At 42.1% G+C, this 72,089-nt stretch overlaps 1 protein-coding gene and 2 pseudogenes across 1 annotated transcript; 2 read left to right on the top strand and 1 right to left on the bottom strand.

Annotated features, from left to right (window-relative positions):
- The first annotated feature begins 27,677 nt into the window (after positions 1 to 27,677).
- On the top strand, positions 27,678 to 28,115 carry LOC147426062 (PHD finger-like domain-containing protein 5A pseudogene; annotated as a pseudogene).
- A 35,257-nt stretch (positions 28,116 to 63,372) lies between these two features.
- On the bottom strand, positions 63,373 to 64,430 carry LOC147426061 (acid phosphatase 1-like; annotated as a pseudogene).
- Positions 64,431 to 64,666: 236 nt separating this feature from the next.
- Positions 64,667 to 69,243, top strand: LOC147426060 (uncharacterized). Its single transcript, XM_086498974.1, has 2 exons — positions 64,667 to 66,871; positions 67,093 to 69,243. The coding sequence occupies exons 1-2, from the start codon at positions 66,549 to 66,551 to the stop codon at positions 67,238 to 67,240; spliced, it is 471 nt and encodes a 156-aa protein (XP_086355100.1). The 5' UTR covers positions 64,667 to 66,548; the 3' UTR covers positions 67,241 to 69,243.
- The last annotated feature ends 2,846 nt before the right edge of the window (positions 69,244 to 72,089 follow it).

Below are 72,089 nucleotides of genomic sequence, written 5' to 3'. Positions count from 1 at the left end.
TATTAACTACAAAACTACTAACACTAACCACTAAGCACTAACATACTAACACAAATAACCATTGACCTAACCATAAAAGACACCTCACCTCAAGCCTACATGTGCATAGTAACTCTCTCTCTCTCTCTCTCTCTCTCTCTCTCTCTCTCTCTCTCTCTCTCTCTCTCTGCCCTTCCTTAAAACTCTACTTTCACCTTATCTACCATCAATAATGATCTCTTTTTAACCCACATCAATGACTCAAGCAGACAAAGAAGGCCTGTAATGTTTTGATATTCAAAAAAAATCATAATCCTGATTTTTTAGCGTATAAATTGGGATTTCTAATAATCTTAATGAGATGCCTCAAACCTATAAATAGACCCCTCTCCTTCTTACAAATGATCCCCAATATCTCACATAGCAGCCCAACACTCTATGCGTGAGGAGAGACTTAGGCGTAGCAATCACTTTGTGAGCTTCACTTTTGGTGTGAGGGAAGCTTTCAAGCTACACATTGCAAGTGAGAGAATGTGAGTTCAAAATCTCAAAACTACTAATTGTATATGTTCCTCCATTATTAATAAATTGAGGTTTGGTACATCAAAGGCGTGATTCAACGTTCAAATCTTCATCCTTCCACTTGTGCAATAGGGTTTGATGAATTCAAGGTGACGTTTATTTTAAGTTTCTATCATTTGATGTTGTTTGAGAAAGTGTTTACGTGTGTTTTCATTGCCAATTTTGTGTCCATTGTAAGAGGGTATTGTGGTGAGAGGTCTCCCACACCTAAGACAGTGTGTGTGTATTGGCAATGTTTAGCATTCACTAAGCATTGAGTTAGATTTGTACAAGCTCTACGGTAGCATCATAACAAACCATCTCCATTATCAAGTCACAAACAAGGTATTACACAAGTTTCATTCCTCTCTTTCTTCCCTTTGGTCTGACTCTCTCATGCGTGATTTGGTGTGTGTCTTTGTGTGAGATTGCTTGTGTGCATTTTGTTGCACCTCCTCTTGGTTATGACAAAAGCTCTCTTGCATCCTTGTTCGCATCCCATAACTAGGTGGTGCCCCTATGTTGTTTGGGTTTGACTGTGGGTTTGTTGTTGTGTTGTGTTTGTGGTTACCCTAGCCCCAATTGAACAGTATGGGAGCCTTAAGGGGTGTTTAAAGGTCACCTCTCTTTTTGCCCACCCCGGACCAATTTTGGTGCCCCCACGGAGGAGGGCTTGTGTATGTTTTTGTGTCGGTTTAACCCTAGAATAGTCAAGTAGTTTCATGAATCAAGAGAGTTTGTATGATCCTTTCATTCCCATTGCAAGGCAAAAGATACACATAATTGTTAGTACTAAGTTGCAATTTGAACGTGTAATTCGTAGGATTTTTAGGTCCTCTTAGGTTAGCCAAGATAAACGCTTCGATAAATCTTCTTTTTTTTGTCTCTCATTAGGTACGATATTAGCTTAGACGTATATATTTTTGTGCTATTTTAAGCATTAGGACATGCATAGGCCATAAAGATTTTTCCTTTCCATTTTACTCCACACATTAGAATAAACGTTGCAATTAGTAGAAAGATCCATTTTTAACAATGTATGGTGTTTATGTTTAGTGCCCAAAGAGTAGGAGAAATTCTTGTGTCACCAAACCCTATCATCCTGTCTCTTGTTGACTATCATAGATCATTTGATGTGCGTATTTTTATTTTGTTGTGGAATAGATTGTAATTTAGAAAACAGTATTGTGTAAATTTTCTAAGAAAGAAAAAAACGTGTTGTCACTTTGAAATCGATTCAATGGAGGCCCAACGCCAAATGTCAGGATATCCTCTCTATTTTGGAGAGCCTGGTGAGGATGCCGAGCTATTTCTAGCAAATTTCAAAATGTCTCGCTGCATAAAAAGAGTGATAGGAGATGAGGAATGCTTAGAAATGTTTGAGTAGTTTTGAGGAAGGATACTAGCACTTGGTTTGACTCTCTATCTCAAGAGGTTAAGGGAAATTATAACGAAGTGGTTGATCATTTCAAGCGATACTATTAACTGAGCCGACATCAGTTAACACGAGCTACTAAAGATCAAAGATTTATGAATGCACATCGAAGATGAATATGAAGAAGCAATGAAGATTGGAGTTACACACTTTTCACATTTTTATGAAAATGGCCATGTATTGTAATTTCCCAAATTATTTAGCCATTGTGATAATTATAACATGTTACGGGCTCAATAAGAGTTCCAAGATGTAGAGCATAGGTCACTTAGTGTACCTGGGTTGCAGATACAATAAGTGTGGAGCCTCAAAGGTCTTGGGCACCGGACATCACATATTTTAGGCCTTGGCTAAAGTATAAAAGCCAACTTTGTAAAGTTTTAATCATGTTTTGGATAATGGAATACACAACGTGAGCTAACAGCGCTCACCTCTCTCCTTCTTGAACTTCCTACTCCCTCCCTGGTTGTCACATTGCAGTCGCGTTTATTGCATTGCAATTGCAGGTAAGAGCTCTACGCATTGACATAAACACATCACGGTATTTTGTAGCTTTTGCCGTCACCGACCCACGGCCTAATTTCATCATAACTAGCAATTTACACTTTCAAATCAAAAACAACATAGGCGGGGTATTGGGGCATCTTTGCTAACCATTTAGATACATTCTGAGTCGAAAATGACTAGGTCAAAAATCCAATGCTGTTAATAATCGCGATTTTGAAACTTGACCTAAAGTAGGGTTTGAGACCATAAGCATGTGTGCTTAGGTCTTATAAACATGTCCTAGAATTTTCGTTATTGGATGTCATTTGATGCTTTAATGGATGTGATTTATTTGTCGATGAGCGATTGGCTTTTGGTGATTTCAGTCACTTGAGTGTAGCTTGAGTTAGATGCGAGCTGTTAGTTGTTTTTCGAGAGATTGACAACCTCTTGTAGCCTCTATGCACTAGTGGAGTCAGCTTCGTTCCATGGAATGACAATTTAATTCTTGTTAAAATTGCAATAAGATAGGAGTAAGGTAAGACACCCGTCCCACATTTGGCACTGCTGCCGGGGATCGAAGAGACCTAAACTAGGGAAAACATGAGCGTCTTGTGTAGTTGTTCATTAACTTCCTCTAGGTTCACCCTAAAGTTAAACTTTCTTTGAGAAACCGCATAGCCTAAGATTGTCGTCTTTTGCTATGTAAAGGTAGCTTGGAAGTAATCGTACTTGCTGAGTGCTTTTAGGATTGTAGATTTAGATTAGGATTTGGAGAATGATTGAAAAAGAGACAAGTCTTAAGATTAAGGCTCTGAAAATCATAAAAAACAAGAAAACGAGTATTTGTGGACACTGTCCACAACCCCCTTGCAGTAGAATCTAGCAGTAGCATAAGTATCATTGTGACTTGTTATTGGAAGTTGCTGAATTTTAGGTCTACGGCTAGAAATAGTACGAAAAGACTCCAAACCACTCAATCCAAGTGGAGAGTAAGCTTTAAGGTTGTATGAACTAGTGGGTAAGCTCAAGGACACTTTGAGGTAAAATTTTCAAGAGCTTGCCAAAACTCAGATTATTTGCTTTTTCTTGACATTTTACGCCAATTTTTACTTGATTCTAGGTTTAAAATAGCTCATGAAAAGATTGTCCAATGAAAAAGTTCAAAAAAGTGTCAGTTTTGGGCTCAGAGGCTCAAAACAGGTCATTAAAAAACTGTCCTAATCGCGATTATTTACTTTTGGCTCAAAACTGATCAAGGTTGATACCAGAGACTCTATGCATAATCGATTACAAACATTTTTTGTGAAGGCTCATAGAGTTTGAATCACAAAATAGGCCAAAAAGTTGACAAAAATTGAAATTTGTACTGATTGTCGAGAAATTGTGTCTAACTTGATGAATCTTGTTCAAATTAAGTTTTAACTTGACTCAAAGGCTCAAAATAGATCATAAAAAGACTATCCATTGAAAAAGTTGAAAAAATTGTCCATTTTAGGTCAAAAGTAAATAATCACGATTATTTACTTTTGGCTCAAAACTGATCAAGGTTGATACGAGAGACTCTATGCATGATTACAAACATCTTTTGTGAAGGCTTGTAGAGTTTGGATCACCAAACAGGCCAAAAACTTGACAAAAACTCAAATCTATACTGATCGTCGAGAAATTGTGTGTGACTTGATGAATCTTGTTCTAATTAACTTTTAACTTGACTCAGAGGCTTAAAATAGATCATAAAAAGACTATCCAATGAAAAAAATGAAAAATTTGTCTATTTAGGTCAAAAGTAAATAATCATGATTATTTACTTTTGGCTCAAAATTGATCAAGTTTGATACCAGAGACTCTATGCATGATTACAAACATCTTTTGTGAAGGCTCATAGAGTTTGGATCACAAAACATGCCAAAAACTTGACAAAAACTGAAATTTGTACTGATTGTCAAGAAATTGCTCGGATAATGAAGAAAAGAGAGCACAAAGGGAGGAAATGAAGAGAAAATCCGTGGCAGTACACCAAGAAGAGCCTATGCAAAAGCAAGCCCGGTTTGAAAGAGAGAAACACGCATACCAATGCAGCCGCAAGCACAAGGAAAGGACCCAGAAAAGTGGGTGCCTAGTGGGCTTAATAGACCAAGAACCAAGCATCACAGTAGGAAGCAGACTGAAGAACCCACTGAAGTATTGGAATGGATGTACCAAGAAGCAGAAGCTTTAAAGCTAAAAGAAGCCGAAGAAGCGGCAAGAAAAGCAAAAGAGGCGGAAGAACAGCAAAAGAGATCAGGGGAAACCGCTGGACAAGGAGAAGTACAACATGCCCAAGGTGATGTGTCTCCCCGAATCTCTTCTCCTGTCTCTGAACATCAAGATCAACCAATGCCGGTCCCACCACCATCACCAGTTAAAGACACAACAAATGAGCCAACGAAAGAAGCACAAGCTGAACAGGAAAAAACAGCTGAAGCTACACAAGAAGCTGAACAGCAAGAAGCAGTGGAAACAGCACAACAAGCAGATGTCTCTACTCAAGAGAAGCAAAGAGAGAAAGAGCAAAGACAAAAAAGGAAGCGAGTCCTACAGCAGAAGAGAACTGCTCAAAAGTTGAGCACACAAGAGAACCAAAGGCCGAGGAAACACCCTCTACCTCAACACAGCAAGATAAGGTTGTTATACAACTCTCTACCTCAAAAGGAAAAGATCAGTTGACACAAGGGCAACAACAGCAACCAGCAGCCATGATGCAGCTAGAGGTAAGAGAATCTGCAAAAACATCAAGGCACTTAACACAAAGCAAAGATTTTCAATTGAATAATGAAGTCATCCTGCAAGTGAACGAATATGCTAAGCAAATGCAAGAGATGACAAAAAGGCTTCCCTCAGCAGCACTTGGCCATAGCACACGAGCCAAAGAGTTAGAGATGTTGATCGACGCACTCCAAGGGGAGTTAAACGACAGACTTAATGTCATCACCAATCTCCAAAGGCAAGTACAGGAGTTAAGAGCGGAAGTTGAACAGCATCAGCTCGCAAGAGACAAGCAACAAAAAGAAATGGAAGAACTGGGTGAGCTACTTACCAAACTGTCAGATGCATGCAAAGCCAAGGATGATCAACTGACGGAAGTTACAAATAAACTTCTAACTACCACTCTATCAGCTCAAAAGATCCACGTATAGTTAGATGTGGCCAATGCTTCTCTATATTACTCAGAATAAAGAATCAATGATCAGGCGATATTCTTGCGAAAAATACGAGAAAATCAGTTGTCACCTCGATCAAGGGAATCTGACTCCATGGGACGAAGCTATCAATCCATGGGACGAAGCTGACTCAACTAGTTCATAGAGGCTACAAGAGGTTGTCAATCTCTCAAAAAACAACTAACAACTCGCATCTAACTCAAGCTACACTCAAGTGACTGAAATCACAAAAAGCCAATCGCTCATCGGCAAACAAATCATATCCGTTATTACAGCATCCAATGACATCCAAACATAATGAAACCTCTAGGACCGCAAAATTAGGCCGCGATTTAGCGACGTCAAAATCTACAAAATACCGTGATGTGTTTACATCAATGCGTAGAGCTCTTACATGCGGTTGCAATGCAATAAACGCGACTGCAATGTGACAAACGGGGAGGGAGTAGGAAGCGCGAGAAGGAGAGAGGTGAGCGCCGTTATCTCACACTATGTATTTCATTATCCAAAACTTAATTAAAACTTTACAAAGTTGGCTTTTATACTTTAGCCAAGGTCTAAAATATGTATTGTCCGGCGCCCAAGACCTTTGAGGCTCCACACTTATTGTATCTGCAATCCAGGTACACTAAGTGACCTATGCTCTACATCTTGGAACTCTTATTGAGCCCATAACATTTTACAATTATCACAATGGCTAAATAATTTGGAAAATTACAATACTTGGCCATTTTTTGAAAAATGTGAAAAGTGTGTAACTCTAATCTTCACCGCTTCTTCATATTCATCTTCGATGTGCATACAACTTTTAAGTTTACTCTCCACTCGGATTGAGTGGTTTGGAGTCTTTTTGTGCTATTTCTAGCCGTAGACCTAAAATTCAGCAACTTCCAATAAAAACTCACAATGATTCTTTCAGAGAGTGCAATGTTATAAAATCCACCTCGGATTCTACTTATGCTACTCCTAGATTCTACTGCAATGGGGTTGTGGAAAGTATCCACAAACACTCATTTTCTTATCTTTTACGATTTTCCAAGCCTTAATGTCTCGCCTTTCAATCATTCTCCAAATCCTAATCTAAATCTACAATCCTATAATGCTAAAGACACTCAGCAAGTACGATTACTTCCAAGCTACCTCTACACAGCAAAAGAGAACAATCTTAAGCTATGCGGTTTCTTTAAAAAAAAGTTGACCTCTAGGGTGAACCTAGAGGAAGTTAATGGACAACTACACAAGACGCTCGTTTTTTCCCTAGTTTAGGTCTCTTCGATCCCAGGTAGTGGTGCCAAATGTGGGACGGGTGTATTACCTCACTCCTATCTTATTTCAGTTTTAGCGAAAAACCACGATTAAATTTTCAATCTATAAAACGAATCTGACTCGATTAGTGCATAGAGCTAGGCTACAAGAGGTTGTCAATCTCTCAAAAAACAACTAACAACTCACATCTAACTCAAGCTACACTCAAGTGACTGAAATCACCAAAATCCAATCGTTCATCGGCAAACAAATCACATCCATTTCAGCATCAAATGACATCCAAACGTAATGAAACTTCTAGGACATGCTTATAAGACCTAAGCACACATGCTTATAGTCTCAAATCCCACTTTAGGTCAAGTTCCAAAATCACAATTATTAACAGTAGTGGTTTTTTAACCTAGTCGTTTTCGACCCAAAATGCATCTAAATGCTTAGGAATGTTGCCCCAATATCCCGCCTATGCTTAGTTTTTTATTTGAAAGTGTAAATTCCTAGTTATGATAAAATTAATCCGCGGATCGGTGACGCCAAAATCTACAAAATACCGTGATGTGTTTATGTCAATGCGTAGAGCTCTTACCTGCGGTTGCAATGCAAAAAACACGACTGCAATGTGACAAACGGGGAGGTTAGGAAGCGCGAGAAGGAGAGAGGTGAGCGCTGTTAGCTCACGCTGTGTATTTCATTATCCAAAACTTGATTAAAACTTCACAAAGTTCGCTTTTATACTTTACCCAAGGTCAATATGTAAATGTAATGTCCGGCGCCCAAGACCTTTGAGGCTCCACACTTATTGTATCTGCAACCCAGATACACTGAGTGACCTATGCTCTACATCTTGGAACTTTTATTGACCCATAACATGCTACAATTATCACAATGGCTATATAATTTGGGAAATTACAATCCATGGCCATTTAAATGTGAAAAGTGTGTAACTTCAATCTTTATTGCTTCTTCACATTCATCTTCGATGTGCATTCATAAGGTTTGGATCTTTAGCAGCTCCTATTAACTGACGTCGACTCAGTTAACAGATACTTCTTTGACCCTTAAAACACTTAAAAGCTACGGCAAGACATCATTTCTCATCAGAAGCAAAAAGACTTAGATGACTGCTACATGTATAAACAAGAGTTTCTACGTCTTTTGGCTATATGGGTGAGAAATGTTGCTAACCCTGTGATGGTGTAGAGTTCCAAAAGAAGGAGAGGTTCATAGTAGCCTCCCACACTCAAGCTAAAATTTGACGCGGGTGCACTTGCTACCTTTGATGCAGTTGAAACTAGGGATGTTGAGAAGTATAGGAGACTCAAGTGTCTAAGAGGAGAGGTTCCAATAGAGGGTCCTAGACCTAAGGGAAAATTGCAAGCATCAACACCTATAGAGATTCTTGAGGTAACAACAGAGGTAATTGAAAAGTTAAATGAATCCTTAAGCTCGGGGGGTTCACCATTCGATACCCCCTAAATAACGTGCGTTTGCCGGGTATTAAAAAATGCCTCTTTTAATATGTCTGAATGAATAAAATGACCCCTTATTTTATGATTTTTTTTCAAAAATGAATCAAAAAACCCCTTATTTTAATGTATCTCTGTTCAATTGCCTAAAATTTTTGCATTGTAAAACCCCTCCTTTCGAACTCATGTTATATATTAACATGATTATTGTGTACCCCCTGAGTCCTTAAGTAACTTATCAATTCACCTTGCACAAGCAGTAGTTCCCAAGGGACAAACAAAAAAAGCCTAAGAGCGAGAGCCACGATCTATGCAACTTCTGCAATGTTGGAATTCTGGAGAGTCTGGACATGGGATGTAAAAATGTCCTTGGCCTCGTGGGGATCCAGGGAGACCTAACTTGAAAAATTACCCAGTGATGAATGTGGGTGAAGGAGCTAGTCAACAACCACGGATTATACAAAGGCCAAATGGAGCAAGACCACCTCCATAAGGAGTGGAAGGAGCTCCACCTTTTCCAGACCCAAATGTGGATGTGATAGAGGTGACAGATTCAAAAGAGGTTGACATGGAAGCAAATGGCATTAAGCATGGCCGAGGAAAAGGTAAGGAGAAAGAAGGATTTAGGTCACAAAGTGACCATGGAGGAGAAAAGAAGGCAAAGGAGACCAAGGAAGCTAAGAGGACTCGGCGTCATATCAACCTCCAAGACTTCCCTCTTGGACATGGTATGGCTCCATACAATTTGTTGGAAGACATGAGAGGTAAGGGTCGGGATATCTCAGGGCCTCAGTTTCTTGCATTATGTCCACAAGTTAGGAGGAATTTAACAAAGGCAATTAGCACTAGGAGAAAGGTAAAAGTGAGTGTGCATGTTGTAAAAATTCAAGAAGCTAAAATGAATGAGGATGTTACACTTGTGTTAGATTGTTACATTAAAGGAAGATTGATTAGGAAAGGTCTAGTGGATGGGGGTGCACAAATTTGCATCATGAAAGAGGGACTCATGCAAAGACTAGGCATGCACATCCATGAGACACCTAAAATCAAAGTCAAGATGGCAAAAAAAGAAAGTCTAGGTGTGTAGGCATTTGTAAAAATGTTTTTAAGGAGGCCTTTGGCATTAAGAAGGCAGTGTATTTTTATGTTATGTAGACCAAGGGAAGCGGCTATCCATTTATCCTAGGAAGACCATGGCTAATAAAAATGCGAGCTTTGTAGGATTGGGAAAGTGGAAAGTTGATCTGCAAGAATGAAAATCTTAAGAAGGTTGTCTTTGACATGAAGTAGAAATGTCAAGAGGATCTCCATGAAGAATCATCGCAAAGTGAGATGGAGGAAGACTGGACTAATAGAAACTCAAAAGAAGAAGGTAGCGGTAGCACTACAGAAGAGGAGTCTTCCATTGAAGTCATGGGGATAAGGTTGAAGCCAAGCAACCAACAAACCTCTTGCCCAGGCTTAGAGGAGGTAGGTCCTCAAGAGAACCAAAATGTGGAAGATGAAGGAATGTCAGAAGGTATGTTGTCTACCACACTTACAAAGGATGAAAGAGAGGAGTTCAAATGTGTGCTAAGAAGGTTTCCTAAGCTCTTTGCTAAAGACTATACTAACGTGCATGGAGTAGATGATGTTCAACACAAGATCAAGCTAAAGCCACAGGCCACACCTAAGGCTCAAAAGCTACGAAGGCTAGGAATCATCAAGGAGCGGTCTTTACTCAAGGAGGTAAGAAAGCTTCTAGCAGCAGGTTTCATTTATCAAGTGGAGAATTCAGAGTGGGTCTCTCCCATTGTTTTCACTTCCAAGAAAAATGGCAAGTGGAGGGTGTGTGTGGATTACCATCCACTGCATGAGGCAACAAAAAGAGATCACTTTCCCCTCCCATCTCAGGATGAGATACTAAATGAGGTAGTTGGTCATGAGAAGTACACTGTGTGTGATGGCTACTCGGGTTACTTTCAAATAGGTATCGCATTGGAGGATCGATTGAAAACAACCTTCATGACTCCTTGGGGTTGTTATTCTTTTAGAGTCATTCCATTTGGCCTGACAAATGCTCCTGCAACTTTCCAGCACTTCAGGAACATGGTGTTTCAGGCATTCTTTGGAAAGTCCATTAGGGTTTTTATTGATGATATTTGCATTTATAGTTCAAAACCATTGCATCTACAAAAGGTAGAAGAGGGTTTGAAAAAAAATCTACGACATGGGAGGTCAACTCAACCTCGACAAGTGCCACATAGGTGAAGATGAAGTGATCTTGCTTGGTCACAAAGTTTCTTACAAAGGCATCGAAGTTGATCCTTCAAAGGCAAAGGCTCTTATTGAGTTATCGTTCCCCAAGAGTCTTAAGGAGGTCATCTCATTCATTCAAAAGGTGAAGTATATTTCCCGCTTCATTCACTTAGCCTCGGAGTTGCTTCACCCCTTGCAAAAATTGACACAACAAGTCGCGTTTGTTTGGTTTGATGAACTAAGAATACATTCTTTGCTAGCTCTACTGTTGGAAAAGAAACAATTGGTGTTGTTTTGCTACAACAAGATCACCACAATACGAGGATGCAACCTATCTACTTTGCTAGTAGGTTCATGAATGCCTTCAAGAGAGTCTACACAGAGGTAGAACTCATGATGCTTTCTCTCATGTTTGCGGTGAGAAAGTTTAGATCCTACTTGCTACCAAAACCTTTTGTAATTCTCACTGTAGAAATTTTGTTCCCTTGGGTGTCATCTCAAGTCAATCTTACTACTAGGATCTCAAAGTGGATTATGGAGTTGCAAGAGTTCCAATACTCTATCAAGGTAGAAGATAGTGTGCGTGCACAATTGGGAGGGATTCTCACTTATAGGGTACATGAGAAGGAGATTAAGGTGCCTGAAGTAAAGACCCTACCATTGCCACCACCAAAAAGTATTCCTAATTCTTTTACCTTGTTCTTTGATGGATCTTTTTGATGAGCCACAGGAAGAGCAGGGGGAGGGCTAGTGTTGCTCAACTCAAGTGGAGAGGTGGTCATGAAAGAGAAGATCAATCTACCAGGTTCAACTAGCAACAATGAAGCAGAATACGACACACTACTTCATGGTTTGAAGATGTGCATTAGTCAAGTATACAACATCTCATGGTAAAGGGGGATGCACTTCTCATTATGAAGCAAATATTAGGCATTTGGGCATGCAAGAATGAAAGCCTAAGGACAAAGGTTCATGTCATCCGTAGGTTGTTTAATCAATTTGAAGAAGTGCAATTGTATCATATTCCTAGGAAACAGAATGAAGATGCCGATTTACTTGCACAACAAGCAGTTACATGTGTTGAGAAAGAAGTGCAGGTGATCATGGTGGTAGCAGCTATCAAGCAACCAAGATACCAAGGATTGGAATCATTGGCTCCCATTATTGGCTACATTTTGGAGGGCGAGTTTCCACAAGACTTCACAAAAGCTCAAAAGAGGAGACTCATGAAGAAGGCAACTTTCTATCCTCTTCCTAGAAGGCTCCCTCTATCAAAGAGGCAAGGATCAAGTGTGCATAATACTACCAACTATCAAGGAAATTCCAGAAATTCTAAAAGGTTTGCATGAAGAAGCATGCGGTGGCTATTTTGCCCAAGAGTTAACTCTGAAGAAGATTTTACTTGCAGGGTATGTTTGGCCAAGTCTGCATGTGGATGTCCAACATTGGTGTAAAAGTTGTCAAAACTATCATGTAAATGGAAATAGAAGTTTGGTACATGGCCCGAGGCAAATAGTGCTTGCAAATGGACCCTTTGGAAAATGGGGCATTGATGTTATGGGTCCTCTTCCTAGAACAAAAAAAGGTAAACTCTACATTCTAGTGGCTGTAGATTACATGACTAGGTGGGTAGAGGCTCAAAGTGTGGCAAGGGTAAATGAGAAAATAGTGAGCAAGTTTGTCTACACTAATATTTATTGTAGATTTGTCACACCTTTGGAGATTGTTTCTGATAATGTCCCAAGGTTCAGGAAGGGTTTACTCACAAAAGTTTGTGAAAAGCTTCACATTCTACATCATCATAGCACACCCTACTACCCACAGCCAAATGGTTTGGTGGAGAAGGCTAATGGTGTCATTGCAAGTATCATTAGAAAGATGGTGCAAAACAAAACAAAGTTATGGGATGACTTCTTGGATGGTGCCTTGTGGGTGTATCGAACCACATATAGGGAGGCCACAAAGTTTACACCATTTCACTTGGTGTGTATGGTCAAGAGGCCTTGCACCCTATTGATTTCAACATTCCAACAACGCAACTTCATAGCAAAGTAGCACAAGATAATCAAGAAGCATGGATGGATCAATTTCTTACCTTAGTAGAACTTGAGTGGATAAGAGAAGCAGCTTGCGAGTGCTACAAGAGGAAATCTATATAAGCAAAAGAAAAGCTCAACAAAAAACTCAAGGACAAAGGCATCCAGGAAGGACATCTTGTGCTAAGGTATGACAATTGACCTAATAATTGTTTTGATGCCAAGTTTGAGACTAGATGGCAAGGACCATATATTGTCAAAAAGACTTTAAATTCAAGCTATTACCAACTCGTGGACTTGATTGGTAAAGAGCACTCTAGGAAGATAAACAGGTATCAGCTAAAGCCTACTTGAGTCGCTTTTTACCAAAGGATCTACCAAAGAATTTTCAAAGATCTACTATCTCCTGTAAGTTTTGTTGTATGAAGCATGAGTGTGACAAGAAGCCACACAATGAAAATCTTATCAAAGCACCAGAGATCATAGAGGACTCAAAACCACTCTACTTGGAAAATATGCCTTTTGATGGTACATGAATGTACCATCATCTTGGGGGAGAGCTAATGATAGCCGTTTTTTGGCTCTCCGTAATTTCCATAGTGAGCTACCTCACCCTATCAAAATCACCTAAACATTCTGGCTCTCCTTACCTTTTCATTGTATATAGGCGTATGTGAGTTAGGGGACTTTCTCCATATCTCCTTAAAAACCCTCACTTAGCTAGTCACCGGGCTAGTTGAGCCAAATAAAATAAAATTCAAAGTATATTATGGCCCTTTTGTGTATAAGTATTTCATTGTATATAGGGCCTAAATATAGGAATCTTTTATTATAATTATTTTGGTATTTAATTAATTATTCTACCTAAATGTACGTGATTTGCCTATGTATGCTATCTACATTGATTCACCATTATCACAATTTTTCTTACCATTTTGCATACTCTTTATTCTATAGAGAAATATTTTCATGCAAGCTTCTCTTATTTTTGGGTGAGAATCCACTCCAAGAAAAAACCTCAAAAATACCTTTCACCATCAGTCATTGCCTTTCACTAAATTTCTATTTCCTAAAGGTATTTTTCCTTATCTCTTGTAAATAAATATACTTCAATAAAAACAAATGGATTCCTTATATTTTCATATATCTCTTTTTTCCATTTTATATTTATATATAGTTGACACTATTCTAAATTCCACGAATTGTTTATATACTGACCTGTTTTTTTAATTATATTCATATATTATATTTATGCATAATCCACAACCATGCATATTTTCAAACCCCTAAGAATCAATTAGGTCATGCTCTCATACAAGGAGGGGCTCACCTTTCGAGCCCTATGCAAATTCAACAAAAGGGGGCCACTGAAGAATTTGAAACAGTGGTCAAAAGAGAGAATGTGGACCAAAATCTTAATAATCACCTCAAAAATTTTGATAATTTTTGGAGCAACCACCAGTGAGATAGAATTTGTTGAGTGGACCCCAGTCTGCCCACTTTTCTCACAAAGTAACCCATAGTCTTCTCTCACCTCCTTTCCTACTTTCATACACACACACACACACACACACACACTCATTCCTCTCCATCCCTCACTCAAACCTGCAACTTTCATGGCTTCTTTCATCTTCTTCACCATTCCCATCTCTCCCTTACTCCATAGCTCAAAATTATCATCTCTACACACATATAGCTCAATTTCTCTCTCTAGAATCAAATTCCTGTTACCATAAGCTCTTCATTCTTTCATAAAAAGAGAAAAAATCAGCAAATAACCAAGCTCAAGATCTACCAAAGGAGGAGTTTGATCATGGAAAATTCAACTTTTCCATGGTCACAAAAACTACACCGATAGAGTTCTACAACCGTTTCATTCACTAGAGGAGATAGGTGAAAAATTCCCTTTCCATCTTGTGGTTTCCATCAAATTGTGTATATTCTCATCCTTCTCTTACTTTTTATCATTATATAAATCATGTGATGCACCTTGAGTGCATATGCCATGTAATTTTCCACATCCTACTAGCTACAAAACTACTAACACTAATCACCAACATACTAACACAAATAGCCATTGACCTAACTATAAAAGACACCTCACCTCAAGCCTACATGTGCATAGTAACTCTCTCTCTCTCTCTCTCTCTCTCTCTCTCTCTCTCTTTCCTCAAAACTCTACTTTCACCTTATCTACCATCAATCATGCTCTCTTTTGAGTACACATCCATGACTCAAGCAGACAAAGAAGGCCCGTAATGTTTTGATATTAAAAAAAAAAATCATAATCCTAATTTGTTAGCGTATAAATTAGGATTTCCAATAATCTCAGTGAGAGGTCTCCAACCTATAAATAGACCCCTCTCCTTCTTGTAAATGATCCCCAATATCTCACATAGCACCCCAACACTCTATGCGTGAGGAGAGACTTAGGTGTAGCAATCACTTTGTGAGCTTCACTTTTGGTGTGAGGGAAGCTTTCAAGCTACACATTGCAAGTGAGAGAGCGTGAGTTCAAAATCTCAAAACTACTAATTGTATATGTTCCTCCATCATTAATAAATTGAGGTTTGGTGCATCAAAGGTGTGATGCGACGTTCAAATCTTCGTCCTTCCACTTGTGCAATACGGTTTGGTGAATTCAAGGGCACTTGTGTATTTTAAGTTTCTATCATTTGATCTTGTTTGAGAAAGTGTTCTAGTGTGTTTTTAATGCCAATTTTGTGTCCATTGTAAGAGGGTATTGTGGTGAGAGGTCTCCCACACCCTACGACAGGGTGTGTGTGTTGGCAATGTTTAGCATTCACTAAGCATTGACTTAGCTTCGTACAAGCTCTATGATAGCATCATAACGAACCATCTCCATTTGCAAGTCACAAACAAGGTATTACACAAGTTTCATTTCTCTCTTTGCTCTGACTCTCTCTTGCGCCATTTGGTGTGGGTCTTTGTATGAGATTGCTTGTGTGCATTTTGTTGCACCTCCTCTTGGTTGTGACGAAATCTCTCTTGCGTCCTAGTTTACATCCCATAGCTAGGTGGTGCCCCTATCTTATTTGGGTTTTGTTGTGGGTTTGTTGTTTTGTTGTGCTTGTGGTTGCCCCAGCCCCAATTGAGTAGCGCGGGAGCCTTGAGGGGTGTTTAGTGTTCACCTCTCTTATTGAAGCCCCAGACTACCTCACTATGAATCTTTGGAAGGGGAGTCGAGGCATTCTTGAGTGGCTGCAATTTTTGCACAATTTTTTCAAGGAGGCGTCCCCAATTGAGATGGTGGATGCAAAGCTTAAAGCTCTCAAGAAAGATGTAAGTGAGGATTTTTTTTAAAAAGATTGTTTGAAGCATGTTGAGTAGAATTAGCAACAGCCATGCAATTGGCTAGTGGTGACAAATTTAAGTTGGATATGTTCATGGTGTGTCTACATCCTAAAGTGAGGGAAAAGGTTGACTTTGAAATTCCAAAGATCTTCAATGGTGCAGTGGTGATTGCACAGGCAAAGAGCACAAATTTTAAAATGAAGATTAAACAAGGCGTGTCCGGTTACAAGGTGGTGGTTTCTACCCAGCTGCAAATCCCTCGTGATGCCTCTAAATAGAAGAATCATGGGAACCAAGGCATAGCAGTCATCCCACAAAACTGGGTGCAAACAATTTAAGATTTGTCTGAGAAGATGCAAGAATTGCACCTAAGCACAATGGATAGAGGTCAACCAAGAGGAGCAAGAGGCAAGGCAAGGTCATTTCTTGGTAGGTGCTACAATTGTGGGGAAGAGGGTCATTTTACGCTAGACTGCCCACATTCGCCTAGAAGAGAAAGGAGGTATGCACCTATTATTTTGTAGAGAAAGAGGTCAAGGACAATTTAGTGGCCAAAGAGAGTAGACAGTTGAAAGTCTAATGCTATCAGCTTGCTAGATGATGGTGAAGTCCCTAGGGTCAACGTCATTGGAGTGGACAAGCAGTATGTGGAGGCTCTAGCTAGCAAAGGTCAAAAGGTGAAAAGTAAATAGAAATTGAGTGGGGGACTACAACTTGCAAGGGAAAGGAGAGAGTGTACAAAGGTAGGGAGCAACCATAGACTAGAAAAATGAGGAGATGCCACAAGATCAAGTAGGCAAACTTTCAGTTGGGATGTGGTCACCTGAGTACAATGTGGTGAGTGATGTACAAAAGCAAGAATCTAATATTACTTTTGGGTAGCTATTGGCTTTGAATCCCAAGCTAAGAAGGTAGTGTTCCATGAGTGTTAGCACAAGGTTGCCAAGATTTAAGGGCAATGTGAATGCAGTGTAGAATATGGCTTTAAGGGTGAGGAGTCCAACCAATGTTCTTCGCCTTGTGGATGTTGTCATTCAGAAGAGTATGCAGATGCATGCTTATATAGATGGTGGAGTGTAGATATGTGTCATGATGGAAGCATCTATGAGAGAGATAAGCAATGGAGCTCGTATGTGTCATAACAAAAGCACCTATGAGAGAAACAAGCATTAAGGAAGTTGCCAAATTGAATGTGCATATGAGGATGGCCAACCATGCTAAAGCTAGATTCTTTGGTTGGCTCTGGACATGAAGATTAAGGTGATGAGCATAAAGTGCCTAGTCGAATATTTTGTAATGAAAGCAAGTGATAATGCTTACCCAATCATATTGGGAGGCCATGGCTTCTAGCAATAGGGGCCAAGCAACATTGGGAGATAGGCTAAGTAGCAACCTTTACCATCAAAGTGGGCTGAAAAGTTCAAGGAAAAACTGCAAAAAACCATATTTTGGTAAGTTAGACCATAACTTTGAAAATTGGAAAATTTGATGTTCAAATATTGAAAGCTAATCAAAACCCAAAAATTTGTGGAGAAGGGGGATTTGATCCCTAGAGAAGCAGTCTGGAAGGTTTCATTTAGTTTGCTGGAGAAAAATGGATCATGACCCATGTACCTCTATTATTGATTGAACAAAAACTAATACCATAGAAATTAGGAAAAAAAACGCAAAAGCTTAGAACTTTGACCAAGAGTTGAATTTTTCAAGTTTTGGAGGTTCAAATTCAGAAAGGGGTGAGAATTGGCTTCTACAGGTCATAAGAATTTTGCTCGCCAGGTTTCATGCCAAAAGGATGTCAAACATGGATCACAATCCATGTACCTTTTGACCATCTGCTGAGACTGAGATTTGAGCAGTAGCTGACAACATTTAAAACAACTTTTACAAAGGGCACCATAGTCAAAATTATTAAAAAAGAGTTGATCAAAGCATTAAAAAACTAGTAGCTAGTCAAAAATCGGAGGGCAAACATAATTTTTTCTTTTCATTGACAAAAAGCTTTTCAAAAACAAAAATTAAGTGGTGGAGTAGACTATTGAAATCACAAGTAATCATCAAGCCAAATTTGGTATCCAAACTTCACGGAACATGGATTGCGATCCATGCATCTTTTTTTATTTTTTGGACAAAGACCATATAGACTTGTAGCAAAGACCATTGGAAACAAAATTTCCAAAGCAAGGTGGCCAAAAAAGGTCAAAAAGTGGGTCAAAAGAAAGAAAAAGTACTTCAATTTCAAGAACCATCAAGCAGACCTAAGGCTTGACTTATGGGTGACCTAAATTGATCTTAATCACATAAAAGCCATATAGTTGGGATCAGTAGACCAAGCAAAAATTTTGGACCAAGTTCCAACAAAATCTGACACAAAGGTACATGGATCGTGATCCATGTTCCTTTGTCATCACAGGTTGAGCCCAGACTCATTCCATAGCTAGCACTAGTCCCTAGGAGCATAGTGGTCTTTTCAAATTTGGTTTCGAAGTTGATTTGTGGGTTTTACAAGCAAAACATGAATTTTTGTCAAAAGTGCTTTTGTAAAAAATTGGTCTTAAATTTTGACTAACAAAACGGTTGTAAACTCATAGCTACCAAGTATTTTTTTTACAGATTGCAAAAGCTAGAGTATATAGCTCAAAATGCTATCAATTAGAGGATTTGGATGCATCATAAAAGGGATTAGGTCAAGGTTTTGCAAGAGTGATTTCTCGATGTTGGTACAACCAAACTTGGTTTGATCCAGTAAGCAATGTATGTGTGGATGTCTACATGTTTGGGACCCTATTGCTAGAGAGGCCTCGAGGGCGGGCTAATTAGGATGATAGCCAAAGTGCCCGACATGTTGAGTTGGTGCTCTAGAATGTGGTCTCCAAGATGCTCTAGGTTCTTTTCCAAACGGCTCGTCAAACGAAGACATGGTGTGCAAGATATGCCAGTTTAAAGTTAGAAGGTCTTACAGATCCCCGTCGGACAGGGCATGTATGGGCATGTAGCCTGAGCTAGAACATGCAAGTAGGCATGTAAATCTTAAGTTGTGGAGCATGCCGGTTTTCTTGGATGGCCAATCGAAGCTCTAGGGGGGAAGTTATGATCATTTGAAGATTTCTCGGGTTCTTGTGTGAGGCAAGCAGACTGCTTTGGAAGCTGTGCCATTTGGCATCGTTTGGGGTTTGACTAGGCTCTAGAGGGTGGCATCCTTCAAGTAAGAATAGCAAGAACTAACGGGGCATCAATCGGACTTCAAACAAGGAAGATATCCGAGTTTGAAGTTCGGGTACATTGGCTCAAAGGAGGACGTCAAATGTATTTTTCTTGTTTTCATGGCCTCAATGGGCGGGCCTCCAAGTCTCAAGCAGTGGCAAAGGCCATGTGGATTGAAGCCGGCAATGGGGGGTATCGCATGGGCTTTACATCTTGGGGACTGGACCCTCAAGTACCATATGGCAAGGCATTGAAGGTGGGCGAAAAAAAAGCTCCACGAGCTCCTAGCTATGATATGTATGTGTGAGGATTGTGAATGGCACCATGTTGGTGACAGTTTCGACGGTGCACAGAGCCTATGGGCATAACAATGGCCGGTTTTGGCCAAAAATAGGGCACAAACAGGATGGTGATGTGGCATGCAAATTCGCAAGGGTGCATGGATCCCTCTCCCAATTTTTCTAAAAGAAGAAAGAAGAACTCAAAGGGAGCAACAACGGCGCCATCGTTGGCCCTTGAGTGTAAAAAGAAGGAAGGCTTAAAGTTTCTAAAAGACGATTTATTTATTTTTTTTAAGGAAAGAGGGAAGAGGGCGCGTCAAAGAAGAAAGGAAAGAAGAAGAAGAAAAAAGGAAGAAGTAAAAGAAAGGGAAAGGGAAAGGGAGAGGAGGAAGAAAAAGAGTCCAAGGAAGGTGTGAGTCCAAGGAGGGGCTTGGTCTTTTGGGCGATGGGAGGCTCCAAGGAAGAGGGAGTTCGTGTGCGTGATTTTGCACCAAGGACTGAAGAAGGAGCTCAATGAGCAGCCCATGGTAGGTATTTCTGGGAGAAACTTTGGGATTGTTTGGGTTCCAACGAGAGTGCTATCAAGGGAAGGTTTTGTGCTGCTCTCAGCAAGGAGAGCTATGTGGAGGCGAAGCCAAGTATTGGTAGTGTTTTTTGGGCCCGTCGAGGTTGTGTTGACGGAGATGATTGTACTTGGGTGTCTTGAGTGAAGAAAAGAACATCATTGCAAGTATTTTTTTGGTGTCATTTCCCCTTCCCCCCCTTTGTTATATTGCTCTTATGCTTGTGTCCGTGGTGTTGGGTGTGGGTAGGCAAGTGTGCCCTCATCAAACCGGCGGTGTCTTGTGACAAAGAGATAGAAAGAGGATTTGGGTGTGTGTTGGAAGCTGCTGTGAACTGTGTCATGCAGTGCATATGTGTTCAATTGTGATCTTACATAGTGTGGTCGACTCAAGAGGTGTGCAGCGAGTGGTCTTCTAGTAGGAAAGAGGATTTTAAGGGTGAATCCCAGTGGATTGGGGTGTTGTGTTTGCCATGAGCTATAGAGAGGCAAATTGTTTGTGTTCTGGGTGCATACCCCTTCTCCCTATCCATCTTCTGATGCCCCCATCGAGGAGCATGTTGATTGCTCCGATTGGTGAAGTAAAAATACAGGTTTTTGTATTGGTAAAGATGGCGTCCCAAAGCTATGGTCCAATTTTTACAGGTGACAAGAATCCAGATGAATGGCTTGCAGATTTTGAATTGTACATGTTGTCTCTACGAATACCTAACAAGGACAGCAAAATGCAAACCTTCCCGTTGGTGATGCGCGGAAAGGCTAAATTGTGGTTCGAAGCTTTGGAGATGGAGCCAAAACAAGCATGGCCAACACTACAGACAAGATTTCTATATGATTTTCATAAGGAAGCATCTCCAGTTGAGATGAATGCGAGGCTGAAGGCTTTAAAGAAGGATGTAGGCGAGGAATTCAGTTTGATTTTGGATCGTTTTGAAGCATGTTGGACAGAGTTAGCAGTGGCTATGCAGCTAGCCAATAGTGAGTACTTCAAATTGGATAAATTTATGACATGCTTGCATCCAAAGGTGCGAGAGAAAGTGGACTTTGAAAGCCCGGAGAACTACAAAAGGTCAGTTGAAATTGCAAGGTCAAAAAGTAGGAAAATCAAAAAGAAGATAGAACAGGGTGTAGCAAGTTATGAAGCGATGGCACCTGTTCAACCACAAAGTCCTTGAGAGTCAACTCGGGAGGAAAATTAAGCGAATAGGGTTGCAACTGCTATTTCGCAGCAGTGGATACGTACGGTTCATGATCTATTAGAATAGATGCAAGAGCTGCGGTTAAAGTAATGAACAAGAGACAGCCAAGAGGAGCAAGAGGCAGGGCAAGGCCGCTACCTGGAAGGTGCTATAATTGCGGTGAAGAAGGGCATTATGCGCCAGACTGTTCTCATCTGTCGAGGGAAAGAGGTGGTACCTACCCATTGTTTGGCAAAGCGAGAGACCAAGCACGGTTTAACAGTCCAAGGGAGCAAGAAATTGAGAATCCAGTGTAGCAGGCCCAAACATATGGTGGTGAAGTCCCTAGGGTGAACATCATTGGGGTGGATAAACAGGATGTCGAAGTGTTGTCCATTAAAAGAGCTAGAGCTGAGAGTGAGACAGAAATTGAGCAAGAGACTAGAACTTGTAAAGGCAAGAAGAAAGTATATGAGGGGAAGAAGCAACCTGAAACTAGCAAGAAAAGAAGGCATCGTAGGATTAAACAAGAGGATTTCCAGCTTGGGCGCGGCTATCCAGAGTATGATTTGGTGAGTGATGTCCAAAGTCAAAGAGCTCATATCACTTTTGGACAGTAGTTGGCAATGAACCCAAAGTTGACATGATAGTGGTTGACTAGCATTAGCACCAGGCTGCCAAGAGGTAAGGTCAATGTTGGTGCAAAATATGGCACTCAGGGTAGGTAGCCTGGCGGATGTTCTTTCTTTGGTGGATGTTGTCATCAAGAAAAGGATGCAAATTCAAGTCTATATAAATGGTGGAGCAAAGGTTTGCATCAAGACAGAAACTGTTGCCTTGAAGTCGCCTCGAAGCGACTCCACTTTAGAGAACATCAGTAAAAAAAAAATTGTTTGCTTCGTTGGTTCAAAGAAACTTTGAAACCTTCTTCTTCTCTATCGTCGAAGGCTCCTTCTCAAGCTCCGTGTCCTTCACCTTCACTTTTTTCCACCAAAAAACTCCTCCCCGAGCTCTTGTGAGAGCCCGCTCTTCTTCTTCTTCGACCTTCCCAAAAAGAACCTTCTCTCCTTTTTCTATTTCCGGCCCCCCTCTTCTATTTTTGGCTTGCATAGTGCGTGAAGGCCGCCCATATTTTGACACACTTGCTTGCATCCCACTCCACATGAACTTCCCCTTAGCCGGGGCACTGACGGTGCCATCCGTGCTCTCCATCTCTCTCTCAAAAACATTTTGTCCATGAGGGCGTGTGAACATACCCCAGTGGGCTGCCACATCATCAACTAAGCGCGGCCAACTGACGGCACTGCCACCAACAACCCACAGCATCAGAGCCACTAGCGCCGCCCTCGCCAGCTCAAAATTGCCACCAGTGCAGCGCCTGCAGGCAAGGAGCCATCGCCACCAAGCTCAACAAGCTAACCACGCTTCTCAGGTGACCACTATAGGCGGCCCTTGCAGTATATATACCCCGCAGGCCTCCGGTTTCTTTACGCATGTCGGATTACCCATAGGCCACGTGGTAGCCTATGGATGCACTAGGCCTCAAGGCCTTCCAAAATTTTCAAAAAAATCACGATACAAAAACATTTTTCCCTACAACATTCAATCCCTTGCCATTTATGGCTCGGTGATCCGACCCCCGATCTACAAAATCCCCACTAAAGCCTTGGCTTTCAGCTTTAACCTGTGCAAGCTATATCCCATTCCAACCATGCTTGGCATGTCACCTGATGCGACAAAAATGGCAAAAAACACCAGATTGCTCCGAATTGACCACCACCGTCAACTTCCCACTAAAATCACTTGCCCGTCCGGACCCCGTTTGACGCACTGTAGTCTCCTGTGGCCTTCAGTTGATCCATAAAACACATACAATTCCTGGTGAAGTTCCAAAATCATCAGATGGCACATCTATCGAGGCGACCAACCAAGCACAAACCTAGCCCCCAGCAAAACTTCGACTGACCATATCTTGGCATCCAAGCCTCCAGTCCCTGGTCTGAAAAGGCCAACAAGCTCCATAAATCAAGCACTACACACCCATAACCCCAAACTGGCTTAGACTACCTGGCTGTTGGGATGTAGGCCAGGTGGCCATGGAAAAAACCCTTACTCTTTTTCTCCCTAATCAATATAGGGAGAGAAAGTGAGAGAGTTGACCACTCTCTCACTTTCCTCTCCAGTTACCCAACTCCATGTCTGTTAGTGCTTCATCCCCCCCCTTCTCCTTCCCTCTCTTGCACACTCTGCAGCAGCACCCATCAATTGGTATGATCAGATCTCAGGGCATCAGACACCGAGCAGCGGCTCACCCCGCACGCAACCACCCCTATCAAGATTTGGGGAGCTTGGCAAGACTTTGCAGGAAATTTGAATCTCAACAGCGTGAGCAGACCTTGAAGCAATTCAAAGGCACTGCACACACCGTAAGCAGGTCGCCACATCAAGCTAAGTTCGTGAGCAATAATCGAGGTGCTTTGGAAAACGAACTCAAAGCAGGCTGAGTAGGCAATATTCAAGTGAAGGCAAATCGAGGAGGCACCAATTTGGAGAATTTTTTGTTGGGTGTGTGTAGTTACACACACACACACACACACACACGCATACAAGGGCTCTAGAGTTGCAACCTGTCACACACACCCGCCCTTGATTGCAGGAGTAGCTTGGATTGGGGATTTCGGGCAGCCTGTACTGAACAGTAGGTACCGTCAGGAGTCTCGGCAAAAAGCAATTGGGAGGGGAATTTTTCCAAAGGCAGCAAGTTGACACCACAAGGGCGGGCTCTCTACGAGGAGGAATCCCAATCCTCGAGCAAGTACTTCCGAGCGGACAAGAAACCGAGCGAGAATAACCAGTGAAAAGGATTAGATCAAGATCTCAATAGTTACTCTATAGAGTATAGTGTAGCATAGTAACCATGTTGCATCTCAAATAGTCTCAAACAAAAGAGCCATACTCTTCTTTTAATGTGTTCACACACATTAAAATAATCTCAAACAAAAGAGCCATTCTCTTCCTTTAATGTATTCACACACACATTGATACACAATCATATCCTTGTTTTTGAACCATCTTGTTGAGCATATTCCAAAACTCTATTTGTGCAAACTTATTCTCCATGGTAAATTCAGATGTTGAAATTGTCATAAGTTTGTGGACAAATAGATCAAAAGATGGTAACTCAAATGCCAAATTTTCATCATAATACATAGGTAGCTCTTGAACTTGAATGGTATACTTTGCTTGTTTGAGTGCCATGTGTAGGCTGCTTTGTGAAAAGAATAGTTTTCATAAACTACGGACTCTTTTAGAGTTTTCATGGTGAGTTGCAAAAGAGGAGGCCCCAACATGAGGACTTTGTGGCCAAGGGCGGGAGAGGTGATGAATATCATAAGGTACTGTCGACATGAATGATAATCACCACTTGTATGCAACAGCTTAACAATCATCTCTTATGCAATGCCTTCGCAATCACCTCGGCCCCATCTTTCAGCAAGAAAAAAGATGAAGAGTGTGTATGTGTGTGTGTGTGTGTGTGTGTGTGTGTGTGTGTGTGTGTGTGTGAGAGAGAGAGAGAGAGAGAGTGAGAGAGAATGAGGTTCGTCTTCCACAATTGCGGGATCATAGTCGAGGAATATTTTCTCAAAAACTAGCCTTTTGGTCGTGCGTCAAAAATGATTTTGATACGCCGATGCCCTTGTTCAGCAATCCCTACCTCTACCTTCTCTAGAGTTCCACAAAAGTGGGCCTGACTCTTCTACTGGGCAGTGAGCTCTGCATGGAGGGGTGTGCATGCTCTCAACCAATCTAGCCAATTACTCTCTCTCTCTCTCTCTCTCTCTCTCTCTCTCTCTCTCTCTCTCTCTCTCTCTCTCTCTCTCTCTCTCTCTCTCTCTCTCTCTTTGAAAAAACCTCTAGAAAGACATTTCCAAAACATCATATACAAGCCCATCCAAAAGACCCAAAAGTCCCTCAACATCCATCTTATTATTGGCCTCAATCACAATGGCAATGCTCGTAGCATGCATCTTCTAAGAGTTCTATGATAGAAGTCAAAATTCATGAGCCTTCTTCCTCTCCTGGCTTATGCACTAATTAGACATCTCTTCACTTCCTAATAGCAGGAACATTGGTACGCTGATTCTGGTTCTGCATATCCTCCTTGCGTCTAAACCTTTGTGGTGGAGCGGGATCTCATACGGACAATGTGAGAGTGAATGGCGCATGAAACGCAATACTGCATTTTGGTGTAAATCTTGGGAAGTGCCTACCCATAATAAATGCAAGTATCCTACACATCTTGCACAGCAGCTTGTTCAACAATGTTCCTTACAAGAAACCGCTTCAAAGCCTTGTCCTAATTGCGCACAGTTGGAGCACCTGATGGGGTTGGTGTGGCCTCTTCTGTGCTTGTTACGTCCATCGTTGTGGTGCTTGACCGCCAGCTCTGGTTGACTTCCAGGGTGCTTTCCCTCGTGGCAAGCAGCTTCCCACCACCTCAGCAGACCCTCAAAGCGTGCCTTGGCCATCGTGGCTTTTTCAGGCCCCCGAGTCTGCCCCCCCCCCCCCGCCCACAGCTTGAGAGAGAGAGAGAGAGAGAGAGAGAGAGAGAGAGAGAGAGAGAGAGAGAGAGAGAGAGAGAGAGAGAGAGAGAGAGAGAGAGAGAGAGAGAGAGAGAGGCACACCCTCTAGCTTGGAGAGAGAGTGATGCTGCGTGGGCTAGTAATTGATGTGTTCTGTTTGAATCCCCCCTCCCCCCCTTTTGAGTGTAGCAAAGAGGGAGTCACGAAAACCCTTTTGCTGATTTGAGACAGGCAGGCAGCTGTTTGCAAGTCACACCCATAAGAAAATTATGTTAGGGAAAACATCATGTTAGCAACATCTCTCCAAACCATTTTGTTTTGTAACAAATGCTAAGTGTTAAGGAAGATCAGTCTACCTTTTTGTTGAATATGGTGATGGTAATTACTAATTGCTGCATTGAGAATGGACATGAGCGTGTCTTCTTGCTCACTTTGCTCAAAGCTTCCCAACCCTTCAAAGTCAAGAAGCACATACAAATAGTGTGACTCACATCTTACAGTCATCCACACACCATCCGTGCATCTGCCTCCAGCAGGCAACCAGAAAGATGGTTAAGAAGGTAGGACTTGCCACTACTCTGTTTACCCATGGAGGATATTACTTTGACCTCTCCTTTCCATCCATCCAAAATGATATCATAGGGCCAAAAGTGCAAAAGGGATGCCAATGAAACTGCATGTGAGAAGGTCGCATGTGATGGGATCTGTAGGCCATTGACCATTGGTTGTAATGTGTTGTTTTTTGCTCGGGCAATCTATAGACACAGCAGCCTTTACATCCATCTGCCCAATCCACTGGGAATCCTTACTGTCAGAAACTGCTCAAGATAGGAGCTATTCTTAATGGTTTCAATTGACACCTGCATTTTCAGTATATTGAACACTTTACCCTTCTTTTTAAGCTTTCTAAGAGAGAGTGCAATAAGTTCTTCGCAGTTCTTCTTGGCTCTGTGATCGTCCGAGCGGGGGCAATTTCTCTCTCTGTGGAGCAAAGTGGAGGATTCACTGCATATAGGGCGGGAGAAAAGGAAGCAAACGGGTGTGTGTGTGTGTGTGTGTGTGTGTGTGTGTGTGTGTGTGTGTGTGTGTGTGTGTGTGTGTGTGTGTGTGTGTGTGTGTGTGTGTGTGTGTGTGTGTGTGTGTGTGTGTGAGAGAGAGAGAGAGAGAGAGAGAGAGAGAGAGACCATTGATGTTGCAGCGCGGGCCCCTCTACCTGGACTGCCTGCTCACGGGGAGAGAGAGAGAGAGAGAGAGAGAGAAAGAGACAGTCCGATTTCACTGCAGCACGACGCCTGTGACCACTGATCCCCTACCTGGTCCTACGGTCAATTGGAAAAATCCTGCTGAGGTGGCGCTAAGGGGGCAACTGCTTCTGCTTCCTCTTCATCGTGGAGGTCTCTCTCTCTCTCTCTCTCAGAAATCAAGGTATATGCCAAGGTGGAAAATGAGGGGATAGGAAAAATGGGCGAAATGCCAACTACAGGAAAGCAAAGGGCTATGGATGTCGAGAGGGGGACCCAATTCCGGTCTTCTCCTTGAAGCAATCAAAATAGAAGCCGACACGACACTCCCGACCCCGCTCTACAAGTCCCACCTTACCCTCTCTGTGTCTCTCTGTCCCTCACTCTCGCCATCATTGACACAGCAGAAGCTTTGCTTCTCTTTGCGAAAGATACCTTCCCCCCTTGGACCTCATGTGGAAGCATCCTCGTCGACTCACGTGTCTGCTAACTCTCAGTCGTATCCAGTTAAAGAAAGCCTCGCCTTTCTCGCAAACGAAACTGGAATGACATTCACAATTTCACATGCGTTGCAAGCGCGCCCGCGCCCTTCGCTTAAGAGAGAGAGAGACTCAGCACATGTGGGGAAAGAGCGCATTCACGAGCAGCCATGGCGAAGCATCGTCATGATCTAAGAATGTGTCGCAAGCAGCCGGGCATCGCTATAGGGCAACTCTAGGAGAAGTGCGATGGCAAGTGTGTGATTTGCAATTCATACGTGCGCCCTTGTACTCTGGCTCGAGTGTCCGATGAGTGCAATTATGGCTCCTTCCAAAAGCATTGTGTCATCTGCGGAGGTGCCGGCATTTCTGATGCTTACTACTGCAAAGAGTGCACCTAGTAGGAGAAGGATAGAGATGGTTGCCCCAAAATTGTGAACCTTGGCAGTGCCAAAACTGACTTGTTCTAAGAACGTAAGAAGTATGGTTTCACACTCTTGCAACCTTCTGCTTTGTCGTGCCTTATGAGGTTGGGGGGTGTTGCATACATACAACTCAGATGTGTCATGCTTGTTGTGGGCTATGATAGCATGTTCTTGCAGATGTAAGAGTGCAAAGAATGACACTTTTTAATCGTGACGTTTGCACCTGTTCAGATAGATATACAGTATTGATGTTAAATTATCTCCTATTGCTATTGGATGTTGCATAGTTATTTCAGAAAAGGCTTTTCTTTCCACACACACACACACAGAGAGTCGAGTGAGTGAGGGCAATGCAAGGTTGCGGGAGCCAGAAGCAGAAGCAGCAGAAAGAAATTAGGAGAGGAAACCAATCGAGATGCCATCGAAATTGTATCCCTCGCAGATAGTGCAAGGGACGACAACGACCTTGGCTTCACGATTCTAGACAGTGAGCTGGACGATAACGCGCAGGCCCTTCCAGTCCTTGGCAGTCTCCTTGGCGATGTCCTCTTCTACCTTCTTGGGCGACAAACCCAGAGGCCCGATCTTGGGCGCCCATGAAGAGACAGTTCCAACTTCCCCTCCTGTTAAACGAACAAAAACCACCTCCTTATATTCTTGCTTTCCTTTCTTTGTTCACTCAGCTTCATGTCTACCGTCTAGTGGAGTTTATGGGTGGCTCCCTTAATGGTGACACTGAATTGGGGTAGGACTAGAAGTAGGGGAGCAATTAGCACCGATGCCCTTGTGATCAAAGCCCTCAAGGAGCCTGAGCACGATAGGAAGAAGATGAATGTTTTGTTGTAGCTGCTGCTGCTCCTCGCGGGACTGAAATAGTAACTAAACAAGCTATAATCCTTGCTCAAGAATGAGTATTGTTGCAGTGGGCGTTTGTGCTATGGTGTGAACATAGCCTCTGAAGACAACTGGAGCTACTCATGATTAGTGTTAAGGGCCTTGTTAATCCAGTCGATTTTGTGCAGCAATTATCTCCCTTTCTAATCTCGAAGAGGGAGAGCTTTGACAATCAGATTCTTGCAAATTTAATGCACAATTAATACCACAATGATAAAGCCGACTGACAAAAATAGTAGAGATGCCATCATTTGCATTTATGGCATTGTTATAGTGTAGGTGCTCCTCATGATTTTTGGCTACGCTCATAATTGCATTGTCAAAATTCCTCCTATTAATCTGACCATGCAAGCCGTTGTAGCACTCGATTGCCTTTTTCTCTTCTGTTGCTTGCCCCTCAATCCTAGCATTGGCAACAGGGTTTTGCTCCATGCTAGTGTGCCCCATGAGCTCTTAGCTGGTTTTCAACCTGCAGCTTCCTCTTCCTTCTCCTTATACATTTAAAAAGATCAAGCACAATGGCAACATTTCTCTCGATGATGTGATCGAGATTGCCCATGTGATGCGTCCCCGTTCACTGGCAAAGGAGCTTACTGGCACAGTAAAGGAAATTCTTGGTACTACGTTTCTATGGTTTGCTATGTGGATGGAAAGGATCCCAAGGATTTGCAAACAGAGATTGACGATGGGGATGTTGAGATTCCAGAGAATTAGCTTAATTACCCTTAGTTAGGTGCCTCTATGGAATGTAGCGCTGCTAAAGTAAGTTTTACTTTGTGGTACTGCTATTGGGTTTTTCCCCCAAATCATTTTTTGACAAATGGCAGCTTGTTATACTTCTAATGAGTGTATGCTCAGCATGTCAGAGAGAGAGAGAGAGAGAGAGAGAGAGAGAGAGAGAGAGAGAGAGAGAAAGAGAGAGAGCATTGATTCACATGCTTCAGACACTGTTCGGGAAAAATCAATTTCACAAACATCCATAGAGGAAATTTCTCAAAATAACGGCATTTTTTACAATTGAACTCTACTTTCTTGAAATTTCAAACCGGATTCTATCCTTCTTTCCCTCCCTTCAATTGGTTGTTTTGAGTTTTCAATCAGCTCTTAGCAGAATATTTTAGCGTACTTGAAATCTAAAAATTGAAAAAAACGCAGACTTTTTTAGAGAGTTGTGTGTGTGTGTGTGTGTGTGAGTGAGAGAGAGAGAGAGAGAGAGAGAGAGAGAGAGAGAGAGAGAGAGAAGGAGAGAGAGAGAGAGAGGATCCTACAAGGTAGTTTGGTTGCACTCGCACATTGGCTTGGTTTTCATGAGGACTAAAACTTAAGTGGGAGAATGCGTAAGGTGAAGTGAAAAAACATATTTGACCTAGCAATGGTGACATGTATAAGGACGACTAGATAGATCTATATTTAAGTTTCCAAAAAAACATAATTCTGTTAGCAGCGATGACATGTATAAGGACGATTAGGTTCGTATAATCATGATTGGGGAGCAATGATTCTGACATTTATTGTTTGGGTTTAGAGAAAGCTCTGTGTGTGTGTGTGTGTGTGTGTGTGTGTGTGTGTGTGATATCTCTTTCTAGAAAAGAAGTATATATATACGTGAGAAACTCACTTGGTAACTTTGCTCGGTTTTGAGCTTGCTCTAATAAGTTCGCTTGATGCTCCTCTACGAGCTACAGGCAATCGGGGCAAATCAGCACGATGAGATAGAAATCGGGGATAGAGCTTGGAGCGCACACACACTCTCACACTTGATTTCCATCAAAATCTTGTGTGGTGACAACATTTGCATTTCTCGTGTGTGTCCACACATACACACACAGTGTTCCAATTTGATGTGGTGGGCAGCACGCAATTGGGGGGAATTCGGGCAGTGAGCAAAGGTAGCACTCTAGATTGTGCAGCAAGTAGTGAGGGCTTGAGGCTTTGGAGGGCTTGAGAAGGCCGTGAGCAAAGCAGCACTACACACACACACACCCTCGTCGCTTGCTCCGGCTCATCAAAACTGCAGCTTCCAGGTTTCCGACAATCAATTATTTTATAAAAAAAACATTCAATTGACTACACCTTTGTGTGTGCAAGCCCCGATTCCTCGACCCCATGTGCTCCCACCACCTAAGCCCCGACTCCCCGAGCTTGGAGATAGAGAGAGAAGTTCCTCTCCGCAAGGCAATGAGCGAGCGCGGGTGAAAGGTAGCAACCATAAAGAGAAGGTGGTGATAGTAGAGGTTTTTGGAAGCTCATCATCAGCACGAGAGAGAGCGAGTGATGAGAGATAGAGCGGGCGAGTGAGAGTGAGCAGGTTTTGTGACACCAACATATGCGCCTTGACATCGACCATTCCTTTTTCCCTACAGCTATTTGGCTAGCCACTACCGTCCGATGGTGGGGGACGACATTGACACCGGCGATTAGAGCCATTTTGACACCAATTCTCGCATTGCGGCATCGGCTCGACATTACTCCCATTACGGGCGGATTTCCAACATTTGACCCAATACCGGTTTCATGCAGATGATTTATTTCTGCGATCAATAGTTGTGCTTGACACACACACGCGTGAGATACCTCTACCATAGAGGAGTGACACCCGGCATCGGCATCGGCATTGGCACTGAGAGCACCGATCGCGCTCTATGACACGGTTTTTCAGCTACAACACCTTTAGCGGCTATTCGACTAGCGCATTTTTGCCCGGCAATGAAAATTGGCACATAGCGACACGGACATGTAGGTTATAGGTTACAGGGGGCTTTTCAGCCGGTTTACATGCAAAGTGTCCTGGTTTCTAGACACAGCACTTTCACAGGCGATTGAGCAGTCTTTTCGACATCCGTTTCTCTTCGGACAGATACGTTCACAAATGCATTTTGGTGTGAGCACATATAGTGCTACTGATCTCTTTTAAGAGCAGATAGCTCCGCAATAATCACTTTTATTGCATGCAGCAATTCTTGGCGCCTGTTTGAACGCGGTTCACTCATGTACGATGAGTTGCGAACATTGTCCCCACTATACTACGTGTGGAGCCATTTTTAGCTAGTTTGGTCATTTTTCTCGGCCGTTTTTGAGACACGGATCGAAAGAGCCCTTTTTGAGACTATGGCTAGTCCATTTGTGTCTACATTAGCCTTTGGAGGATGGCCTAAACCAAGGAATCTTCATGATTTAAGAAGGTTTATAGGTATGTGTGCATATTATTAGACGCTTCATAGAAAAGTTCTCACTAATAGCAGGACCTTAACATGACTTAATAAAGAAAAACATTAGGTACACATGGTCTGCCAAGGAGAACAATGCTTTTGAAAAGCTTAACGGAAAACTTATCTCTCAAACTGTGCTTACACTACCGGATCTCTCAAAGCCATTTGAGGTCCAATGTGATGCTTGTGGTGATTGCCTTGGAGCTGTTTTGCTTCAAGAAGGACACGCCATAGGCTATGAAAGTCGAATGCTCGACCCTGTTGAGCAATCTCTAGGTGTATTTGAAAAGGAACTCCTTGCAGTTCTACATGCCTTAGACTCATGGAAGAACTATATATTGGGGAATCTTTTCATTCTGCGAACGGATCACCAAAGTCTTAAGTACTTCATGACGCAGACCAAGCTCTCCGACAAACAAATGAGGTGGGCAAACTTTTTTTCGCAATTTCATTTTCATATTGCTCACATTGCTGGCAAGCATAATCACGTAGCCGATGCACTCTCAAGACAGCTGAGAGTGGATGCGGTTTCCATAGCAACTCACAATGATCTATCTTCTATGATAGATGAGTATGCTATTGATACCGATTTTAGAGATGTGATTCAGCCCTTGCACTAGGGAAGAAAGAGGAACCATTTACTTTACAAGATGGTTATCTTCTCTAGGGCAATAGACTATGCGTTACTAGCTCCCCCTTATTCATGGCATAGAGGGATTCAGTCTACCCTAAAGGGGATTGAAACATATTTCTATTGGCCTACCATGAAAGCAAACATACAAGAGTATGTTTCTAAATGTGTGGTATGCCAAAAGACGAAGTTTGATAGAGGGAAGCAACCTGGATTTTTTCAACCTTTGCCAATCCCTAATTCACCATGGGAGAGCATATCCATGGATTTTATCTTTGGATTGCCTAAGTCTATCCATGGGAATACGGGAATATGGACGATAGTAGACAAGTTCAGTAAACAAGCTCATTTTCTACTTGTCAAAAAGACTATCAAAACCCATCAAATGGCAACCCTCTTTATTTCACAAATCTTCAAGTACCATGTCTTACCAATGTCTATAGTGTCGGATAGAGATCCTAGAATGACTAGTAATTTTTGGAAGGGTCTCTTTGAGAATTTAGGAACAAGGCTAAACTTCTCTTCGGCCTATCATCCGCAAACGGATGGCCAAAGCGAAATAGCTAACCTCACAATTCTCGATCTAATAAAATCCTATGTAACGGAACTAGATCAAAGATCCCAATGGGAGAAGTACTTACCCTTAGTGGAGTATGCCTACAATAACACTCTACATACTTCCACGAGAAAAGCACCTTTTGAGCTAATTGAGGGAAGATCAAAAAGGCCCTTGCTAACTAAGGTACACGGAAGATCTTTGCTGCAGATGAGTATAGCCGAGACCTACAAGAATCTTTCCAAAACATTAATGATGCTAACTCTATCTCACAGCAAAGGCAAAAGGCTACTGCAGACAAGCACAGAAGAGCCCAAGACTTTAAGGAAAATGATTGGGTCTTACTCAAATTTCCCAAGGCTCGATTAAGGCACACGACGGGCAAGAATCCTACGGGACACCAAAAATACTATGCTAAGTTAGCAAAAAGGTACTATGGTCCCTTCAAAATTCTTAGGCCAATCAATGAGATCGCCTATCAACTCAAGTTGCCCAACCATTGGCTCATACACAATGCTTTCCATGTGAGCCTACTAAAGCCTTACAAAGGAGAGCCACCTCAAGAACCAACTATTGAAGACCCACCGGAGATCGAAGACCAAGAAGAGGTGCTGCAGCCCGAGTCCATTCTTTGAGATGAAGACAAGGTACTAAGAGGCGGTAAGACTATCCGATGATATCTTATTAAGTTTAAAATTATTCTTTTGAAGATTCTAGATGGATGCAAGGCATACAATTAAAGGATAACCTAAACCTTGTCAATGCTTCCCTAGAGTAAGAAAATGTACAAACGTTAAAATGAACAAAGTTTTTGTCTTATAAGAATCTCATTTTCTTTATTGTGCACAAAAATGAAGTAGTATGCATGCTTAGATCAAGTTTGCAGAGACGACGTCTCCCAAACACCAAGTGGAGCTTGTCACTCTACTATGGAAGATTGATAGGACTAATGTGCAGACATGCTTGTAGCAGCTTAGGCTCTCAAGCCCCAAATGGACTAGTCATCCATTCTGGAACAATGTCGTAGGGTAACATAGGGTTCCTCTACCCGCAAGGAAAAAGGACTAATGAATATGCTTTATCTTCCCTACCCCGTGATCAATATCTAATTCTCCTAAATGATTTTCTCATGTTAAATTGATCATTTAATATGGGGAAGTGCCAGGGGAGAAAAAGCTAGAATATTGGTTAAGCTAGCAGACCGGCCACAGTAGAGATCAAAAGGAGGTAAAATAGGGATCCAAAAGGGGGTCCATCTGCAAAAGAGCAATGTGCACCAATGGGCTTAAAAGACCCTAAGGCTCATCCCATTAAGACTTCCAAAATGCTAAGGTTCCAAAATTCAAAGGTTGTGTCCAAAGGTCAAAAGCCTAGGGAGCTTGGATGCTTTGTGTGTGTCCCAAAAGTCTTCAACCATCCCTACATAGGAGGGGGCGAGCCCTAGAAGTAGGAGATGAGAGAGAAACTCACACACACACACAAGCTTCCTTTACACAAAGGGAATGAGGACACATGTCAGCTCCCTAGCCCAGATGCCCACAAGGTGTACTCAATTCCTATTGGATGGCCTTGGAGGTGGACCAATGAGAATTAGGCTAGAGTGAATCTAGTTTAATCAATTTAAAAACACTTAGTAAAAGAACCAATAAAAATTAAGCTCTCTAGAAGACTATTGGACACTCCCCCAAGGGGTCCAACGAGCATTCAGCAGCCCAATGGCTTGCCTGATTCCTATTGGCCAGGAGGCAAAGGGGTCCAATGAGAGTTTAGTTGCATTTATTATTTACCTAAATCTCTCACAAAAGGGGAAAGGGAGACACATGTCAGAAGACTATCATTTATGCTACTTAATTTCCATTGGCTAGGCCTGGGGAGGTCGAATGAGGTGTGAGGATGAGCAAATAGCAAGGGGGGTCGACCAAGAGAGAGAGAGAGAGAGAGAGAGAGAGAGGGGGCTGATTTTTGCAAGGCATTATCACACACACACACTCACACAATCTCACGTGTGAAGCAAAGAAGACTCTCTCTCCTTCTCAAGCTTTAATGGAAAGCTTACCACCTACTCCAAGCTTGTGAGAAGGGAGGCCTACACCAACAACTCTTGGCTTTGTGATGCAAATTCAACCAAGAGCCAAGCTTCAATGCATGCTCACCTCCTCTAACATGCTAATTACTAAGCTAAGCTATCTAATATGAGTGATTATGTGAGGAGATGTACATCTTTCTCATAATAATACTCCTTCTTCGTCTCAATCTACTCTTATACCCCGCTAGCTCTCACCATCTTTGAAGGTGTGTGAGGTCTTGGGTCTGAGACCGTGAGGGAATTGATGTTGTGTTTGATAAGTGTTTTGCTTAGTGCATGAAGTTTCCATCTTCATTGCACTAGCTAGTATTGAAGGAACACAAAGAATTGTATTGTAAAATGTCTCTCTTGATGGGAGAAACCATAATACAAAGCCTTTTGGAGGGGGGACCAGCTCCATGCAAATCCGGTCCCCAACTGATGTCAAATGCTTAATTTCTCTCTCTTTTGAAGTATTGTTCGTGCTATCTAACTAGGTGTTATGATTTTTGTTGCTCTCTCCACCCAAGCACTCTTGTTAATCTCTTTGGGAATCTATTCTAATGAAATGCTCACTATGTTCATGCTATTTTCCGCTACACACAAGTTACTAGACCATTAAATGTTACAGAAAGTATTAGAGCACAAGGTTTCTCTTTTCATGCTCAAGAAGGGAGGTCCTCAAGCTAGCTATAAATGGTTGATACTATTAATTGCATGTGAATAAGTAGAATATGGATTTTTCATCCTTGCAGTGCACCTGCCTTTGTGCAATTAACGGGGCATCACCATCGAGAGCTATGGTCTTAATAGTGGAGTCCTATGGGGCTTAACCACTATTCAGCTATTAGAAGCTTGACAGGAGCCGGTGTTGTTTGCTGTTGAACGACCCTCTCTTCTATTCCTTGCCATTAATGGTATTCGAGCCACGGGTACAATAGCTTGAGTGCTTTTTCTAAAGGGGTAAAGAGGAGTAGCAACTAGGGCTTGAAGTGCCAAAGTACACCTAAAAAGTTTACACCTAAAAGTTGTTAGAATGGCTGACAATAGTAAAGAGAGTGAAATTAATGTTGATAACTTTGATTTTGCTAATGAGCACGCTACTAATGATGCTCCAATGCTTGTTAACTATCTTGTTTCTAGGCTTCAACAAGCTTTGGGCAATCCATTCCTCCAAAGTGAAGTGCAATGGCAGCTTCGTGCTCATGGGATTGTCATAAAATCTAATATCTGACCAACCCAAATGATTTTCTCATATTAAACTGATCATTTAATGTGGGAGAATAAACGGGAACAAGGGTTAAGATATAGATGATCTTATAGATCTATTTAAGCACGGGGCCAATGGTAAAGGGGCCCATATGAGAAAAGGTCTATCAAAGAGAAAGGTTAACTAATGGAGAAAAAGACCTTAGGGTTGTCTTCATTAAAGCCTCCAAAGGTAAGTGTTAAAAGCTTTAGGACATAGTCTTTAAAATTTTACTCTTTAGTCACTCTTTAGTCACTAAAGTCCAAGCAGGCAAGGGGGTAGCTTGCTTAAGCTAGGGCTGTGCTTAAGCAGGGGGGCTGCCTGCTTACCAAGTTCAAAATACTTGCTATTCAAGAGGGGGCGAGCCCTACAAAGGGGGGGGGTAGATAGTAAGTGAGCACCTCACCAAGGACCCATACCCTTATGAAAGGAAAGGGGCCACTTGTCAAGTGTAGAGACACACTACTCAAGCAGGTAGGGGGTGTGCTTAAGCAGGGGCTGTGCTTAAGCAAGGGGGGTGCTAGCTTAGCCTCACAAAGAGAAAGAAAGACACTTGTCAAGAGGCTACACACCTTGCCCCAATGGGAGCCCAACTCTCATTGGCTAGAGGGCTACATGGCCCAATCAGCTTCAAAGGAGCCCTAGGAAAGGGGGTCGACCTAGCTAGCTCTCTCTCTCTCCTTCATTCTTCCCTTCACACACTCTTGTGAAGCAAGGATTCCATCTCCTTCTCCAAGCTTGAGAAGTTGAGTGCCTACTACCACAAGCTCTTGGCTATGGATGCAAATCCACACAAGAGAATGCTTATGCTTGCTTATCAATCTCTCTAATCTCTCTTAACTCTATGCTAAGCTATGCTACAAGAGCTATGAGTGATTATGTGCAAGGGGTTATTTATTTCTAGTAGAGCTACTTCTACTTCTCTCTTCTTCCTCACTCCCTGCTAGCTCTCCTCACCTTTCATGGTGTTTGAGGTCTTGGGATTGAGGCTGGGCATTTTTCAAGCTCATGCTAATCATGTTTATTGTTGTAGTTATGTTAATGCTTGGTGAGTGAAGCTTACCATCTTCATCTCATCAAGAAGGTCTCAAGGAACACAAACAGTTGTATTGTAAACAAGTCTTCCGTCATGGAAGAATCTATAATACAAATGCCTATTGGAGGGGGGACCGGATCCAACTAATCCGGTCCTCTATTGGTGTCAATTTCTCTAAACTCTCACTCTCTTTTACAAGTATTGATCATGCCATGTTAATGAAGTAATGTGTTAAGTGTTGCTCTCTCTATCCAAGCACTTTCTTTCTCACTATACATCTACACACTAAAGAATACCCAAGGAAATGCTCAATATGTTATTTACTTTCCGCTTCAACTCAAGTTAAAAGGCTAATTCCATTACATTGGTATCAGAGCATTTGGTTTCTCTTTTCTTGCTTAAGAAGAGAGGTCCTTAAGTAGCCTATAAATGGTTGAAGTTGTTAATTATAATAGGGTAAGTGGAACTGGGATCTAATATTGGTTTTGTTAAGCCCACTATGTGGGGGATGGTGCACACCTCGGGAGCTTTGGACTTAATATATAATGGAGTCTTTTTAGACTTGCCTACGGCTTTACCATTATTGAGCCATAAGAAGTCCGAAAGGAGCTAGCCCTTGGCAATTCTGCTATGTTAGACCTACTCCTCTACTCTCTATAATTAACCACTTTGAGCCGTGGGTGTGGATACTTAAGAGCCGATTTTCAAAGGCTAAGAGGAGCGGCAACCAAGGTTTTGAATCGCCAAAGCATACACTAAGTACATACATAAATTTTGATAACATGGCTGACAATAATCAAGAGAGTAGAATGAACATAGATAGTTTTGATTTTGCACATGAAGGTGCTAATGATGATGCTCCCATGTTTGTGAATTATCTCATCACTAGGTTACAGCAAGCTATGGGTAACCCTGTTTTGCAAGCCGAAGTTACTCAACAACTTCGTGCTTATGGAATTTCCCTTCCTCTCCAAGAGGAGAGAGAGCTTAGGAGGCCTCTTGAAGAGACCCCCAAAAGAAGACTCTCTCCCATTAGAGAGGAGGAACCCAAGGAGCAAGAAAGCAATGAAAGCTTAAGTTCCTCTGAAGATATGGCTCCACAAAGACGGCGGTCTAGACTATCGTCTACTCCTCCCAAGAGGAAAAGAGCAACCCATAGTCCTTCTCCTCATCACTCTGAAAGGCAAGAGAGGAAACAAAGGAAGAAAAGGGCTAGGAAGAGGTCACCCTCTTCTCCTTCTTCTTCACCTTCCTCCTCTTCCGATGAAAGTTATGGCTATTCTTCTAGACAATACAAGAGGGGAGGACATCGCAAATCATTTCCTGCATGGCGAAGGTCACAAAAGCTAAATAAGTTCAAGGAGGGAGGAAAGAGTATCTCTTTTCTCACCTACGATGGCACCTTTGGTGCTACCGACAAAGTGTTGGCCTTCATCCAGCAATTTGATGCGGCCTTTGGGGACGAGGGCTTCACAGAGTCCTCCAAGCTACGCCATGTAGCTATGCACTTCCAAAAAGCAGCTCATCAATGGTGGGCTAGCCTTCGTGGCAATGGAGAAGCCCCAAAGACATGGAAAACTCTATGAGTTTCCATCATGAAGCAATTTCTTCCAAGCGATACTAAAGATAAAGTTCTTACCGAATGGCACGGCTTGAAGCTTCTCTCTCATGAGTCTATCAACAAGTATGTAGACAAGTTTTGGGATTTACATCTCAAAGCTACTGTCTTTCAAAAGATAGACTTTGCCGAGCAAAGACAGCAATTCTGTGCGGGATTACCTGAAGAGATGGCCGAATACATCAACTCTCAACGGCCCGGTACTATTACTGAAGTAATCCACCACACCATGGTTCTTCACGCATCAATTTCCATCAAGGGGCTAGACGTAATGTCAAACCCATGGAAAACAAAGATAAAAATGATGCAAAGGGGAAAACCAATGCTCAAAACAATTCCCAAGTCACTTCCAACAACAACAACAACAACAACAATCGGTCCAAGGAGAAGGGAGTTTACAAAGGTAAAAACAAACTCTCTCCTGAACAGCTTGAAGATTTTCGCAAGGACCATAAGTGTTTCAAGTGTGGGGAGCAAGGACATGGCTATCGTTCTTGCCCCAAGAAGAATACTCGCAATGAGACTCCTAGGGCTTCCACCATCGAAGCTCCAAAAGAGGATGCTCATTGCAAAGGATCATCACTCTCCTATGCTTGGGGAAAGGTAAGAGAGCATGATGCCTTCATCTTGTTTGACCCTAGCTCTACTCTCAACTTCATATCAATAGAGTTGGCCACCAAGTTGGGCATTCAAGCTTTTGAGATGGGAGATATAGTAGTGGCTGATGCAGCTTTCAAGGGACAACAAGCCTCCGTTACTCCCTTGATTGGGAAGTTGAGGCTTCATGTCCAAAGCTATGTCGACAAAGAAGACTTCTTCATCTCTCCTCTCCAACATCAGGATGTTATCCTAGGGGCACCATGGTTTGATCTCATGGCTGCCAACATGAAGTTCCCTGAAAGGAGAATTTACTTCACCTACAGGGGAAAGAACATGTATATAGATGCTAGTGCGTGTGGTTGCACTATTCCACTTGTAAATCCTCTTGCTTTCAATAAGTCAATGAAGAGCTCAGTTTCTGCGTACATGATTTTTGTCAAAGAGTCTCTAAAAGATACTAATGTTTCATCAAATGTAAATGATAGGAATCAAGAAGAGTTAGACTTTTCTGATTTTCTAAAAGGATTCCAAGATGTGTTCATCGATGATATCCCTATGGACTTACCTCCAAAACGAGGGGATGATGACCATCGCATTGAGCTCCTTCCTGGAAGCTCACCACCTAACAAGCCTCCTTATCGAGTTTCACAAGCTCAACAAGAGGAGATCATGAGGCAAGTACGAGAGCTGGTAGACAAAGGGATGGTGAGGCCTAGTTCCTCTCCCTTTTGTTCTCCAGTCCTTTTAATGCAAAAGAAAGATGGTACATACCGTATGTGTGTGGACTATCGAGCACTAAACCATATCACTATCAAAAACAGATTTCTCGTACCTCGGGTAGAAGATCTGTTTGATAAGCTACAAGGCTCTACCTACTTTATTAGGATTGACCTTAAGAGTGGCTATCATCAAATAAGGATAGTGGATGAAGATATCTTAAAGACCGCGTTTCGCACAACGTTTGGTCTTTATGAATATCTAGTCATGCCTTTTGGCTTGACTAATGCACCAGCTACGTTCAATCGTTTAATGGAGAAAATTTTTAGACCATATCGCAAATTCACTGGAGTGTTCTTTGATGATATCATCATCTACTCCAAGTCTTTGGAGGAACATAAACAACATCTCCAAGTGATTTTTCAAGCATTGAGAGAGAACAAGCTTTATCTCAACCAAAAGAAAAGCGAATTCTTCCTTCAAGAGATTCAATACCTAGGTCATATTATCTCTCACGATGGTATCCGTATGGATCCATCAAAGTTAGAGGTAATAAAATCATGGCCTAACCCAAGAAATCTACATGAGCTAAGAAGCTTTATTGGTATGTGCGCATACTATAGACGCTTCATAGCAAAATTCTCTCAAGTAGCAGGACCACTACACGACTTAACTAAGAAGAACGTTAAGTTTGTATGGACTGCTAAGGAGCAAAATGCTTTTGAAAAGCTCAAAGAGAAGCTTACTTCCCAACCAGTCCTCGTGCTTCCGGATCTCTCAAAACCATTTGAGGTCCAATGTGATGCTTGTGGAGATTGCCTTGGAGTAGTTTTGCTTCAAGAAGGGCATGCCATAGCATATGAGAGCCGAAGGCTCAATACTGATGAACGAGTCTTGGGCATTTATGAGAAAGAGATTTTAGATGTTCTACATGCCCTAGATACATGGAAGCACTACCTATTGGGGACTCCATTTATCCTACGAACAGACCACCAAAGTCTCAAGTATTTCATGACGCAAACCAAGCTTTCTGACAAACAAATGAGGTGGGCAAATTTTCTTTCGCAATTTAATTTTCATATTGCTCACATAGCTGGTAAGCACAATCAAGTTGCCGATACACTTTCACGACGACCAAAAGTTAATGCGGTGTCTATAGCTACTCACAATGATCTATCCTCTATGATAGATGAGTATGCTACTGACCCTGACTTTAGAGACATAATGTCAGCCCTTGCTTTGGGGAAGAAAGAGGAACCATTCACCTTGCAGGATGGTTATCTTCTCCATGGCAATAGGCTATGTGTTACCCATTCCCTTCGTGAGAAAGTTGTGTATGAATCCCATGCTCCTCCATATGCGGGGCATAGAGGTATTCAACCTACTCTCCGAGGAGTGGAGACGTACTTCTATTGGTCTACCATGAAAGTGGACATACAAGAGTATGTTTCAAAATGTGTAGTATGCCAAAAAACCAAGTATGATAGAGGAAAGCAACCTGGATTACTCCAGCCATTGCCTATTCCAAATTCACCATGGGAGAGTATATCCATGGATTTCATCTTTGGATTACCCAAGTCTATCCATGGGAATACAAGAATATGGACAATAGTCGACAGGTTTAGCAAGCAAGTGCATTTTATTCCTGTCAAAAAGACTATTAAGGCACATCAAATGGCAACTCTCTTCATATCTCAGATTTTCAAGCACCATGGATTACCCACATCCATCGTGTCAGATAGGGATCCTACAATGACCAGTAATTTCTGGAAAGGTCTCTTTGAAAATCTAGGAACAAGATTGAATTTCTCTTCGGCCTATCACCCACAAACGGATGGCCAAAGTGAAATAGCCAATCTTACGATACTCGATCTACTCAAGACTTATGTTACCAAAGTAGATCAACGCTCACAGTGGGAAAAGTACTTACCTCTTGTAGAGTATGCCTACAATAATACTGTACATACTTCTACGGGAAAAGCACCTTTTGAGATCATTGACGGAAGACCTAAAATTCCCTTGCTACTCAAAGTACATGGGAAGATCTTCGCCACCGATGAGTATATCCGTGACCTACAAGAATCTTTTCAAAAGATTAGGGAGGCTATATCCATCTCTCAACCAAGGCAAAAAGCTGCTGCTGATAAGCACAGAAGAGCCTTAATGTTCAAAGAAAATGATTGGGTCTTACTCAAGTTTCCTAAGGCTCGACTAAGGCAAACGACGGGAAAAAATCCTACGGGCCATCAAAAGTATTATGCTAAACTAGCAAAAAGATACTATGGTCCTTTCCAAATCTTGAAGCCCATCAATGAGACAGCTTATCAACTCAAGTTGCCCAAACATTGGCTTATACACAATGCCTTTCATGTAAGCCTACTTAAGCCCTACAAAGGAGAGCCACCAACTGAACCAATTATTGAAGACCCTCCCGAAGTTGAAGACCAAGAAGAGGTGCTACAACCCGAAGCTGTCCTTCGGCATGAAGACAAGGTACTACGACATGGTAAGATTATCCGACGGTATCTTATTAAGTTCAAAAATTATCCTTTTGAAGATGCTAGATGGATGCAAGGAGTACAGCTTAAGGATAGTATGAACCTTGTCAATGCTTACAATGCTACATTAGAGTAAGCAAATGTACAAATTTCTTTTAAATGACTCATGTTTTTTTGTCTTATAAGACTAGTCCTCTTTTTAATTGCGCACAAAATTAACTAGTATGCATGCTTACAATCATGTTTGTGATGACGACGTCTCTCAAACACCAAGTAGAATTTGTCACTCTACTCTGGGAGAATGAAATGGACTAAAGAGCAAACATGCTTGTGGCAGCTACGTCTTCCAAGCACCAAATGGATTAGTCATCCATCTTGGAAAGATGTCGTAGGGTAAAAAGGGATCCTCTACCCGCTAAGTAAAATTGACTAATGACTAAGGCTTTATCTCTTCTACCTCATAGTCGAGGACGACTATGATTTCAAGAGAGAGGTGATGTCATAAAATCTAATATCTGACCAACCCAAATGATTTTCTCATATTAAACTGATCATTTAATGTGGGAGAATAAACGGGAACAAGGGTTAAGATATAGATGATCTTATAGATCTATTTAAGCACGGGGCCAATGGTAAAGGGGCCCATATGAGAAAAGGTCTATCAAAGAGAAAGGTTAACTAATGGAGCAAAAGACCTTAGGGTTGTCTTCATTAAAGCCTCCAAAGGTAAGTGTTAAAAGCTTTAGGACATAGTCTTTAAAATTTTACTCTTTAGTCAAAAGGAAAGGCTACTGCAGACAAGCACAGAAGAGCCCAAGACTATAAGGAAAATGATTGGGTCTTACTCAAATTTCCCAAGGCTCGATTAAGGCGCACGTCGTAGGGTAACATAGGGTTCCTCTACCCGCTAGGAAAAAGGACTAATGAATATGCTTTATCTTCTCTACGCCATAGTCGAGGACGACTATGATTTCAAGAGAGAGGTAATGTCATAATAATCAATATCTAATTCTCCTAAATGATTTTCTCATGTTAAATGGATCATTTAATATGGGGAAGTGCCAGGGGAGAAAAAGCTAGAATATTGGTTAAGCTAGTAGACCGGCCACAGTAGAGATCGAAAGGAGGTAGGGATCCAAAATGGGGGACATATGCAAAAGAGAAATGTGCACCAATGGGCTTAAAAGACCCTAAGGTTCATCCTATTAAGACTTTCAAAATGCTAAGGCTCCAAAATTCAAAGGTTGTGTCCAAAGGTCAAAAGCCTAAGGAAATTGGATGCTTTGTGTGTGTCCCAAAAGTCTTCAACCATCCCTACATAGGAGGGGGCGAGCCCTAGAAGTAGGAGATGAGAGAGAAACTCACACACACACACACACACACACACACACACACACACACACACAAGCTTCCTTTACACAAAGGGAATGAGGGACACATGTCAACTCCCTCACCCAGATGCCCACAAGGTGTACTCAATTCCTATTGGATGGCCTTGGAGGTGGACCAATGAGAATTAGGCTAGAGTAAATCTAGTTTAATCAATTTAAAAACACTTAATAAAAAAACCAATAAGAATTAAGCTCTCTAGAAGACTATTGGACAGGGGGAATGAGCATTCAGCAGCCCAATGGCCTGCCTGATTCCTATTGGCCAGGAGTCAAAGGGGTTCAATGAGAGTTTAGTTGCATTTATTAATTACCTAAAGCTCTCACAAAAGGGGAAAGGGGGACACATGTCAGAAGACTATCATTTATGCTACTTAATTTCCATTGGCTAGGCCTGGGGAGGTCGAATGAGGTGTGAGGATGAGCAAATAGCAAGGGGGGTCGACCAAGAGAGAGAGAGAGAGAGAGAGAGGGGGCTGATTTTTGCAAGGCATTATCACACACACACACTCACACAATCTCACGTGTGAAGCAAAGAAGACTCTCTCGCCTTCTCAAGCTTTAATGGAAAGCTTACCACCTACTCCAAGCTTGTGATAAGGGAGGCCTACACCAACAACTCTTGGCTTTGTGATGCAAATTAAACCAAGAGCCAAGCTTCAATGCATGCTCATATCCTCTAACATGCTAATCACTAAGTTAAGCTATGCTAATATGAGTGATTATGTGAGGAGATGTACATCTTTCTCGTAAGAATACTCCTTCTTCCTCTCAATCTACTCTCATACCCCGCTAGCTCTCGCCATCTTCGAAGGTGTGTGAGGTCTTGGGTCTGAGACCGTGAGGGAATTGATGTTGTGTTTGATAAGTGTTTTGCTTAGTGCATGAAGTTTCCATCTTCATTGCACTAGCTAGTATTGAAGGAACACAAAGAATTGTATTGTAAAATGTCTCTCTTGATGGGAGAAACCATAATACAAAGCCTTTTGGAGGGGGGATCAGCTCCATGCAAGTCGGGTCCTCAACTGTTGTCAAATGCTAATTTCTCTCTCTTTTGAAGTATTGTTCATGCTATCTAACTAGGTGTTATGCATTTTGTTGCTCTCTCCACCCAAGCACTCTTGTTAATCTCATTAGGAATCTATTCTAATGAAATTCTCACTATGTTCATGTTGTTTTCCGCTACACACAAGTTACTAGACCATTAAATGTTACAGAAAGGATCAACTTTTTTATGCCCAATTGGTGTAGTTGGCACATTTATGCTTATTTTAAGTTGAGTTTGACTCTGTTATACAAAGGAGACTCTGCCGGATTTCCTTCCTGCGAGTTGTGACTTTCATTGTTGGCACCTTTTGAGCCTATTTCAGTTAAGATTTTACTCCTGATACAAAGGTTACTCTGCCCAAATTTTTGCAGCTGCTCGCCATAGTTTGGCACCTCTCAAATCCTCTTGTTAGTGATGGCTTCTTCTTCAAAAAAGAAGGAGAATTTCATTCGCAAGTGAATTTGGCAGCAACTTCACCATGTGGAAAGAGCACATGAGAGATGTTTTGACAAACAAAGGCCTATCAGAATCATTGAAAGAGCGTGCAGAGGATGATGACTATACGCAAGCTCAGTGGGAGATTTTGGATGCAAGAGCCATGGCTAGGATATGTCTACATCTAGCCGCGTCAGTGTTCTTCACTATCATAGGAAAGACAACAACCAAGGAACTTTGGATAGCTTATGTGCATCATAGGAGAGCAACAGTGCATCCAACAAATTTTTTCTGATGAAAAATCTTATGAAGCTCAACATGAAAGAAGGTAGCACAGTTTTTGGTCACTTAAATGAGTTCAACTCCTTGTTTAATCAGTTGACATCTCAGGGCTTTAAGTATTTTGACAACAAACTCAAGTTTATATTCTTGTTATGCTCTCTACCCAGTTCACGGGACATCTTTTGCACATCCATTAGCAATTCGGCTCCAAATGGCAAGTTAGTGTTCAATGATGTCACAAATGTGTTGCTTGCTGAAGAAATTTGACGTAAATCTCTTGACGGTACTAGTCATGGAGATGCATATATGGCTGGTAGTTCAACAAAGGCGAGAGACCGTGACAGGAACAAATACAAAAGCAAAAGTAGATATCGTAATCCTCATATTCCTAGCAGATACAAGAACTCAAGTAGAGACTGCAATGCCAAAAATGTCGAGTGTTACTGTTGCCATAAGAAGGGTCAATACAGAAAGGATTGTCGTAGTTTCTTAAGAGATCAAAAAAACATGCAAAAAGATAATTCTAGCGAAGGCAAAAGTATGGTAAAGATTGAGGAGCTCAATGTGGTTGAGTCTCCCATACCTACCACTGCAGTACAGGATGCTCCTCTCTAGTGATGAACATTTTTCCGAGAGAGATTCATGCAGAGGTGACAGCAGATCCCTCATATGTTCTCATTTTCACTTCAGATCTCACTCCAAATGCTTTGGTTGCATAGGATGAGGGTTATGCACAGAATTGGATTCTTGATTTTACACAAGAATCCCATTAAAGAGGTTGAGTATAGACGCGTTCGTTTTGAGGATGTAGCCTCTGAACCAACTCAATTCAGTAGTGTTGCACCTAATCCTCAAGTGCAAGATACTATTATTGCTATGGAGAGAGCAGACTCCAGCAGTCAGCAGGCACTGGGACGCTCTGTAAGAGTATCACGTGCACCCAAGCGGTTTAAGTCGGGTATACACCACATTTTGGTCACTGACATTGGAGACCCAACCTACTACAAAGAATCTATACAAATGGACGATAGTGTTAAGTGGGAGTAGGCTATGCAATCAAAATACAATTTGATTGTGGCTAATGAGACATGCGATTTGGTTGAATTAGCAAAAGGCAAAAATGCTTTACCTTGCAAACGGGTATACAAGAAGAAGTATACAATGGAAGATCCCGAGTCTAGGTAAAAGGCTCGTGTAGTTGCCAAGGGTTTCAAGTAGCAAAAAGGTGAGGATTTCAATGAGATTTTATCTCCAGTATTCAAGATGATTACACTTTGCACTGTGCTTTGCTTGGTTGCTATCCAAGACATGGAACTTGTCCAAATGGATGTGAACACAGCATTCCTTCACAGGGATCTAGATGAAGATGTCTACATGAAACAACTAGAGGGTTTTGTATGTGAAACCCAAAAAGCCAATGAGGGCATAATTGGTTTGTAGACTTAAAAAGACACTCTATGGCCTCAAGCAAGGTTCAAGCCAATGGTATCAAAAATTCGAGAAATTCATGCAATCTCAGGGTTACATAAGAAGTCAAGAGGATCACTTCTTATACACAAAGAGGTTGAACGATGGATATTTAATCATTTTGACCTTCTATGTAGATGATATTCTTATCGCAAGAAAACCTATTGATGAGATCAATCAGTTAAAAAAGATGCTAAGCACTCAATTTTCCATGAAAGATTTGGGAAATTCTAATCACTTTCTTGGTATATGTATCAAGAGAGACACGCAGCATGGAATTCTTGAATTATCTCAAGAAAAGTACATCCACAAAGTCTTGCAACATTTTAGTATGCAGGGGGGGAAGTCACAGAGTACCCCAATGCAAGCATACTCCAAACTTAGCAAGGAAGATTCTCCCAAGATAGTTGCTGAGAAAGAGGAAATGGCAAAAGTGCCATATTCTTTAGCAGTTGGCAGTTTGATGTACGCTATGGTATCCACAAGACCAGACATTGCACATGTAGTGGGATTGGTTAGTAGGTACATGTGGCAAACCCTGGCAGGAAGCATTGGGAAGTAGTGAAGAAAATCCTTAGATACTTAAAGGGTCTAGCTAGCAAGTGTTTATGCTTCAAAAACAATGATGCATCTATTGTAGGTTACACGGATGCGGATTATGCGGGTTGTGTGGATCATGGAAGATCCACATCTGGTTATGTGTTCATGGTTGTTGGAGCAGATATCTTTTGGAGATCGTGTCTCCAAGACTACGCATCTTCGTCTACCACTAAGGCAAAATATGTTTCTGCGTCTGACGCAAGCAAGGAAGCCATATGGTTAGCTCGTCTAGTGGGAGCTTTGGGCATTCACGAGGTTCCAGTACTACATTGTGATAGTCATAGTGCCATTGCCTTGGCAAAGAATCCGGTGTTTCACTCAAAGTCAAAACACATAGAGGTCAAATACCATGTCATACAAGATGCATTGGCTGGCAAGTGCATCGAGTTTGTTGTTGGGGTATAAAGCCCAATGTGGTCGCCCAGGTAAGTGGGCGGGCCACCACGTATGTACACATATTCTTTTGTAAAAACCTAATAAGAACTCACTATGCTCTACACATTACAGTAGAGCGAGTTCACCATATCGTCGTGCTCTTCTTCTCGCACTCTCTCTCGCGTCGCACTTCCGCTCGTACTCCTTCAACTGGTATCAGAGCTCAGATCGAGGCTCGGGACAGCACTGCAGGAGGCTAGTGTCACCAGCTCAGATTGGAGTGAAATTCGACAGGCGAAGACACGGCCCCAAATCTCGTGGGAGAACCCGAAGGTCTTGGTGTGCTCAGAATTTCATTCTAAGGTCATCTCGGCCACCGTTCGGCTTCGACAAAGGTCTGCGCAGGACATTTTCGACTAGGTGGTCTCGGCGGGTGCAGATCCGACTCTGCAAATTTGGGGTTTTCGGCCTACGACTGCAGGTGCTGAGGACATCGACACTCCCAGAGTGTTGAATTGTGGCTGTCTACACATCGAAGGACGGCTCACAGTTCTTGGAGGCGTGTCACATACGACACGGGCGCATCTACACACAGACTGTAGCCGACATCCACTGGTTCATCAGGTAGCTTGTGTTTGCTGCTTGATATTCCAGATTCCATCCGGACATTGCAGGTACTTCCACATGGGATGTATTGTCAGAGATGATGTATGTCTGTTGAGGGTTTGCTGGCTGTGAGTCATGCAGCAAACAACCGCCGCAGCAGTTACAGCATACAGTGGGAAATTTGTGGATGTATGACTTTGTGGGAAGTCTATGTACTATCAGATTTACAGCAGCCTTTGTTGAGGGTCGAGTGAGGTTTTATTGAGCTGGGGGATTCTCCAATGTTGAGATCCTTTCGGTGATACAGGTCTTGGAGCAATCCCTCGAGCACCCTTAGATAGGCAGCTAGGATGTATTGACTGTGAGTTAGACAGTTGGGATTACATCTTTGCTTTACTGCCGTTGAGGCATTGTCGCAGTCTATGCTTATAGGACAGTGAAAGGACAGTCAGAGACAGTACAGGTGTAGGACAGGTTTACCCGCAGCTTACAGTGTCAGAGAGACAGTGTTTTTGAGTTGTTTTTTGGTCTGTTTTTGAGTACACCAGAGCCATTTTACAAAGGAGACTCTGTCGAAATTTATGCAGAATCTGAAGCTTTTTTGGTTCATTTGACAGGTTGATATTGGTTCAGAGGTCAGTTTACAGGGGAAACTCTGCCGAATTTTTCCCAGGAAAGTAAACCACTGTGAAGCGTAGCTATGGCTGGATCACAGGACACTGCTCTTTACAATATCAAGAAGCTGGATGGAACCAATTTCCCATTGTGGAAGAAGCAGATTTGGCACGTGTTGGTACAAAAGAAGCAGATAAAACCTGTAAAGCTCAAGGGAATAAAACCAGAAGATATGGACGAAGATGAATGGAGCGAAATGGATGAATTGGCACTTTCTACCATTATGCTGACTTTGGCAAAAAGCGTTTACTTCAATGTAGCAGACGAGATGTCGGCTTATCAAGCATGGTTAAAGCTGAGTGATCTTTATGAGAAGCAGAGTGCAGGTTCACAGGTATACTGGCTTAAGAAGCTTGTTGACTTGAAGATGAAAGAAGGGACACCTATGTCCAATCATCTGAATGAATTCAACACAATCTACAGTCAGTTGTCAACTCAAAGTGTCAAGTTTGATGAACCTGTTAGACCTATGTTCTTGTTGATCACATTGCCGAAAAGTTGGGACACTTTTCGCACAGCTTTGAGTAATTTTGCACCTCCAGATGGTTTGAACATAGCAGGTGTAGAAGGAAGTCTGCTTACTGAAGAAACCAATAGAAAGACAATGGACAAAGGCAAAGGAACAGCCTTAGTTGTCAGAGGAAGGACCAAAGAAAACTACAAAGGTGGAAAGAGGAATCAGTCTCGTAGCAAGTCCCGCAGTGCTAAAGGCAAGAGTGACATAGAATGCTACCATTGTGGCAAGAAGGGTCACATGAAAAGAGACTGCAGAGAATGGAAAGCAGAAAAAGGCAAAGAGAAAGCTGAAGACCATGGTGAGAAGAACAAGTCCTCATTGAAGATTCAAGAAATAAATGTGACAAACACTGTTGCAGAGGATGACAGTCTAGTGTCAGGAGACATCTACTTCTTGAAGAATACAATGGACTCAGCTCTTCTTACAGCATCTGATGGAAATGCACTGAGTGACTGGATTATAGACTCAGGGGCATCACTTCATGTGTCTCCAAACAAGGAGTGGTTTACCTCTTATGTGACCACTAAAGATCATGTTCAGCTAGGCAATGGGCAGACATGTGAGATCTTAGGTGTTGGAGATGTTCAATTGAAGTTTCAGAATGGCTCTTCTTTCACGCTGAAGAATGTGAGACATGTTCCTGCAATTACAAAGAGCTTGATCAGCACAGGTTTACTTGATGATGCTGGCTACGTCACCACTTTTGGACGGAACATGTGGAAGATATCCAAGGGTTCTATGACAGTAGCACATGGAGTAAAGTCTGGAGGACTTTACATGATTTATGTATCAAATGTCTCTAAAAATGTAATCAATGTAACCGAGCAGCCGAACGTTTCTTTGTGGCATAGCCGGTTAGGACATATGTCCAAGAAGGGAATGGAAATCTTGTCTCGTTCTGGTTATTTGCCTGGCTTTTCATTTAATGATTTTGAATTCTGTGAACATTGTCTGTATGGTAAGCAAACACAGCAGCCACATAATCATAGAAGCAGTAGAAGAGATACACAGTTGGCACTTGTTCATAGTGATTTGTGTGGACCTATGCCTAACCTATCTCTAGGGGGAGCTTCTTACTTTATGACATTTATAGATGATTACTCGAGGAAAGTATGGGTTTACTTTCTCAAGCACAAGGATGAAGCGTTTAGTGTTTTCAAAACGTTTGTGACACTTGTCGAGAATCAGAGTGGCAAGAAGCTTAAATGCTTACGCACTGACAATGGTGGAGAGTATGTTTCAAAGGCCTTTCAGGACTTTTGTGAGTCAAAAGGTATAAAACGTGAACTTACTACTCCTTACAATCCTCCTCAAAATGGTGTTGCTGAGAGGATGAATAGGACCATACAAGAGAAGGTCAGAAGTATATTGTCTAATGCACAGCTGCCAAATGGGTTTTGGGCTGAAGCTGTATCAACATCTGTTCATCTTGTAAATAGATCTCCTAGCAAGGTTTTGCAGAAGGATTCAGTGCCAGAGATGGTATGGTCAGGCAAAATGCCCTCATACAAGCATCTCAGAGTGTTTGGCTCTGAGGCATATACTCACGTTCCAAAGGAATTTAGGAACAAACTTGAGCCAAAGAGTAGAAAGTGCATCTTTCTAGGCTATGGTAATTCTGGTGAGATGGGGTACAGACTTTGGGATCCCGAATCCAGAAAGGTTGTCCGCAGCAATGATGTTCACTTTAATGAATCCAAATATCATTCTAAACCAGAGAGGGTTGAGGAGATTAGAAGAGTTGTCTTCCAAGAAGATGGACCTGCACGTGCAAGACATAATGTCAGGGCTCAAGAGCAGCAAGGACAGGATAGAGTGGAACCACAGGTTGTGGCTGAGCCTGAGCCACCTATTGTGTGTAGATCTGGACGTGTCACGCGACCTCCTGATAGGTTTGTTCCATCTATGAACTATGTCATGTTGACTGATTGCAATGAGCCTTCATGTTACAAGAAAGTAGTGCAAATGAAGGACTCCGGGAATTGGCAATTGGCCATGCAGTCAGAGATGACAGCTATGCATAAAAACCAGACATGGAAGCTAGCAAAAAGGCTCTACCTTGTAAATGGGTTTACAGGTATAAGATCACCACTCATGATAGTCAGCCAAAGTACAAAGCAAGGCTTGTTGCCAAGGGCTTTAAGCAAGAACAAGGCATTGACTTTGATGAAGTCTTCTCTCCGGTGATCAAAATGACTACATTGAGATGCTTTCTTGCATTGGTTGCCATATTAGATTTGGTGTTGCACCAAATGGATGTCAAGACAGCATTCTTGCATGGTGATTTAGATGTGGAAATTTACATGCAGCAGCCAGAAGGGTTTGTTGAGAAAGGCAAGGAAGATTGGGTATGCCATTTTTTAAAGAGTCTTTATGGCTTAAAACAATCACCGAGGGCATGGTACCATAAATTCCACAAGTTTATGCTTTCTCAAGGCTACAAACGTAGTGAGTTTGATCACTGTCTATATACAAAGAAGGCTAAGGATGGCAGATGGCTGATCCTTATTTTGTATGTGGATGACATGTTGATTGCTGGCAAGCACTTGGAAGAAATTTCAGCTTTGAAGTCAAAGATGGCAAAATCGTTTGACATGAAAGACATGGGTGAGGCAAGTCATATACTTGGTATGCGCATTGAGAGAGACAGATCAAAGAAGTTGATTTGGTTATCTCAAACAGAGTATATTGACAAGGTTTTGCAACGTTTCAATATGGAGAAGGGAAAGGCACTGAGTGTTCCATTGCCACCATATGTGAAACTTAGCAAACAAGATTGTCCTATGTCTGAGGAAGAACAGGCTGAAATGGATAAGATTCCATATGCGTCTGCAGTGGGTAGTTTGATGTATGCAATGATTGCTACTCGCCCAGACATTGCATTTGCAGTGGGAGTAGTAAGTCGATACATGTCAAACCCAGGCAAGAAACATTGGGAGGCAGTGAAAGGAATATTGAGATACCTGAAAGCTACAAAGAGTATGCGTATATGCTATGGGAGTCAGGAGCTAAGTGTAAAGGGTTTTACAGACTCACATTATGCAGGTGACTTAGACAACCGAAGGTCTACGTCAGGGTATGTCTTTACATTGGCTGGTGGAGCAGTATCATGGCGTTCTAGATTACAAGATTGTGTTACTCAGTCTACTACAGAGGCTGAATATGTTGCAGCATCAGAGGCATGCAAAGAATCAATTTGGCTTAATCGACTAGTAACAGATTTGGGAATCAAAGAAGAGATGCCTGTGTTATATTGTGATAGTCAAAGTGCTATACAATTGGCTCGCAATCCAGTTTATCACTCAAAGACAAAGCATGTGGATGTGAAGTATCATTTCATCAGGGAAATGCTCGAGGATAAGCAGCTTCAGCTTGTCAAAGTTCACACCACAGAAAATCCTGCTGATCTACTTACAAAAGGACTTCCCTCAGAGAGCTTTGCGCATTTTCGCAAGCAGTTAGGTGTAGGGTAGTACATCACTTCTCTACATCTCTTGTATATTAGCTTGTATAGTAGCTTCTCTCACACTTAAAGTACCACATTGGACTTTAAGTGGGAGGTTGTTGGGGTATAAAGCCCAATGTGGTCGCCCAGGTAAGTGGGCGGGCCGCCAGGTATGTACACATATTCTTTTGTAAAAACCTAATAAGAACTCATTATGCTCTACACATTACAGTAGAGCGAGTTCACCATATCGTCGTGCTCTTCTTCTCGCACTCTCTCTCGCGTCGCACTTCCGCTCGTACTCCTTCATTTGTCAAGGTTCACACTAACGACAAACCCGCAGCTCATGAAGAGCCTAGCCTCGAAGCGATTTACACATTGCATAGAACTTATGGGTGTAGGATGAAGCCTAGGTGATGCTTCATCAAATTTGTATAGACTAACTATATTGATGCCACTATTGGCCACCATGACCTTCGAGTGGGAGTTTGTTGGGATGTAGGCCAGGTGGCCGCACGAAACCACCCTTACTCTTTTTCTCCCTAATCAATATAGGGAGAGAAAGTGAGAGAGTGAGCACTCTCTCACTTTCCTTATCATTAACCAAACTCCTATTCTGTCTATGCTTTATTCCCTTCCCCCTTCTCCTTCCCTCTCTTGCACACTCCGCAGTAGCACCCATCACTGGCATCACTTGGACTATCCGTCTCGGATCTGCAATCACTTTCAACTTCAAACTGCTATAACTTGAGCACCATGGCTCTGTTTGATGAGCCATCTGGACCTGCTACGTTAGCACTGCAAGGTCTACATATTTGAGCCAAGAACTAGCACCTCGGACATTCTTCATCTGCCACCCTGTCAGGCCCTATCTGGATCCCATATGGTCTAAAAGACCACAAAAAGCATAGATATCCGTTGCTATTTGCCTAACCAAGCTCTTCCCATCTCCTCAAGCCCTCTGCCATGCATCTAAAGCATACACATCACTGATTGTCCCCTCTGCTAGGGCCGACACCTTTTGGTTGCACCATCATTGCCCAACCCTCTTGTTGAACATTCAATGCTCAACCAAAAAAACGTCTAAAGGAACTGAGAAATTGCAGAACTGACAAACACTATGCAAAACGGTGAGCAAACCCAAAATCCTACCGTATGTACAAAGTCTTATTTGTGGCTAGTGTCAACCCTATTTAGGTTTGTTGCCCAACACCCTCTATCAAAACTTGATGCACTGCTGGCACCAACTCCCTTTCAGAATAGGGTTTGAGACGCACACCATTCACTTTGTTCTTGAGAAGACGATCGTTCATCCACATCAGCAAATAAGTACCATTAGGAAAAACATGGTGGACTTTGTAGGGACCTATCCACTATTTTTTAAACTTCTTCTGGAAGGTAGAATCCAGATAGCTTTCATACTTCATCACTAAATCCGCGTTCTCTATTTTCTTCTCCGACAAGTGTTGGTTGAACTTCGCCACTCTTTTCTCCTGCTGCTTCACATAGAAATTAGTTGCCACTTCATGGTCCACCTTCAAAACTTCAAGACTGGTTATCTTGTCCTGCAAAACATCTTGGTGAGACTTATTAATCCACCACATACCTTTTAGTGCACCTAGCTGCACATGCATAGGCAGCACCGCCTCCTTTCCATAAACCAACTCATAAGGAGTAAATTTGGTAGCCACTTTGTAAGAGTTCCAGATGACGTCTCAGTTGTGTCTTTGGTAATTGGTTTGCTTTGTTTCTTAGGGTTTTTCATCTTTGTTGAACTAGGTCTTGTAAATCACCTTGTGATCTTGTCCTTGACACAATTTGTTGCTCCTAGAGCATCAAATAATGCATTTGATTTCCCATAAGAGGCATAGGTCTTCCTCTTGTTTTCTTTCACTTCCTCACTCATTTTTTGTGATACCTTTCTTATCTTTTGGTTTTCTGACTAGGGAAATTGTTGAAGATCGCCTCTTTTTCTTTTGGTTTTGTTTTGTTTTCAAAGCTACTTGTTAGCCCGTCATCTGTATCTATCTCTGGAGATTCATTACCTTGTGGATCTTGGAGTTCTTCCTTGTTTGTGTCACTCAAATCCCTAATGGAAATCTCATCAACTATACATTTATGCTTGATAAATTCTTGTGTTTCCAAGTGTTCGGTTTTTACCATGATTCCATGATAACACTCATCATTTGGAAAGGTGATATATCATAGCCCTCTTTGTCACAAAACTTCATTACGATTACCTTGTTTACACATACATCTAGAGTAGCCAGTATTTGGTTCCAATCAAAAAGCTCAAACAATTCCTCAAAAAATGATTTTGGGATCTAATCCTTATCCTCCAGTGGTCTCTCTAGGATACAATTTTTCTCACCAAGCTCTCACATTAAGAAGGTCCACACATCCATGTTGGAATCAGGGTTGCAATAAAACACACACACCTTGGAGAAGACGAAGAAAGCTCAAGGCACACAACAAAGAGTATATTACTTAGTGTGCAATGTAAATATAAGATAGCCCAAGAGTGATGGGTGTATATATACAATGCACAAGGGGGGAAAACCCCCTAGTGAGGGAAGAAAGGCCGCGACGGTCCTAAGTGTGTTCACACACATCACCACAACATGTATATGGTAGACCCAACCTGCTCTGATACCAATCGTTGGAATTAGGGTTGTAGGAAAACACTCACAGCTTGGAGAAGACAAAGGAAGCTCAAGGCATATGACAGAGAGTATATAACTTAGTGTGCAATGGAAAGATAAGATAGCCCTAAAGTGATGGGCATGTATACAATGCACGGGGGGGAAAACCTCCTAGTGAGGGAAAAAATACCCCGGCAATCCTAAGTATGTTCACACACAATCACTACCACATGGATATGGTAAGAATTCAAAGATGTGCTTCTGTCTATATCCATGCAGGGATCTCTTGCTCATCATTAACCATTGTTGAGTCAAATTTCTCTGCAAGAGCTCTAATAACATATCTATAACTATGGTCTTTTACATTGATTCTTGTCGTAAATTTTTTGTGCCTCGAGTAGATGTGGTCATAGCCCAAATCTTGTACCATTTACTTTTTCCAAGAAAAAGTGTATGTCAAGAGATCAAAGTTTAAGGACAAGGCCAAATCATAGCCAAATATTTCAAGTAGCAAAAAGATGTAGATTGACAAAATCTTTTTACATGTGGGCAAGATTACTATTTTGCATATGATGCATTGACTAGTGGATAAAGAGGCCTCAGAATTAGGCCAAATGGATGTATAGACGGCTTTCTTTCATTGATATCCAAAGGAGGATGTGTATATGAAGTAGCGTGAAGGGTTTGTTATGCCAAGCAAATAAGAGCTTGTGTGTAAACTCAAGAAAGCTTTGTATAACTTAAGACAAAGTTCCAAACAATGGTATCAAAAATTTATTACTTTCATGCAATGTGTTGGATATTAAGAAAGTTATGAGGATCATTTCTCATACATGAAAAATCTTAGTGATTGATCATTTATTTTGCTTTTGTTATATGATTATGACATGCTGATGATTGGGAAGAACACTTCAGAGAATACAAATCTCAAATGAAAGTTGAGTCATACTTTTGCCATGAAGGATGTGGAGGAAGCAAATCACTATTTTGGCATGCATATCAAATATGACAAGTAAAAGGGTATAATTTATGAGCTTTTTCAAGAGTCGTACATTTAGAAAGTCTTGCAACATTTCAATATGCAGAGGGGAAGGCATCAAGTACCCCCATGCCAACATATTCAAAACTTAGAAAGAATAATTATCCTAAGTCTGATGTCGAGAAGGCCAAGATGGCTAGGATTTTGTACTCGCATCAATGGGTGTGCTATAGTGGCTATGAGCCTAGACATTGCATTTGCAATCTAAGTAGTGAGATGTTACATGCCTATACTAGAAAAGTAAACAATGGGATGCAATGAAACATACCCTCACATACTCAAAAGGTACCTTGAGCAAGTGATTGTGCTTCAGGAACAAAGATGTATCCATGGTTGGATACATAGATGCAGATTATGTATGGAATGTGGACATTTAGAAGTTAACATATGCATATAATTTCAAATTTGTTTCAGGTGCTATTTCTTGGAAATCATGCCTTCAAAATTGTACATCCTCTTCCACTATAGAGACTGAGTGTGTTGCAGTGTCAGAGGCCATCAAGGTAGCACTATCATTGGCATGTTTAGCGGAGGATTTAGACCAGAGTAAACATACTCCAGTGTTGTATTGTAATATTCAAGTGCCATTCCTTTGGCAAAGAATCCTATTTTTCATTCCAAAATGAAACACATAGAGATAAGGTATCACTTCAAACAAGATACGTTGGCACATAAGTGGATCAAGCTTGTCATGGTTCACATATATAACAACTCTGAAGAAGCTTTTAGTTGTGCAAGGCTCTTCACATTGCATAGAGCTAATAAGTGTGGGGTATAGCCAATGTTATGCTTGACAATTGTACTACTTATTTTTGTCTATAGGTTTGTTTAGCTCCATTTATGCCACATTGAGCATTAAGTGGAAGGTTGTTAAGGTAATAGCCAATATGACCGGCCATACATAACCATACTCACAACTAACATTATTTATATTAAATATACTCCTCTTCTAACTGTACGTGAGCATCCGCACACATTCCTTTCAAGTAGATATCCCAAATGGTATGAGTTATTAATAGAATTTGCAAGCTCTTTGTTATGAAAAATCACTAAATACTAAATCACAAAGAAAATAATGTCCTAGACTTTGATGAAGGGTCCCTTTGTTGCTTTTACCTTACCAGTTTGCCGTGGAGGTTTGATAGTTTCTTGTTTCTTACCACAAGACTATCTAGAAAATGGCTAACAACAAGCAAAAGCCACGATTTATCTTGCAAAAATGTTCAACTCTTATATCTCAAGAAAAAATTATATCACAAAAGTAGTATGAATTTCTTAGTCCAAACCCAAATGAAATAACTTGCAATACACTATCTATCATACCAATCTTAATCTCATAATTTTTTTATGAGTCACAATCACATTAACTTGTGTATGCACCACTTCATTTTAGAGAAATACTATGGGCTTAAAGTACTCACAAAAATAGCTACACTTCAAACAAAAATCTATAGAAATTGATGAAGTTTGTGGATAGACAATAGTGGAAAGTGTTTTTGAGTTACCCATACTTCTCCTCACACAACTGTTGGGGTATAGGCGTCTGTGCCTTGCCCGGCCGTCCAGAGTCTGGGCGTCCACTAACTTGTATACCTTATACATAGCATAAGTGTATAGGGGGCTGCTCACTCTTTGAGTCTCCCCACCCACATCGTGTTGTGTGTCTCCTTCTCTCTCTCTCTCACTCTTCGTCTGTGGTGCTCCCCGATCCCCTTCAATTGGTATCAGAGCTATGGTGACCGCGGAGAGCACGACGGTTTTGAGAGCTTCGAGGCGATAGCTCGCTCGCTCTTGACGGTGGAGTTCGATCGCGGAGTTTCACGGAGAGCGATTTTAGCTTGAGGAGCATTGTCTTTGGAGCTTAGGAGCTTGGTGTGGTCAAGCTTGGTCGAGGAGGCGGTTGCGGCTTCTTTGGTGAGAGGAGCTTTTGAGCTCAGTGGAGCTCGTTAGAGAAGTGCTCGGCGGAGGAGAGCTTGACATTCGAGTGCTTGGATGTTGTTGTGGCAGAGCTCTTGCATTGGAGCTCGCATTGAGAGGACATTGCATCACGCAGAGTGGAGCAGGAGCAGGTTCAAGACTGTGTGCAGCTCGTTTTTGCCATTTTCGGGCTCTAAAACGCAGTTTTTTGCGTAGCTCCGTCATACGGAGTCAGATCTACATGATCCAGGAGTCTAGGTCAAGGTTTTAGCACGCTCCGGATGCGATGGTGATGTCTATTTGCTGAAATTATGCTTTGAATTATAGCAGGTACAGCAGCAGGTTTATTTGTGCACTTTCGAGTCCCAAAAACACAGTTTTTGGTATATCTCACACACACGGAGTATCTTCTGCAGCAACCAGCAACTTCATAGGTGTACACAGGTTTTTGGATATGCATTTGTCCAGAGAGCCACTCGTGCGAGAGTGAGATATGTTGTCATGGTCTTGGCGGTTTATTTATGCCATATATGGATTTGTGTATTTGTTTGTGGCTGAGATTATTTGAGATTTGGCTCAATTTATAGAAGAAATCTGTTGGATTTTATCCAGGTTCTCGCCATAGCTTCTACGTATCCGTAGGTTGCTCTTTGACAGTTTAGTGGTTGAGTTTACTCCCACTTTGACAGGTGATTTTCAATCATCATTTGGTTGGAGTTTGGAGTCACTTGTGTATGCCCTTGTGTGCCGTATTTCGTATTGCGCATAGCGACAGATCTTGCAAGGTTTTGCGAAATGTTGCTATAGTTATCTGACAGACATTTGGTCATCGATTGAAAGGTATTTTGGCAGCAATCATCACTCACATGTATGTCATTCGAGGTGCCGTTGAGTGGTACTCCGGCAAGAGCGGGTATGCTCATATGTATGACTTTGTGAGGTGATTCCGGTCGAGTTTATTCCCGGATTGGCCATTGTGGCATATATTATTTTCTCTTTGAGGTTTATTGTTGAGATTTTGCTCCAGTTACAAAGGAGACTCTGCCAAAATTTTGTCAGATATTTATGCGCGATTGAGTCATATTGACTTGTGATTTTGTGCAAGGCTTTGCAGGGTTATTGGTGCAACTTTGCATCAGGTTTTGAGCCATATTTGTAGACTTTTGTTGATGCGATTCGAGCCAGTTTAGGGCTGATTTGGTTGACATTTGCTACTCATTGTTGATTGCTCTTTTGCGACCATTATGGCTGATTTTTCATTTGACTTCCAACATTATGGTCTGACACAGTTTGATGGTGTAGATTTTGTTGCTTGGAAGGAACATATGCTTGTTGCATTGGCGGATTTGGGGCAGGATAAACCCTTGCATGGTTTATCGGCGAAGCCCAATTCTATGCGTGGTGATGATTGGCAGGATCTTGATGAGTTAGCCATGTCTACGATTTGTTTGCATCTGGTTGAGTCTGTTTACTGGCAGGTCTCGAGGGAGACTACAACTCATGCTTTATGGCAGAGTTTACATGCTATGTACGCGACATCCATGTCTACAGGGGAGTCTAGTCCCATTTCTATGTCCATAGGAGAGATTGGTCCCACACGCAAGTCTCGACGGCATAGAGACTTGACATGTTGGCATTGTGGACATAGAGGGCACATTAGGCGTCGATGTTTCAGGCGTTTGAGACAACGGAGGCGACAGATGTGTGATACAGATTTGGGCATGATAGATGCTAGTGAGATCAGTACGGTGGTTACTGAGTATGCTTGTGATGGCGATGTCACATTTACATCTAGCTTGTCTTCAGACGATCTTATGTCTACGGATTGCATATCGGATTGCACATTGTCTTCACATTGGTTACTAGATTCAGATGCTACTTTCCATGTCACGTCGCATCGTGAGTGGTTTAGCACGTTTTCTAGTGGGAGACTTGGTTGTGTGCACATGGCTGATGGTGCTGTGTATGACATTGAGGGTACAGGAGACGTATGTTTGTACTTGCCCAGTGGTATGAGATTTACCATGTGTCATGTGCGTTATGTGCCAGATCTGAGATGGGATTTGATCTCAGTCAGACAGTTACGGGATAGTGGATGTCGGGTATCGCTGCTTGAGCGATCTTTTACGTTGCATTTGGGTTCGCTAGTGATTGCGAGAGGTTCCAGGAGTGGTACAGGTTACCCATTGCATGTGGATCACGAGAGAGACGGTGTTGTCTCTGTGATCACGCAGCCAGGTAGAGAGCGAGAGAGCAGGTGAGTCTCTTTTGCTCATGGGTTGCAGGGTACTTTGCATGGAGTGCAGAGTAGTGAGCTCGTTGTGCACACAGTTGGGGCACGACTTGAGCAGTCACACAGAGAGGTGACAGAGTCAGACATGCATACTTTGCTAGTGACTGAGCAAAGCAGAGAGTCAATTGTGCGAGATACTTCTATGCAGGATAGACAGGTAGAGCGGTCTTGCTCTAGTGAGTCACGACAGGAGGACATTGTGCAAGAGTCTATGCAAACGGAGTTAGAGCATGAGAGCTCTAGTGAGTCACAGCAGATTGAGTGGTCATGTTTACAGTGGATGATTGTAGAGGAGGCTGAGATGTCAGCGATTATGCAGTCATTCCTTTCTATGCTCGACAGTGAGCATGGGGATATAGTTGTGCAGGATATGTCTTCCAGCAGACACCTAGAGCAGCTAGTTTGCTCTGAGGTTGCACGACAGGTTGATGCGTCTTTTGCGAACAGTGAGGAGATGCATGTGGCTGACACGCCTTGTCAGTCAGAGATGCCTATTGCCAGGGATATATATGTTGATGCATGCTCCATAGAGCTAGCAGGGCCCGCTAGCATTGCATCGGCATTCGGTGGTCTCATGTATGAGATGTTGATCTTGAGACCGGATATCGCAGCTGCAGTGGGAGCATTTGCAGTTGGGGTTGTCAGTCGTCTGTTGACTGATGATGGCATAGTGCATGAGGGAGATATGCAGGTATTGCGTACATACTTGCAGTACGTGTGTGGTACGTCTGGTGGTGTATGGACTTACACGGGAGCAGGACAGCCGGATGCACACGATCACAGCCAGCCAGTGGGCATCGGTTGAGAGCGGTTTTCTCTCGCCTTTTGTAGTCTTTAGACTAAGTTCTCTTGCTTAAAGGCACAGTCGCCTTTAAGTGGGAGGTTGTTGGGGTATAGGCGTCTGTGCCTTGCCCGACCGCCCAGAGTCTGGGCATCCACTGACTTGTATACCTTATACATAGCATAAGTGTATAGGGGGCTGCTCACTCTTTGAGTCTCCCCACCCACATCGTGTTGTGTGTCTCCTTCTCTCTCTCTCTCTCACTCTTCGTCTGTGGTGCTCCCCGATCCCCTTCAACAACTTGGATGATACAGACATGATGTTATTTCCCAAACCAATGCTCATTGATGATGAGCCAATGTCTTCTCTCTTGGATTGCCTTATGAAGCCAAGTTGACTAGATCCACCAAGAGAATACTCTTCTAGCTAGTGACAAACATGCAATTAAGTTGCTTTATAATTAGCAAGCTATAATATTTCTAATATGTACCACCAACAATCAAAAACCAATTTCATCTTAGTTGGTCAAAATTTAACCAACTTGCAAAAATACATATTATACACATAACATATAGTGCTTTCTCTATATGCTTTGTAGTAACAGAAGAGTAATTCCCCCTCAATTAGCTAATTTTCTTAAAGTAGGAGTTGTATTATGACCATGCTTCTAAAATATTGGCATGCATAGCAAGGTACCAATAATTGAAAGTTGGATGGGAATTAAAGTGATATGACCATTGGGTAAACATTCTCTCTCTCTCTCTCTCTCTCTCTCTCTCTCTCTCTCTCTCTCTCTCTCACACACACACACACACACACAACAAAATTTAATATAATGTATTGAGTGTTGTACCTAATCAAGCAATGTAATACATAGGATTAGGCAACTTGAAGACACGATCTCCCACTGAGAAGCCACTTAAATCACTCCATTGATCCCCAACATTACCTATAATGGTGTAACCTAGTTCCTCTAAAGCCTTCCTCTTGCTTGACTTATAGATTGTTGCAGATACTCCATGATCCTCAGGTTGCCTGTCACACGAAAAATAACCCAACATATTTCAGTGTTTTTTGCATTGTGGGGGAGGTGCATATTGCAAAACAAAAAAAAAACAATGTGTTTGGCCTTCAATAGCACAATTTGACACATACCAGTGTACCTACACAAGTAATAAGGCATTAGTGAAGGGAAATTTATCTTCAGCACACAAAGGTGTTCTGTACAATTAGGTGGCACAGACTGTGAACAACATGCTGAGAATTAATAAGTGTATCAACAGACATAATGATGGCATCAAGTCAAGCATTTACAACATATATATCTCAATTTTCATGGAGGTCGTGTCATGTAAAATTTTGTGTAAGTTAGAATATATCTACCTATTGGCTCTATATTACATCTAAATCTATCTATACTTCTATACTTGTAAGGGGGTACCTTACCTATTGGGACAAGACAACTATGTAGACAAAAAATATAGCACATTTTGAATTGAAGATAACATACCACGTATTTAAGGGATATACTCCCATAATACAAACATTGCACAAATGCTTCTCTAAGATAATTTCCATAGATACATCCGAGCCTCTAAACCGCACATGTGCATGATTCAAGCACATACCTTATATGCATATCTTGCATGTGCATGAACATTACCTCAAGATCAAGGCTTCCCAATTGGCATAACCGGCTTTCTTAAGGTTGGCAACCGTAACATTCCGTTGGGTTTCAAAACGACCCGTCAAAAAAAAAGACAAAGTATTGCAATTTCTTAAGCTCGTTGAAAAGATGTAAAGTCTCTGGCAATGCGGGAGCCTTTGCTTTGACCACCCACTCATTGAATAGGGTATCATTGTAGGCCTCAGCTCTGCAAATAGCTCTCTCTCTCTCTCTCTCTCCCCCCCCCATTAACATCAACCACCAATAACCTGTTAAGTTCTATATTATTTTGCATCAACAGAATACACGGTTTCACAATGATAACATTAAAAATCTATATAATTAAATTTCAAACACCTAGCACCTCTCTCTCTCTCTCTCTCTCTCTCTCTCTCTCTCTCTCTCTCTCTCTCTCTCTCTCTCTCTCTCTCTCTCTCTCTCTCTCTCTCTCTCTCTCTCTCTCTATTTCTGATATGCTAAACAAATCAGATGTGCAAATGCAATATCCATTTCCCACCTCAATGTGCTTATTTCATGATGCTTGTGGCTCTAGGCCAACAATGCGTTAATATTCTGGAGTAAGTGCATAGTCACAACCTGAAACAAAAATGAAGTATATATAAACGAAAAAACTTGCATTCCAAAGCTCGACCAAGAACACAACAATCAAGAAGTAGCACCCCATCCCCCCGAGGCCTCTTCTAGCTCTCTCTCCTAGCAAAACAATCTTCATGCCAACTTTGAATCACTATGAGGCATGCAACCCAATTTGGAGTCCTTTTTTGTCCTTAAAAGGTATTCCATATGAAACATCATTTTGGCCAATCCAAATGAGCAAGAAAAGTGGTAACATACATTAAATAAACTCCACAATCAACGCTCATTTTCTTCCTCTCAATGAGAGAGAGAGAGAGAGAGAGAGGATGTGTTGAAAGCAATTTTGCCAACCCCAAATTGTGCAATTTTGTGATACATAGCTATTGGAAGGTAGACGACACTTCCTTTAGAGGCCAAACACCCAAACGTCATTGTCTTTGAAATATAAACTTGAAAGCTAGTAATTGTGCTATTGTTGATCCATGTGTGCGAGGTACGTTGCGGTCTTTTTTATAAAAAAAGTTATCATCGATAGTGTTTAGCATAAACAACACTTAGTATGAGAGGAGGAGGATAGAAAGAGGTACTTGCCAACTCTGCCAATCCGAGAAGTTGAGAAATGCTAGGCGAAGTTGGATTATGTGAGCGGACAATGGTTAAAACCTTTGCTCATGGAGAAGCACTCCAACACAAAATTAGATAGCAATTCAGACTCCTCTCAGGTACGAAAAAATGAGGCATAGTTTTTGGCTGTCCCAAAGGGGGGAGGCCTTAGTGATGGTTTCCTTTTTTGTTAATGAAAAAGAGAAGAATATTTTTTTTTAAATATAATATTTTATTTTTAGATTTTTTTTAAAGAAAAGATTATTTCTTTAAAAATGCATAAATTTTTTATTAGCCCCCCAGAGATACGACATACTCATTGGCGTTAGAAGCAAATATATGTTGAATCATGGAAAGGTGCATTTCATGGGACTCGGAGAAGCCTCCAAGCTATGACTACAAGGCTCTCCTAGTGTTGGGTCAAATTTATCAAAACCTAATAATTTCCTACTAAGATTCCGAGGGACTCTGCAAAGTTGAAAGGCAAAGAATTCTTGATGTCACTATCGTCGTCTCTCCTCACTGAAATCTTGATCGTGCTAGAACGGAGCAAAAGCCCTACCTCCGCCTCTACCCCCTGCATCCCGCCCCGCCTGCTCCTATGCTCCCTTCAAAAGTTCGACCTCTACTACACCATCTTGACCTGTTGGGGCATGCAAAGCGGTCTCTTAAGGGAATATAGCTGAGAACATACGAGTGAGGTTGCAGGTCGAGCAGAGAGAAAGGGGCGGAGGAAAAAGACATGGTCTATGAGTGAGGTCGTAGGTCGAGCACAGAGAGAGAGAGAGAGAGAGAGAGAGAGAGAGAGAGAGACGCTAGCAAGCGCATGAGTGCCACGATAGGGAGGGAAGCTGCTCCTATGGCCCACCTGGAAGGACGAGCAAAAGGAGGATAGGGTGAGGTTCAATCTTGCATTTGGCTTCCCATGAAATGCTTTGCATTGCTTCCCATGGAATGCTTGCATCCAAGAAGGTGTAGGTATAGAGGGTGAGTTAGGTCTGTATGTGCAATGGAGCTGGCAAGGCACTGCAAGAGAAAGGGTGCAGGGGGGAGAGGACAGAGACGCAAGTAGACACACAATAGTAGGGCGTTTTCTCTGTTGGAGCTCTCTCTCTCTCTCTCTCTCTCACAGTGATCCTGTAAGAATTTGTGACCTTGGAGCATCGCATGGTGGAGCTCAGAGAGGCAAGGTTGGAGATCGAGGACGACCCTCCGATCACAGTGGAGTTGTTGACTGACATGGTCAATGGCGAGGGCATAGGAGAGAGCAAGACCCTAGCAGGATTGGGTGCGATGCAAGACAAAATTGGAGGGGCTGTTGGAGGCATCCTGAATGGAGGAGGAGTGCTCCTACAGGGCAACACAGAGGGGATCGTGCTCCATCAGGGGCACGGTCTCAATCCTGCTTCTCTTGACCTGCTCCCCAGTCATCATTCACGGACACACTTTCGAGGGCTCTGCGGAAACCCATACCCTCGTCCTAACGGGCCGTCCCTAGTTTCTGCTGTAAAGATCAGCCCCACCCCACTACACTCACATAGGAGCATTGTCATGAGAGAGAGAGAGAGAGAGAGAGAGAGAGAGAGACTCCAACATCCATTGTGTTGAGCAAGCTCTATAGAAATCGGAACAGGGAGCCGATGGAAAGCGGTTCAAGGCAGTGAAGGAAGGGGACAATGGTAGCCGTGAAATCTCATGGCAACGAGTGCAGAGACAGAGCCAAGCAAGGGATGGCGAATGTCTGGGAGATCATGCAATTCTCGAACCTGAGCAAGGGCAAGAGCATCAGGAGATGTGAAAGCGGCGGGGTCGGTGATGGCACACGTAGGTGGGAACCAAAATCTTTTGGCTATGGCTGACCTCACACACAGAGAAATGGGGCGCCATAAACGAGAGAGAGAGAGAGAGAGAGAGAGAGAGAGAGAGAGATAAAAGGAAACTTTATAGTTTCTATGAATTTTATTGCAAATTACAGGGTTTTTTTCAAAACTTTGCAGGTTTTCTCTTTGAGTTCAGACTTCATATATTATCTCAATTGACTATAGCCCTACAGGCACCTACTACCTCCAAACTTCGAAGTGGCAGGCTTGGTGATTTTATCACTTGTTTTCTATGCAATCATTCAAGGAGGGCAAAGAAGATGTTGCAAGAGAAACTTCATATGTGACCTTAAGTGTTGCTATCAACTTTTAAGCAATACACGTGCCATAAGGCTAGCCACTAATTTGCCCTCGTCGTCACCAAAAACTTTCTTAAACAAGCTTCAGTAAAGAAGGGAGTGAGGCAATCATTTGGCACTCAATTGACGTTTTTTTGATATTTTAACCAATGTGAATCTAGCGTAGAGGGGCCACTAAGGGTACGTCTAACTTGGGGAGTTTCAATCTCTCCTTTTCGAGCTCATTTTTTTGCGTTGTGGAACTCATTTTAATCACCTTATCACAAGCTTTCAATAGAATTAATTTGGGGTTGTCGGGTTTGAGAGCCAATAGTTACGGTACCATTTTTGAAATTATGTGTATCAAAATCAGTATGAATAAGAACACCAACCGGAGCCAAAAGGGATAAAATACAGCCACGGAGTCTTGAGCCCACGCGTTGTCCAACGGATAGGCAATATTTTGAATGAGCTAGCCGTTTTAACTCCACTTTTTGATCGGACATACTGGTAGCTTCGTAATTCAATTCAGGCGAATCTTTGCGGATACCTTCATGAAAATTTCCTCACTCCATCTTCTCGTGACACGCAAAATTGACAATTGTCAGACATGGTGCTCGAACCCTAGCGCACGCTCCAGAAGTGGAGTCAATGTAACTAACCATCATGCCCCAACGAACTCGTTGTCTCCATTGCCATGCCTTTCATTAAAAAAAAAGCTTGTTGCAGATCCCGCGCCATGTCCGAGAAACTCTCTTTTCTCCTGTCTCATGCGACCCCAACCCGTCTTCCCCCGTTTCGTGCAAAGTGCAACACCTGCTGGCATTTCCCTCCTCCTACGACACTGGCAAGATGGGCTTACTCCTTGAATCTCAATTGATTCGGCCTCTTTTCTTATTTAACTTCAGCCGATACCTCCTATTGGTTGTCAAATGTAATATAACAAGGGGTTCATTTGTTCTTTCTTTGGGTGTTGTAACACAACTGGCCCCTCTACCCTACATCTTATTCTAGCCGTTGAGAAGAAGCACACATATTAAATCCTCTCATGTCTTGTGAAGAATTTGCCAACTTTTACACTTAGCGATGTGAAATTAGCCCGTTTTCTTCAAGATGAGCTTGAAATCTAGCCGGGATTTGTGATTTTAGCCAGTAAAAGTTATACACTAAACGTCTGGGTTTTTTTAATCATGAACACTTCTTCACCTTATAAGAAACTAGTACGGCCGACCGTCGTCGGCTTCTCTCTCTCTCTCCCTCTTTATCGCGTGCAAAAGGGTTTTTTTAATTTTTGGACTATAACCTAACCTTCAGGTCGCAGATTGCGACACGCATAAAAGGCTCCCCCTTCTGTCATATTATGTTAGTATGTTAGTAGATAGATGTGGCTGTTGTATTCTCGTTCTTTTCTGCTTGGAACAAAAGGTTCTCAGTCCTTACCTTCCAGGCTTCCACCAACCGTTAGAATTGTCTTGAGAGACAGTCGAAGAAGAGGCCCCGATTCTTGAACTCGCGCGCGCGCGCGCGTGTTTGTGTGTGTGTGTGTGTGAGAGAGAGAGAGAGTGGGAGAGAGAGAGAGAGAGAGCGCGGCCGCACACCCATGGTAAGCCGAAAGAGCGTTTGTGTGTGTGTGTGTGTGTGTGTGAGTGTGAGAGAGAGAGAGAGAGAGCAGAAATTTGCTTCCATTCTGGTAATAGAGCGGCACACCTATGGTGAGCCGAAAGAGAGAGAGAGAGAGAACCCGAAGCGATGGTGAGCGTAGTATGGCGCATTCGAGAGGGAGGTCTCGTCCACCCAGGCATAGCGAGCAGAGGCGTTGAAGTCGGAGGAAGCCACGAAAGCCCGAGCGTACAGCTGGGCCTGCTCCATCGCCTCTGCAGAGTCGTCCTGGTAGGCGCTGCCCATGATGTAGGCAGCCACATAGTTTTCACATCTATCTGGCACCAACGACCACCCACGCAGATTGTTGACCTCCACGTTGAAGCGCCAGCTGTTGCAGGAGAGAGGTTGCCTGTAGAGAGTTGTAGAGAGGGATGCCCCCTCCAGGAAGGAGAAAGTCATGCAGAACGCAGCCACTACCGCCCACATGATGATCGACACAAACTCTTGCTTCCCCTGCCTACACATCTCTCTCTCTCTCTCTCTCTCTCTCTCTGCGCTTTGGGCTTGGGTGCTTGCTGGTCTCCTTCTATCCTCCGGGTCGCACTCCAATTATTGTGTCGCTTTCCGGTCCGTCACACCACATGTCATACATACATTGAGTCACGTGGCATGCTGAGTGTACTGTAGTGCTGACTGTCCAACCTGAGCATAATCAGCCTGGCCCCACCTGCTGAGTGTAGTACGTCGTTTCGCCCCATGCGCGTTTCACTACATACAATTCAGCGGCGGAGTTTGAGCAGAGCGAGAGGGTCCTGACTCCTGCCCATTTGAAGATTGATTCTCTCTCTCTCTCTCTCTCTCTCTCTCTCTCTCCACATAGCATGTCAAATGCCATGTAACCTACAATGCCATCCATTGACTATAGGATATCCTGTTGTATACCTCTCTCCAAGGGGTAACTTGCCCTCTCAATTACCAAATTACAAAATTCCCTAGACCACAAGCACCTTCTGGCACCCTCCATGCCAATTGCATAAGGCTTTTTGGACTGTCCAAGGCCTTAGTACACGGTTGAATTTTGGATGCAATTGTGGACTATTTGAATTAGCTAGAATCTCTTCAGATTCCATCCGTTAGCTTAATTCACTATCTATAATTTCATAGTGAAATAGTGTCGTGCAGCAACGCGAGCTTGAACTAGTCTCAAGATGCTCGAGAGGGTTTTTTAGGCTAAACCAAAGCGTCACAGCATGCTCGTTGCTCTACATAGGAGTGTGCAAGTCTTTTTTAAAAAACGCTTTCCTCAATCGTGTCCTCCATGGCCGCCATGTTAGCCAATACATTGTAGCCTCCCCTCTTGTCCGCATCCTTAGCCTGTCGGGCATCCCCTTCCACACCATGCATGCCAACCTGTTGCCAGTCATTTGCTCGTGCGCAATCTGGCACCTCATTAGGTTTTGCTCTTGCCTTTTCTCCTAGGAATCCCTCACGATTCACAAAAACAGGGTAAAGTTTGTTGATTAGTGTCACATAGCAAAAAAAAAAGTACTATCGTTTGTAGACCCTTGTGAAAAGGGTGTTGACATTTGTGTACCTCTCTTTTTGGTCAAGAAGGCCATAGGGAAGTGGTAGAGAAAACATAGGGAAGTGGTAGAGAAAACGTGCAATTCTCTCACCATCAAGTAGTCACTCTCACATTACCTTTTATAGGTGACATTTCAAGCTTTACTATATTCATTTGAACATTTTCATGCGCGCTCACGTGCATCTCTCTCTCTCTCTCTCTCTCTCTCTCTCTCTCTCCCTCCATTAAAGTGTTCGGAAAAAATTATTTTTACCAAAGACAAATTTTCCTTTCTTGAATATGCCTAGAGAAAATGTTAAAAATTAGATTTATTTTTCAAGTTTTTATATTATTTTTCTCTATTTCGAGGTGGAACTTCTCCTTTTCCCCTTGCTCTCACTTGACATTTTTGAGATTGAAAACGGCACCAGTGTTAGAAAAAATCCGAAATCTAGTGTATTTTAACCGATTAAAATTGAAAAATCCTGACTAGATTTTAAGCTTGCCTTTAAGAAAACCGACAAATTTACACAAGTTTTAGTGTGATTGTCGACAAAAGATTCAAATTTTGACCTATAAACCGAGAGAATTTCAAGTTTTCTCTTATTTTGACTGTTTAGGAAAAATGTACTTTTCTAGCCATGAACGACAAGATATTAAGTTGAGACACATTTTTTTCGAACACATACCATTAACATGTCAAATGTGTTCTAATAATCATTTATTACAACAAAAAATGATGCCTTTTTGAGGCCATTGTGAAGTGTTTACCTTGTTAAAGAAGAGCGTTGAGTTTTGGCTTTCCCATCGTCTTTCCTCTTTCTTTTATTCAATCTGTTACAATACTTGCAAGTGTATTTTTCACCATTGTTTTTTATGCTTTTGAAATATATTGCAGTCCAAATAATTCATTGTTATGCTTGTTGGCTTTCTAAAAGATGCCTTGGAGGAGAGTTCAGCTAGGCATACTTTCAATGTTTTCGATGATGATTGAGACTTTATGTTATTTCAGTTTTAAAATATTAAATAGATTTTTTTATTCCACCTTTCATTTCACATCCTCACATGGCTTATATTAAATGATCTTTTTAATTCTACCTTTCATTTCACATCCTCACATGGCTTGACTTATCATGCACTCTATTCTTTCATAATACTAAAGTGAAGCTTCACCTTGCATAATTCTAGTACGTACATACATATACACACACATACATACATCCATACATACATACATACATATATATATATATATATATATATATACATATATATATGTATATATATATATGTATGAGAAAACCATGGTAGGGCTAAAAAATACATTTTCTCTAACCAATCAAAATAAGAAAAAACTTAAAATTCTCTCGATTTTTAGGTCGAA

This window comes from Adiantum capillus-veneris, chromosome 24, assembly GCF_014529385.1.
Source record: "Adiantum capillus-veneris isolate H3 chromosome 24, ASM1452938v2, whole genome shotgun sequence".
Lineage (NCBI taxonomy): Eukaryota > Viridiplantae > Streptophyta > Polypodiopsida > Polypodiales > Pteridaceae > Adiantum > Adiantum capillus-veneris.
The sequence above is the reverse complement of the archived record's forward strand: the minus strand, read 5'-3'. Positions and strand labels throughout refer to the sequence as shown.

What these genes read in the sequence shown, in the direction of transcription:
- LOC147426060 (XM_086498974.1), top strand. Translation starts at nt 66,549, where the DNA reads ATGGTGGAGCTCAGAGAGGCAAGGTTGGAGATCGAGGACGACCCTCCG. An exon ending in TACCCTCGTCCTAACGGGCC is followed by an intron (nt 66,872 to 67,092) that starts GTCCCTAGTTTC and finishes CAACGAGTGCAG; the next exon opens with AGACAGAGCCAAGCAAGGGA.